Raw genomic sequence first — 72089 nt, 5'->3', positions numbered from 1 at the left:
TTGTAAAACGTATACTAAAATGATCATAAAAATTGCAGTATAGACGCCGAAAATGAGGAGTGAGTATAGACAACAAAATAAACTTTTTTAATCTTTTGTCTATGGTATCTACGTGTGTTTCAGTTTCATTAAACTTTTTTTGTAGATTATGGAAATCGACAGGAAAGGCTTTAATTAAATATATCTATTGTACACACTGTCTATGAAACTATTCTGTTTGATGAGTGTGTATCACATCTTATTACAAAAAAATAAGTATTTTGTCCGTTATATCAAGACCTTTTTGACAGATCGTAAAATCGTGACATTACAAAACATTTATGATTCGATTTAAATGAGGTTAAAATAAAAATTTCAATTTTACTTTTTTTGACATCATTACGACCTGTTAAAAAGTTCCTTTTAGTACGCATAGAGTATAAGGGCCCATTTAGACGATGCGAGAAATATCGTGCAAGTTGTAATACATTGCTGGCGATCATATATCACGTTAGATACCCGAGCTGCGCGGCTGCACAATGTATTGAAACTTGCATGCTATTTTTTGCATCGTCTAAATGGGCCTTAAATCATACGTGTGTGCATAAACAACGCAATTGAACAGACGTTGGTCATTTCTTTTTAAGTTAAAAAATGGCGGAACTCAATTGATTCGAATGTATGAAGATGACAGATCAAGGTCACTTGACTTATCGCAACGAAATGTCATTTCCATACATTCGAGCGTATTTACGTTAAAGATTGTAGAAATGTTACTTCGCGAGAGGCCTGAGCCCCGACTCCACTATTTACAATGGCCGATGAATGTATGGCAATTTGATTAAGTTTGAAACTAATTGGTAATTCTTTGTATTGGCCGTGAATTTTCCGCCCCGTTCCGAATTACCAATTATTGTGTTGAAAAATGCTTAGAATAATCCGAATAGTGCCAATTTAATCCAATATCCATTTATTCATCGTCGATTGTAAATAGCAGAGTAAGGGCACAAGCCTTGCTGAAATATATTACATTATTCATATTTTTTCTGACGTTTACTGTTTTGTTTTTAATTTGATTTTGTTTTGAGTGGGTTTTTTCAACAACATACAAGAAATACGGGTACTTGTTAAAGCGTGACAGAACACTACAGCATCGAGTTTCATCTCTCTTGCAAAAAACTTTTTTAAACTTCTCCCGCACTGTTTAATTCAATCCTTGTATCACGGGGGGTTTCAAAAACATTGAAGTCATAAGCACAAGACACCCAGATTCAGGACAAGCATTCGTGGATCACACAAATGCTTGTGCTACGCGGGGATTCATTCCGCGACACGTCGTGCACAATGGGTTTTGGTGTGGTGACGTCAAATGGATTTTACTCACCTATCCGTGTGGTCTAAGAGTTTGTAGGCCCAAAGGAATCCAATCGCCATTTCTCATATAATATGGAATCCAATCGCATTAGTCTTACTTTGAATCTGAATCCAATATGCCGCCTTTAAGAAACTATATCAGACCCCTTAATCCCCCTGGAATCATTGTTACGAAAACACTCGAATGCTTGGACATGTCAAAGTCACATGACTTGTCAAAATTAAATGTCATTTTCATACCTGTCATTTGAGTGTTATATATTGACGTAAACAATTATAGAAATATCACAATATCACTCAAACAATTATTCAAATATTATAATTATGATAATCAGTTGTCTAGTACTCATATTACAAGCTTTGCTTAGTTCGTCACTTGATGGCGTTGCGTGCAAAATGCTGCAATATTACAAAATCTTTCTTTACCAACAAACACCTTTGCAGGATCGAACCTGTTAATGAAAATGAGCCTGACGGTCAGAAATTGAATGTGTACGTCGGCGGAGGGTCCCTCATACATCCAAGCATTGTGCTAACCGCTGCCCATTACGTAGCACCGTCTAAGGCTCTCCGAGTGAGGGCTGGGGAATGGGACACACAAAGCACTAAAGAGATATATCCCTTCCAAGATAGAGATGTGGCCAGCGTTGAGATGCACGAAGATTTTAACAAAGGTTTGTATTATGTTTATATTTTTAATTGATCATAGCCTGAGGCGGTCAGTTTGTGTGACCATTGATCATAACTTGTTCCTCCGTGTTTCGGGAGGCACGTAAAATTTTGCGTCCCTGTTGTAAAGCTCTTGAAGTTAGTGGCTGTCTGCTGTAAGAGGTCGTGGATTCGATTCCCACCCAGAAAAATGTTTGTGTTGTGAGCACGAAAAATGATAGAAAGCACTTTGTTTTTTCCATAAATCGATCGTGATACCGATTCGGAATTACCTGAAAACAAAAATGTCTACTCGTTCAAATTTCGTATTTTTTTATGTTTTATGTATAAATAAATTACTCTCCATTTCTTTTAGCTATCTTTTATGTCTAACTAACTAATAATCTACCATACACATACACTATGCTCAAACGTACAAAAAACCTCTAAACATCTCTTCAAAAACCCCTACTTTCCAGGTAACCTGTTCTATGACATCGCGATACTCTTCCTCGCTAAACCCATGGACCTGGCTCCCAACGTGAGGGTCGCGTGTCTCCCGCCACCACGCCAGCGCCAGGACGACGGCAAGCGGTGCTTCGCCACCGGCTGGGGTAAAGACCGCTTCGGCAAGGAGGGAAGATACCAAGTCATATTGAAGAAGGTTCGTATAGGACTTGAATTTTTGTTTATTTCATACATTTATAAGTTGCTGAAGACCAAAGATGGCTGGCAGAAGCTCGATGCAAGAAGCCGAAGTTAGATTTCTGTGGCGTGCTATTGGAGAGGCCTGTGTCTAGCGGTGGACGGATATGGGCGTGATGATGATGATGAAGAAGACCAAGACTTTATACGCAATTGGGTAACTGACTAAAGAATCTAATTAGGTATCAGGTAGATTTCCAAAGCGTTTTCAATAAGGTATTTAGATAAAAACGACTACATCGACAGATTATTTTTACAAAACTATCGGATGTGTATTATTTCTGGGCTAATTAATGGGCTACCTAACAATGAAAGAATTCTTTATTTTCCCAGCGAACAGGTAGTTCCTGAGATTATCGCGTGCAAAAGAACAAATAAACTCTTTAACTTCATATTATTATGAATATAATACTTTAACTTCAAATTATCATATTAGATTGCTTTTTATTAGCTAGAAAACCTGAAAATTATATCTGCATTAGACCATCACAAAAATTAGCTAAGCCTCCGTTTTATGATTTTTTATAAAATAATAATAAAAATATATTTTTTCCTTACCTATATAATTTATAACAAGCCCCGTTTATATTATAAATCTGCAACTAATATCTCAAATTGAAGCAGAACTAAAAGAGAATGGATACTATTTTGTTACACTGCAACACTGGAATAATGATATGTTTTCTAATTGGTCACACTTTATCGATCTCAATAAATTGCTGTTGCTTCAGATATTATAAGACGGTTGACTGATCATTGTTTCAGCTTCTCGCTGAAGATAATAGTTAAGATTAGGTAAAAATTCTTAATGTGTATTGAAATGTCATATATTTATTTAATAACGGATAATTTATTGATTGTTTCGGTGTTGTACTGTTCCAGTTGCTTCTCCATTTGATCCATAGGTTGACTGGTAGATAATGCCTTGCGGCATTAAGCCCGCCTTATGTACCACAATTGTACATGAATATTTAAGTAAATAAATAACTACGCAGGGACCTTTTAAAAAAAAAATACACACTGAAGAACTCAATCCTTGCGACGTGGAGGTTTCACATAAATTTAAGTCACATGCAAAAAGACTTTGGACAAGAATTTTATTTTGTTTATTCGGGAAAATAAACAGTTTTAAATTGAACGAAATTGAACTCCTCCGAAACGGCTCGACCGAATCTCATGAAATTTGTGTTCAAATTCGGTATGTCTGAGAATCGGACAACAGATGTTTTTAACACGCTTAACACCATTTTTATTTTGTTTTTTTTTTTTCTCACCTATGGCAAAAACAACGTTTGGGCTAGCTAGTTACAGCTAGTTTCATTATAATATTGTCCTTTAATCACTCTCCCTGATCATAGCCCATGAATAACTCCCCCCATTTCACCGCCGGGACAGCTAGTATAGTTATAATTATCCTTCATACCCTCGGCTATCCCTATAAAACCCATGATTAATTCTTCCCTCTCACCACCAGATCGAGCTACCAGTGGTACGACACGACACATGCCAGGCTGCGCTCCGTAAGACCCGTCTTGGGAGGTTCTTCCAACTCCACTCGTCCTTCATGTGCGCTGGTGGGGAACCAGGCAAGGATACCTGCAAGGGTGACGGAGGATCACCATTATCCTGTCCTATTGAAGTAAGTGTCAATTGTGGCCTGTCGGTCTAGTGGTTAGAAACCCTGACTGCTATAATGTAACATTTAAATAAAACTACTTTTACGGATTTTTTTTTCTTTACTATTTTATTTCAATACTAGCTTTTCGCCCGCGGCTTCGCCCGCGTCGAGGTCGGTTATATCGCGTTTCCAAGAGAAATCTTCAAAAGTCCGGGATAAAAACTATCCTATGTTCTTTCTAAAGGTCATCTCCATCTTTGTACCAAATACCCACGTTTTTAATAATGCAAATTTGTATGCAGTGACATACAAATTTTATCAAATCGGTCCAGCCGTTTTTATATTTGTAAATTGCATTGTCATCGGGTTTGAAGCTACCCTGAAAACTTCAGCCTGCTAGCTTATCGGAAAGTGCCTCAAAATTGAGTTGCAAAAATCCAACCAGAACGACAAACAAACAAGAAAGTGAGTGTATAAAAACGTGGGTATATTAATATAAAAACATCAAAATTCTTTTATTTTCAGCTCCACTGAGATCATTGATATATTAAAAAATATTAAATGATGTAACGGTTTACTCACGCGTATTTATCGGGGTAGCCAGTTCGACTCGCTCGCCCGCCGCGTCTGCTCAGGATTAAGGACTCCGGTTGGGTCCGAAACTAGTCGGGCTACCCCGATAAATACACGTGAGCAAACCGTTACATCATTTAATAATGAATCATTCTCACGACAGTTACTATCAAAATATTAAAAAATAGGTATTTTAATATATCAACGGCTTAGATGCATTTTTGACAGACGTCATTTCAATTTGTTTTTTTTTTCTGTTTTCTAGTTCGAGAAAGACAGATACGTCCAAAGCGGTATCGTAGCTTGGGGTATCGGCTGCGGAGAAGACGGTACCCCTGGGGTCTACGTAGATGTATCCAATTTGAGGAGTTGGATTGATGATAAGGTCGCCGGCAAGGGATACGACCCGGCCACTTACACTTATTAAATTGAAAACAGTGGTTGAGATAGGACTGAGCGATCTGTCTAGTTTGAACAAACGGTTTGAGTCAAACTTGTAGATTTTCGAGTGGGTGTCTTTTAAACAACTTTGAATTTGATTTAAATACAATTGGCTTGACTTACATAAAAAAACAGTTGTTCATTTGACTCGACTTTTTAAAGTAAGTTAAATAGAAAATAGTTTTAGTCAAATCAAGAACACTAGATATGGTTTGGCTCAAGCCATCGATGAATTTGAATGAAGCACTCACGATTCGGCCAAATTAAATTTAAAAGACGATAAATTTCGACAAAAAGTGCAATTTTAAATCAGAATGCTAAATTCAAAGTGTTTTAGTTTTAAATTTCACGTGGGAGTCGCTCAGTCCTAAAAGTCTAAGGATGATTATATCTGAAACTTCTTTATATGTCATAGTCGAATCAACTTAAAAATAAAAACATAACCTAAGACTTTCTCAAATTAATGTTAAAAATTAATAAAAAGCCACTGTCAAACATTTATAAACAAGACGACGTGCTCAAATACTTATATTTTATGATAATTCCCGTATATAATTTTGACTGTAACAATTGAAAATTTGTGCCAATATAAGAAATAGTTTTAAAAATATGACAAACACGTAACTTAGCTCAGATTATAAAAGTTCAAATATAAACGATCTTTATTAAATACTGTGTCATAACATAATACACCTTAAAGTAGCATCTGAAGTTGACAAGTAGCATCAAAGATTTTTTTATTATGAACCTTTGTCGTAATTTGTAAATTCAAATGATACCCACCATTTTAGTATCATCTGTCAAACAGCTGTCAAAATACAAGGCAAAGACAGCAAAGATAAGTCCTAAACTCCTAAGTTACGTTTTCAATTCTGTGAAATTAAAAAAGTACTCTCTATTATACCTGATGAGATTGTAACTGTATCAACAAAATGTTTTTTAGAAAAATATAATTTTAAGAAATTGTTTTTGTTTTTTTTTTATCCTACTTTATTTTTGTTTAATGTCTATTATTTATTCATTTGAAACCGCCATAACAACTTTTTGAACTTTGTTAAAACTGTTGCAAGTTGTAATAATTTCAAATTTAATCCAATTTCTATTCATTCATCTGCCATTGTAAATAGCAGAATTGTTGCCCTGATAAATTAACACAGAGCAGATAAGTATCGTTATTCCTAAAGATTGATACCATATTATACACAATTTTATTATTGCTTTTCTTGGCACCGACTTTAAAATTATCAATAAGTATTTCATGATTTATATTTAACTAAATGAAAATGAGTTTTTTTTATATTACTTGTCTAGTACTCGTAATACAAGCTTTGCTAAGTTCGAGACTAGACAGAATTGTGTGAAAGTTTTTGAATATCATTATACATTATATCAATTAAACTGCAGAGAGGAAGTTATAAAAGCGTTAAAAAAATCAAAGAAAAAATGTTACACTGTCATATCACCCCGATACGATAGACTCCAAGGAAAATACATTAAAGGTTACAGCTCTCAGCGGCCGGCGGATGACGTAACGCACAGAGCGTCATTTAGACTGAAGTCATGCGCGTATCACGTGACATTAATGTAACCTGAGACCTAGATCCGATTAAACCAACATTAATACCACTCTTTGTATTCTTCAACCATAAGGAGTAAATTGACAATAATACACGAACAATATTTTCTATTTTTTTTTATTCACAATAGGCTCAAATGTTAGCCGTCTAGCTAGTCCCGTATTTTTTTCTTATACATAAGGTACATAGTTCGCAACTTCAAATCATATGTATAACACTAGATTGGCCATTATTTACGACTAAAAACCTAATTTGTAGCTCTTATGGGTGCGGTGAACGAATACTTTTCCATACAAACGTAATACCAAAATCATTGTCGCTACGAACATATCACCGACTTAAAGTTATGTTATTCGGATACAGACGGTATTTATCTAGGTTCCTATTAAACTTTTAGTTTAAAACATTCACTATTTACGAAATGCGAGCGAATTGCATTTCGTATATTTTAACACCGCTAACAGCATGTTTTCAACTTAATATTTCTGTACTTAAAACATTAATATTCTTAATATCCTTTTAATAGGAACACAGATTATATAGTCTTGTTGCAATTTATCAAAAAAAAAGTGGACATATAATAAGTTTTCATTCATAATTTTTGGTATTACGGAACACAACCAAATTTATCACAAATCTGGAACCATATTATCGCTGTCGCATGTCTCACCAACGTCCAACACGCTATGTTTGTGTGCGTGTACGCACTGCTCGTGGCATGCGCTGGCGTTGGGTTCGACATTATAACTAAGTATTAGGTAGTTTACCGATGTAAAAGATTGTTTTGTTGTTTATAGTTAAATAAAGTATTCATTTTTGACGACGACGTAATAAGTGATTATTAAAATTAATAGTTAAATAAATTTAATAATTTGGATGGGGTAGAGCGAGGGCGAGCACATAGGTTTTGTTTACTTTTTGTCTGCTTTACTCTGGTATAGCGCGCCTAGATTAATACCTACTCTGTCAATGTTAATTGGATTTCTCCTTTACTTTAAATTTGAGTGTTATAATGTATTTGTTGTAGCATTTGAATTTGAAATTATGGTTTCAAGACTAAATAGCAAAAATATATATTTGTCAAGGTTTTTTGACACTTTCATTCAATTTGACTACACGGATAGCCGAGCGGTTGAGGTCATCCCGCCTAAACCACTGGGCGCGACGTGTCGCGGGTTTGATCCCCGTGTAGGACAAGCGTTTGTGTGATTCACGAATGCTTGTTCTGAGGCTAGGTGTCTTTGTGCATGTGAATTGTATGTTTGTGAAAGCCCCGCAACACATGGATTAAATTCCTTAGTGCGGGAGTAGCTTTTTAACAAAAAAGAAAGAAAAAAAATCTGTTATATCTGTAAGCACTTTAAGAAGACGAAGAACTGATTTTAATGAAATTTGGCACAGTACCTACTACGTAGTACGTACCTACAAGCAAAGTAAAATTTTAACAAAGAAGGTATGAAAAAAAAAAACGTTTTAATCCCTACTAATATTCCCTACTATACCTAATATTATAAATGCGAAAGTAACTCTGTCTGTCTGGCTGTTACGCCTTCACGTCTAAACCACCGAACTGATTTTAATGAAATTTGGTACAGAGATAGAGTTGACCTTGAGAAAGAACATAGGATAGTTTTTATCCCGGACTTTTGAAGAGTTCTCTTTCTTGGAAACGCGATATAACCGACATCGACGCGGACGAAGCTGCGGGCGAAAAGCTAGTAATAAATATATTTTTTATTAACTAACTATTTACTTACGAAATATTACCTAACATTAATGTATGTACTGTTTAATATAATATTTAAATAAACCGCCTCTAGCATACCTACTTTAAAATTTTAAACGGAACTTAGTAGGTAACAGTTGTCGCTCGCTGTAGGTGATTATCGCGTAGGTATAGGCGAGTTAGGACGGAGTCGACGGAGGCCTCTAGCCAATACATGGATGTGGTGGGAGTGAAATATTTGGAAAAAGATTTAATGGAAAAATGGGATAGTGTAAATGATATGTACTCTTTCTTATTGCAAAAAAAAATTAAACTTGGGTTGGATTACTTACGTAATATTTGTTACCTATTAGGTACCAAAAAATAAGTTTCATAACGAAAACATACTCTTGATCATTTTAAATTTACCGAATTTTAATCTACACTAATAGTATAAAGAGGAAAAGTTTGTTTGTTTCATTGTATTGAATAGGCTCATAAACTTCTGGACCGATTTTAAAAATTATTTCACCATTCGAAAGCTACATTATCCACGAGTAATATAGGCTCTATTTAATTTTGCACAAAAATAGGCTTCCGTAAGATATTAGGGTTTTTCGAACACAAGGTGTAAAAAATCAACCAAAAAAGTTACTTATTTTGCGTACCCTGCCTAAACTATTAAAGATAGAACCATAAAATGTTCTAAGTAATTGTAGATGTTATAAATATCTACAAAAAAGTTCGCGACACACTATACCTATCTATGTCGAGTGAGGTACAATAACCATTTTTTTTATTGAAAAATCTTCATTTTTTTTGGACTACATTTAAACGCGTTTATTTTACTCATGCTATTAATCCTTATCAAAATTAATTATTTCATTACTATGTACAGTTAATGTAGATAATATTTGGTCTTTGAATAATTAAAATTGGACGTTTGGTTCTGAAGTTATAGCGAAATTAAAATAGTACGATTTCTGCTGCACGGCCCGTTATGATATTGTTGTGGTTATAAACGAGAAGGCGCTTTATATTAGCAAAATTTTTGTATTTTCTATCATATTTAAGCTCATAAATGTTATCTATACTTCTATAGGTCCTAATATATAAAGCTGAAGAGTTTGTTTGTTTGTTTGTTTGAACGCGCTAATCTCAGGAACTACTGGTCCAAATTGAAAAATATTTATTTTATCATCACACTGCGACTAATTATTATTAAATATTAAGAATTAAATTACAGAAAAAATAAGTTGAAAACATGCTGTTAGCGGTGTTAAAATATGCGAAATGCAATTCGCTGGCATTTCGTAATAGTGAACGTTTTAAACTAAAAGTTTATTAGGAACCTAGATAAATTAAATACCGTCTTTTGGTATTACGTCTGTATTGAAAAGTTTTCGTTCACGTTTTATTTTATTAGATTTTTAGATTTAAGATACCTAATATCATTAAATCTTCTGATATAGACATCGTACAATAATTTCCAAAAAAAGCATTACTGGTTTTTGTGTTCACCAACGGTTCCGAAAATTAAATAACAAAAATAAAGCATTTACTAAACAAAATTAGTACAATGCAGTGGTTATCAGTCATTATGAATGACTCGCTACAAACGTACTACACGCACGCACACAGCTACGCGCTGCGCCGCGAGAAGTCCGATAGAGATAGCAATGTTTCGTCCGATTTTTGGCTCGCGTCGAATTGCAGTTGCGCGCTGCTTACACCGGCCTCTTATTGTAGGCGCGTAGCTGACATTCCAAAGATCCAAAAGCAATTAATGGATTACTATATCTACAAGGGTTCGTTGTTCATGATCAGGCAGCCCTGGCAGCAAGTACAATATTGTCATTAAATAAAGCTTTATTCCAAGCCAGACACAAGCAAACGTTCCTATAACCAAGCATATTACCAGCCGCTCTGAGTACTAATACCATATTTTGTTATTGAAATGCGATATATAGTAAGGAGAAAAAGAAATCATGAATTCAAACGCCAACACAAATTCAGTGGCCGCGTTCCGCCGCGCTCGCCTCCCGTACGGCTTGTCCGAGCGCGATCCCGCCGCGGAGTCCGCGCTGCACGCGAGCCCCGCGCCGCGAGAGACACGCGCCTGTGTACAGAGATACTTGAGGCTGTTCCCCAACGTTGTGATGGAACCGAACGCAACATGCCACGAGAGTACAGAAGCCAAGATAATTCAGAATAAGTAAAAACAAGTTTTTGTTGGCCTACCTGATGTGAACATGCGGTAGTTGCTATACGAGAGGAATGTCTGATACATCTGTGTGAAGTCTGTTCTCGAAGCAAAAAAATATTGTCTGTATGTCATGGCCGTAGCCACGTTAAAGACAATATTTTTTTGCTTCATTAACAGCTCACAACTGCTTCGTAAATCTGTGTATCAGACGACTCTCGTATATCGTAACGCATGCTCGCACCAGACAGGACACAACAAAAACTCATTACTGTTTGTGTGTGGTCATCGTTTCTTGTTCTTCTGTAGCAGTACTCTCGTGGCATGTTGTGTTCGGGTCCATCACAACGTTGGGGAACAGCCTCAAGTATCTCTGTACACAGGCGCGTGTCTCTCGCGTGCAGCGCGGACTCCGCGGCGGGATCGCGCTCGGACAAGCCGTACGGGAGGCGAGCGCGGCGGAACGCGGCCACTGAATTTGTGTTGGCGTTTGGATTCATGATTTCTTATTCTCCTTATTATATATCGCATTTTTAAAACAAAATATGGTATTAGTACTCAGAGCGGCTGGTAAAATGTTTGGTATGAGGAACATTTTGCTAGCACTTCGTTTAACCTACGATCGTTTCTTAGCAGGCAAAATTTTACTTGCTGCCAGAGCTAGAGGGCTGATATACGCTCATGAACTACAAATGTGGATAGTTATAATAATCCATTGCTTTCAGTTCTGTTCTCAGTTTCGTGAGCTGAGTACTTTACGTACATGATCGGCCTCAGTGCGCTGTGAGTAGTCCAATAAACATATAACAAACATCCCCGTTAAAAGACTCGCCTTGATTTGTCTTTCGTATTTTAAACAGATTGATACTATTTTAAACCTAAATCCACACCTAAATCACTATCCTATTAATGTTCAGAACTGAGGAGCGATAAGCACATGACGTCAGACGTAATGACGCTGTGTTACTTCATCCGCCGGCCGCCAAGCGCTGTGTCCTATAAGTGTGATCGCAAAAGTCTATGGCATCGGGGCGATTCAAAAGGATGATTTTTTTAAACATTTTTTTTAGTTTAATTTAACTGTTGTGTTTTAAGAATGTAAGTTGTGTAGTATACTAATTATAATAAATGTATTTTAATTATTTTTAATTGTAGTGCAGGGCCCCAATTCTGCTATTTACAATAGCCGATGAATTAATGAAATTTGGCTTTAAATGTCAACTTTCGTTTTCTCTTAAGCATTTTTCTACACAACAATTGGAAATTCAGTACGGGAAGGTACACTCAAGGTCAATACAATTAACTTCTAATTATTGTTTTGGCAAAATGTTTAAGAGAATAGGAATAATTTTAAATTTAATCGAATTGCCACTCATTCATTAGCCATTGCAAAATAGCACGAGGCAAGCACGATCATTAGGTGTAATTGTTGTAAAACATTATTTTTATAAAAATATTCTGCCCACACGCGTATCCGTCATTTTAAGTGAGGTTAATAATAATTATATCCATCCAGGCAAAGCCGCGAACAACAGCTAGTATCAGTAATAAATAAAACAACCATTATAGTTCAATTTTAAGCTTTATTCAACTATCACGGTACTGACGTATCTTTATATTCTTTATTATTACATAATATTAGGGACGAACTCTTATTCTAGGTGTGTTTTATTCGTGCTTCTGTTTATAATGACGCAAATCCGTGAGTAATTGTGTTTAAAACTGATATTCAAATAACGCCTGTCATTTGCAAAATTTTATACACGGAGAGAGACTTGCTATTATGTTTTTTGCAGGCGTTATAATATTTTTAATAATTTAATTCCACAAAATTGTGAATGTCTCCATTAGCCAAATAAAATTACTTAGTTTTAAAAACTTAATTCTTTAAAAAGATACAATTTTCGTGTCAAGGTGTCTGAAACACCTATTCATTAAATTTTGTGCACATATTTCGGTAGGTCCCAGAACCGGACAATATATATTTTTCATTGTACCATTTTTATGTATGGCTAAACAACTTTTCCTGTGACAGCTAATAATTAATTTATTATAATAAGACGCAGGACTCACACGTAAAGAAAAATAGGCCTTCACGCCTTTGAAGTTAGCTGCCGACCGTGATGGAATGTAAAACTAAACCGTTGCTGCCGACACTCCCCAGCGTTGACAACTCCACTTGTGTTGACCGCCAAGATGTCGTTAGCAAGACGAGCCAATATGCCCACTATTCTTTCCGATTTGCAATGAGTCAAGTCAGGCTACAAACTTGCTACCACGGCTACAGATTAAATTTTATATTCTATATTTTACACCATATTTTATACATAATATACATCTATAGAATATGTGATATACAATTATATTCCTTATATATTTCTCCAAATCAAGAAAAATCAAAACATATAAATAATGCGAAGTTCTGGTTGTGGCAGCAAACGTATTCAATCGCACGAGCTGCCGCAACTAAACCTTGATGGGAAACCAAACTTATGGACAGGAAAATCAACAAAAATAAATGAAACGGCGCGGCGCAGGAACATTGCAAATTCGCCTTCAATGGTCATTATTCACGTTCAAAATCGTTGCAAGTGAACAGACAAATATATCAAGGGTTACCCGATAGCTTGCCTGCTATTTACATTACTCAAGCATTTTATAACAGAAAATAACACATTAATTTGTTTGATATTTGGTCTCGAGCTTGCGTCGAAAAAGTTCTACAGCAAAAATAAAATAAAGCCTATCGCAGTAAACCTAAATCTTTGACATAAAAATTACGCTAAAGAAAAGTCTTGACCCGAAATTATTAATACTTTTCCAAAACCTCTGATAACTAGGTATATGTGTGTCTCTATTCTAGGTTGTATAACAAAGCAAAGTAAACCGCCAAACCATGATCGATGGATTATTATAACTATACACGTTCGTTGTTCATGAGAAGACAGGCCTGGCGGCAAGTAACATTTTGAATATTTCGCCTACCAAAAACAATCTCAAACAAAGTTTTATTCAAAACGGGGCGCAATCAAATGTTCCTATAACCAAGCATATTACCAGCCGCTCTGAGTACTAATACCATATTTTGATATTGAAATGCAATATATAGTAAGGGGAAAAAGAAATCATGAATCCAAACGCCAACACAAATTCAGTGGCCGCGTTCCGCCGCGCTCGCCTCCCGTACGACTTGTCCGAGCGCGATCCCGCCGCGGAGTCCGCGCTGCACGCGAGCCCCGCGCCGCGAGAGACACGCGCCTGTGGACAGAGATACTTGAGGCTGTTCCCCAACGTTGTGATGGAACCGAACGCAACATGCCACGAGAGTACAGAAGCCAAGATAATTCAGAAACAGTAAAAATAAGTTTTTGTTGGCCTACCTGATGTGAACATGCGGTAGTTGCTATACGAGAGGAATGTCTGATACATCTGTGTGAAGTCTGTTCTCGAAGCAAAAAAATATTGTCTTTAACATGGCCGTAGCCACGTTAAAGACAATATTTTTTTGCTTCATTAACAGCTCCCAACTGCTTCGTAAATCTGTGTATCAGACGACTCTCGTATATCGTAACGCATGCTCACACCAGACAGGACACAACAAAAACTCATTACTGCTTGTGTGTGCTCATCGTTTCTTGTACATCTGTAGCAGCACTCTCGTGGCATGTTGTGTTCGGTTCCATGACAACGTTGGGGAACAGCCTCAAGTATCTCTGTACACAGGCGCGTGTCTCTCGCGGCGCGGGGCTCGCGTGCAGCGCGGACTCCGCGGCGGGATCGCGCTCGGACAAGCCGTACGGGAGGCGAGCGCGGCGGAACGCGGCCACTGAATATGTGTTGGCGTTTGGATTCATGATTTCTTTTTCTCCTTATTATGTATCGCATTTTTAAAACAAAATATGGTATTAGTACTCAGAGCGGCTGGTAAAATGTTTGGTATGAGGAACATTTTGCTAGCACTTCGTTTAACCTACGATCGTTTCTTAGCAGGCAAAATTTTACTTGCTGCCAGAGCTAGAGGGCTGATACGCTCATGTACAACAAATGTGGATAGTTATAATAATGCATTACTTTTGGTTCTGTTCTCAGTTTCGTGAGCTGTGTACTTTACGTACATGATCGGCCTCAGTGCGCTGTGAGTAGTCCAATATATAACAAACATCCCCGTTAAAAGACTCGCCTTGATTTGTCTTTCGTATTTTAAATATTTTGAACCTAAATCCACACCTAAATCATTATCCTATTAATGTTCAGAACTGAGGAGCGATAAGCGCATGACGTCAGACGTAATGACGCTGTGTTGCGTCATCCGCCGGCCGCCAAGCGCTGTGTCCTATAAGTGTGATCGCAGAAATCTATGGCATCGGGGCGATTCAAAAGGATGTTTTTATTTTACTTTGATTTTGTTGTATATAATTATAACTTATTAATTTAACTACGATGTGTTGCGTTTTTAAGAATGTAAGTTGTGTATTATACTAATTATAATATGTTTTAATTAAAGGGCAAAAACCTAGTCGAGATGCCCCGCCATCGCGGCAGTCATGATATGAAAATTTACCCATTTGCAACGAGTCAAGTTGAGATGTTTACAAAAGTCGGCGCGTCGGCGGAGTTTGTTTACGTCATTAATTGTCTTGACTTACAGTCCAGTTTTTGATTGGCTAGACTCTAGACGTTCCTATCCCTAATCCAGCTATACCGGTGGTCGTGGGCTCGCTTCAGAGAGTAATCAAAGTGTGTGTGATGATGCTTATCATTTGTTGATAAGCACCATCACATTCATTATCATTTGTTCGAGTGTGATTTTTTTTTAAATATTATTGTTAAATTGTATGCTCACACTTTGATCCGACATTGTTAAAGGAGGGTAATATTTTTGCAGCTATAGACGACATCCAGGCAAAGCCGCGAGCAATAGCTAGTGTCAGTAATAAATAAAACAACCATTATAATTCAATATTAAGCTTTATTTAACTATCACGGTACTAATCCTTTATTATTACATTACTTTAGGAACGAACTCTTATTCTAGGTGTGTTTTATTCGTGCTTCTGTTTATAATAACGCAAAGCCGTGACCGAGATTGAGTCATTGTGTTTAAAACTGATATTCAATTAACGCCTGCCATTTGCAAAAATTTATACACGGAGAGAGACTTGCTATTATGTTTTTCGCAGGCGTTGTAATATTTTTATTAATTTAATTCCCCAAGATTGTGAATGTCTGCATTACCCAAATAAAAATACTTAGTTTTTAGAATTTAACTCTTTAAAAACATAAAATTCTCGTGTCACGGTGTCCGAACACCGATTCATTAAATTTTGTGCACATATTTCGGTAGGTCCCAGAACCGGACAATATATATTTTTCAAAGCGCCCATTTTTATGTATGGCTAATTAACTTTTCCTGTGACAGCTAATAATATATTATAATAAGACCTTTGAAGTTGGCTACCGACCGTGATGGAATGTAAAACTAAACCGTTGCTGCCGACACTCCGCAGTGACCTGGCACATGAACAGAATCACGTTGACAACTTCACTTGTGTTGACCGCCAAGATGTCGTTAGCAAGACGAGCCAATATGCCGACTATTCTTTCCGATTTGCAATGAGTCAAGTCAGGCTACAAACTTGCTACGATGGCTACAGATTATCTAATATGAAACACGTGATTAAATTTTATATTCTATATTTTACACCATATTTTATACATAATATACATCTATAGAATATGTTATATACAATTATATTCCTTATATATTTCTCCAAATCAAGAAAAATCAAAACATAAATAATGCGAAGTTCTGGTTGTGGCAGCAAACGTATTCAATCGCACGAGCTGCCGCAACTAAACCTTGATGCGAAACCAAACTTATGGACAGGAAAATCAACAAAAATAAATGAAACGGCGCGGCGCAGGAACATTGCAAATTCGCCTTCAATGGTCATTATTCACGTTCAAAATCGTTGCAAGTGAACAGACAAATATATCAAGGGTTACCCGATAGCTTGCCTGCTATTCACATTACTCAAGCATTTTATAACAGAAAATAACACATTAATTTGTTTGATATTTGGTCTCGAGTTTGCGTCGAAAAAGTTCTACAGCAAAAATAAAATAAAGCCTATCGCAGTAAACCTAAATCTTTGACATAAAAATTACGCTAAAGAAAAGTCTTGACCCGAAAATATTAATTAGTTTTCCAAAACCTCTGATAACTATATGTGTATCCTCTTCTAGGTTGTATAACAAAGCAAAGTAAACCGCCAAAGCATGATCGATGGATTATTATAACTATACACGTTCGTTGTTCATGAGAAGACAGGCCTGATAGCAAGCAACATTTTGAAAATTTCGCCTTCCAAAAACAACTGAAACAAAGCTTTATTCAAAGCGGGGCGCAATCAAATGTACCTATATCCAAGCATTATTACCAGCCGCTCTGAGAACTAATACCATATTTTGATATTGAAATGCGATATATAGTAAGGAGAAAAAGAAATCATGAATCCAAACGCCAATACAAATTCAGTGGCCGCGTTCCGCCGCGCGCCGCGCTCGCCTCCCGTACGGCTTGTCCGAGCGCGATCCCGCCGCGGAGTCCGCGCTGCACGCGCAGAGATACTTGAGGCTGTTCCCCAACGTTGTGATGGAACCGAACGCAACATGCCACGAGAGTACAGAAGCCAAGATAATTCAGAAACAGTAAAGTTTTTGTTGGCCTACCTGATGTGCGCATGTAGTAGTTGGTAGTTGCTATACTAGAGGAATGTCTGATACCTCTGTGTGAAATCTGCTATCGAAGCAAAAAAATATTGCCTTTAACATGGCCGTAGCCACGTTAAAGACAATATTTTTTTGCATCATTAACAGCTCACAACTGCTTCGTAAATCTGTGTATCAGACGACTCTCGTATATCGTAACGCATGCTCACACCAGACAGGACACAACAAAAACTCATTACTGCTTGTGTGTGGTCATCGTTTCTTGTACATCTGTAGCAGCACTCTCGTGGCATGTTGTGTTCGGTTCCATGACAACGTTGGGGAACAGCCTCAAGTATCTCTGTACACAGGCGCGTGTCTCTCGCGGCGCGGGGCTCGCGTGCAGCGCGGACTCCGCGGCGGGATCGCGCTCGGACAAGCCGTATGGGAGGCGAGCGCGGCGGAACGCGGCCACTGAACTTGTGTTGGCGTTTGGATTCATGATTTCTTTTTCTCCTTACTATATATCGCATTTCAATATCAAAATATGGTATTAGTACCCAGAGCGGCTGGTAAAATGTTTGGTATGAGGAACATTTTTCTAAAACTTCGTTTAACCTACAATCGTTAGGACGAGGCAAAATGATACTTGCTGCTAGAGAGCTGACCGCTGAACAACGAACGTGTATAGTTAGAATAATCCATTGCTCTTGATTCTGTTCTCAGTTTCGTGAGCTATATGAATTTACGTGCGTAAAAGGCAGTTAGTGCGCTGTGAGTTGTCTAATATAATACAAAGTTTCACTTTCGCGTTCATATTAAAAGAGTAGATTGATATATTATTATTTAAACCTAAATCGAGTTAAAATGCAAGACTGATAAGCGCATGACGTCAGACGTGATGACGCGCTGTGTTACGTCATCCGCCGGCCGCCGAGCGCTGTGTCCTATAAGTGTGATCGCAAAACTCTATGGCATCGGGGCGATTCAAAATGATGATTTTTTAAATATTTTTTTTTAGTTTAATTTTGTTGTATATTATTATTACTTATTAATTTAACTTCGATGTGTTGTTTTTTAAGAATGTAAGTTGTGTATTATACTAATTATAATATGTTTTAATTAAAGGGCAAAAACCTAGTCGAGACGCCCCACCATCGCGGCAAGATGGTGGCAGTCATGATGTGAAAATTTACCGATTTGCAACGAGTCAAGTTGAGATGTTTACAAAAGTCAGCGCGTCGGCGCAGTTTGTTTACATTAATTGTCTTGACTTACATTACAGTCCAGTTTTTAATTGGCTAGACTCTAGACGTTCCTGTCCCTAATCCAGCTATACCGGTGGTCGTGGGCTCGTTTCAGAGAGTAATTAAAGTTTGTGTGATGATGCTTATCATTTGTTGATAAGCACCATCACATTCATTATCATTTGTTCAAGTGTGATTTTTTTTAAATATTATTGTTAAATATGCTCACACATAGTTTTTGCAGCTATAGACGACATCCAGGCAAAGCCGCGAGCAACAGCTAGTGTCAGTAATAAATAAAACAACCTTTATAATTCAATATTAAGCTTTATTCAACTATCACGGTACTAACGTATCTTTATATTCTTTATTATTACATTACATTAGGAACGAACTCTTATTCTAGGTGTGTTTTATTCGTGCTTCTGTTTATAATAACGCAAATCAGTGAGTAATTGTTTTTAAAACTGATGTTCAACTAACGCCTGCCATTTGCAAAATTTTATACACGGGGAGAGACTTGCTATTATCTTTTTTGCAGGCGTTATAATAATTTTAACGATATTTTTTATTAATTCAACAAGATTTTAGTATTATGTTTCTCTTATACAAATAACAATACTTAGTTGTAAACATTGAATTCTTGACAATCTTTGAATAGTTAATTGAGTTTAAAATGTTAACTAATTAACATGTAAGATAAATTAAAACTGAAATCCGGATTTGCGTTACTATAACCAATCCTATCATTACATAATTATTTATCTACAATAAGTTCATTTCTTTAGCCCTCTAGAGAAATGACATTTCTCGACTCGACCGAATCAAATCACTCAAATGTACTAAACTGAAAAGTGCATGAGCCAATATTGTTGGTTATAAATTAATTTAAATAAATAAATATATGCTCATGCTTGAAGATCGTAGAATGATCATGAACGGAATAAATTATCCGTAAATAATTATGTTTTAAACGACTCCCTTAATAACGACTGACGACGACTGACGGGCCTGTTGGTCTAGTGGTTAGTGACCCTGACTGCTATACCGGAGGTCGTGGGTTCGATTCCCGCCCAGGACAAATGTTGTGTGATGAGCATGATCATTTGTTCTGGTGTCTGGGTGTAATTTATCTATAATATGTATGTATTTAGAAATATATAAGTAAGTTTATCAGTTGTCTGGTTACCATAACACAAGCTCTGCTTAGCTTGGGATCAGATAACCGTGTGTGAGTTGTCATCGTGGTTTTAGCGAGTGGTTTTAACGAATTAATCCTTGATACGGCTTTTTCTAAACATGTCAAATGCACAAAGACACCCAGACTCGGAACAAGCATTCATGGATAAAACAAATGTTTGTCCTACGCGGGCATCGAACCTAGTCCAGGGCGAGTAAATAAGCTAGTCCGAGGGTTCAAACCACGCTAATAAACGTTTATTCAGTTTAGCGTCATGTAAAAAGACTGTATGTATAGTGGTTGAGGACACCACGTCAAACCCACTGTGCACGTCGTGTCGCGAGGTCGATCCCCGCGTAGGACAAGCATTTGTGTGTTTCACGAATGCTTGTCCCGAGTCTGGGTGTCTTTGTGCCTGTAACTTGAATGTTTGTGAAAATCTCCGCGACATACGGATTAAATTCCATAATAGGGGAGGCGTTATACAAAAAAGAAAAAGACGTGTAAAATGATGCGTTTACAACAAACAGCCTTATTCCTGTGACTTATTAAAAAGGATTTGTCTGTTCTATACATTTGAGCGATTTTAAACATAATTTAATAGCCTGGAGAAATATCACTTTCCTACAGAATCTTAGACCGATTTTCAATCGGACGAAAAAAAAAACAAAACGAAAATAAAACAAAAATAATTGGTCTCACGATTTAATACTTTGAAACAACAATAAAATAATTCCGAAAAACAAAACTATTTACAAAGAAAAATAATTAAGAAAAAATATTGAAGTTACGCTTATAGCTAAGAAAACCACGGTTTTAACACAGGAAAATGCTTTAAAAACAGTAATTAACCTTTCATTCTGATTTAAAATTACAATATTCAACGAACCATCAAAATACAAACTCATTTATGCCGGCAGAATAGGAACTTACGTTTGCCTGAAAGAAAAAAAATCCAACTGACAGCTCATACCTGACAGGTATTTTAGCGCCAAAACTGGTCGACAAAAATAAGTTTGTTTTCTATTACTAATTAGCAACTCTTATAAATACATTTTTGTTATAATTTCTATATTTTAGTCAACATTATTTATGGAATGAAGAAACACATTGGCACTAGCATGGAGGGAACTTTTTCTTATTTTTTTATGCCGATCGTACTACAGAGTAAATATACTGAATATCTTATATTTTATTGGTAATACATATATTCAGATATCTACTCTAATGCAATAGAATTTCTTTTGACAAGTATTTTCTTCACAAAAATAGAATTTTGACGTGACCTCAGATATTTTTACGCAACTACCCAAAAAATATGAGTTGTAAATATGTTTATGGCTGTATGGAATCTATAATTGCTATATTAAATTCAGCAAGAAAAAGATAATAGCAACGGTACGCCATTTTTTTTTAAGTTCCCAAAAAGACTAATACCCAAAATCACATCTGTCAGATGAGATTTAAAAAAGATACTTGTCAAAAGCCCGGCTCTTATTCTAATAAACTATGCGATTAATTCAAGAAGCTCGGATTATTATTATCGTTGTCCACATGGAGGTTAACTTGCATTTACTGGTATAAGGCCATGGTTCATAGGCTAATAGTTCATAGCTTAAAGAGTTCATGCAATAGACAAGTTTATTTTTATTCACATTTTTTTGTGCTTGTGATTTGAATGTTGTGACATTTCGGCGTAATTATTAAATTCCTTAGTGCATGTTTTTTTAATAAGCCGTTTTTACCCGACTGCAACAGAAAGGTGAAGCTTTGTACATCTAATGGATGAACTCTCTAAGTATATATAAATATATACATCACCCATTTGCTATTTTCTTTTTTTTTGTAGGCACATTAATGGTTCATACACACTTATTTTTATATCTACATTTAATATACATAGAAGCGATTTTTATAAGCAAATACGCGGTAAGAGTATAATATTAGCGTTTTGAACATCGAATACAAATTAGTCGATTTTAAAATTTCGTGTCGTAGAATAGTCGGTTTTCGAAAATCGACTAATTTTGAAAAAGTCTTGTTGCTATTGTCTAGGCTGGAGGCACCGTTCATCTAATCGTATTAAATACTTCGAAAACATCTCTTATTTATCCCTTCGAACGCCTTTGTCATTTATACGTGACAGAGCAAAAAGTGAACACACATTTTGAAGTTGAAACATACTTATGTTTCGTGGCGTAACGTGACGCGTCAGATGTCAATTAAGCACGCCATTTGATACAACACGACCTTTAAATCCATTGATTGTAAAGTAATTGAAAAAACATCTCGGATAGGACTTGCACCTGTGACACTAGTTGAGCAAACCAGTCGCTTTACCAACTAAGCTACAATGGTCAATTTTTTTCATACATTTAAGGCGGAAACATTTTACTTTCTTAATCGATTAATCAACAACTTGGATACAATTAAAACCGCCCTTAGGCCAGACGTGACATCCTCCTGACGTAACATCACGCCACGCAACAGCAGTATGCTTCAGCTATATAACCGTGACGTGTAAACTTCTTGCTGTTACTGGCTAATCGACTATAATACAATAAATAGTTTTGGAGTGGATTTGAGCTCAGAACATGAACTGTCATTACTACGGCACCATTAACGTTTTTAAACGTTTTTGTATAGACAATGATGTTTTAGTATAGGTATTCAGTGAGAGATGAAAATCAAAAAGAAAATGTCAAAAAATGAAAAAAAAAAAGGTATTAGTCTTACCAAACCCAAGTTCTATTGGGTTTGGATAGACATAAAAAAAATATTCTTAATGCTAAAATAGACAGAATTACAAAATTACTAGATCAATACCAAATAAAAAATATACTAAAAATCTCTGATTGCTTCCCTATAAATGAAAATATATCAAACCAGAAGTGAAACATATACAGGGTGTCTAAAAAAATCTCTCACAAAAATATACTAAAACACCATTTTCTTAATTAATAAATTACTCAGAATTAATTGTAATAGTCTTGCCCTTGGGGTCATCAAACCGGTCCATGGTTCTGATGTCCAGCATCATCATGATGCCGTAGAAGGTTATCAGAAGGAGTATGAAGACTACGAGGAGACCAGCCCAGATGGGTGCGGAGAAGAATCCTACGCAGTTGAAGGAGTCACCAAATTGCTGGGTGGTGTTGGTCTCTGTGAAGAATGGCTGGATCTGTGGATAAAGTAAGGGGATTTTCAATTATGGTAGGTATTAATGTTTAAAAAAGGGTTATGAGGTATGCATGACTAGTTTCGGACATAACGGGAGTCCTTAATCATTAGCTGACGAAGCGTTGGGAGTCTATAACGGTCTTGAAAGACATAAACCGTTCTCAACAATTAAGAATCCATATCATGAGACAATTAATAACCATTCTGAATGAAAAATTACGAAAGTAAAACTTCTTCGATCGTAGCACAAAATATGTTTGTTCGACATCTGGGTGTCTTTGTCTGATTTGAATGTTTGTGAAACACCATGTGTAACAAAGATGAAATTGATCATCGTTTTTTTTTATCTACTGCCATTAGAACAAAAAAAAAATCTACATATCCCTACTAATATTATAAATGCGAAAGTAACTCTGTCTGTCTGTTACGCTTTCACGTCTAAACCACTGAACTAATTTTAATGAAATTTGGTACAGATATAGAGGTGACCTTGAGAAAGAACATAGGATAGTTTTTATCCCGGACTTTTGAAGAGTTCTTCTGGAAACGCGAAATAACGGACCACGGCGCGGGCGAAGCCGCGGGTGAAAAGCTAGTAGTCTATATTATCTAAAAGATACCTAGAATTCAACGATACCGAATTTAATGTGAGAATAGTCCAGCCATTATTGTTATAAGGAAGTATACATAGATACATTCACTTAAACAATTTAACCCTCCTTATTTGATAGTAACTATTGAAAGACTGATTAATATTAAATGATGCAACGGTTTACTCACGCGTATTTATCGAGGGTGCCCGACTAGTTTCGGACCCAACCCGAGTCCTTAATTATGAGCTGACGCGGCGGGTTCGCGGGCATTCCCGACAAATATGCGTGAGTAAACCGTTGCATCATTTAATAATAACCCTCTTTCTTACGAAATTGGGTAACAAAACATTTTTTTTTTAACTTACTTCTCCCACACTAAGGACTTTAATCCTTGTGCCGCGGGGGCTTTCACAAACATACAATTCACATGCACAAAGACGCCCAGACTCAGAACAAGCATCCGTTCACACAAACGCTTGTCCTACGCGGGGATCGAACCCGCGACACGCTGCGCACTGTGGCGTGATGACCTCAACCACTCGGCCCACCATTTCTAATACGTACCTTCAAGTCATTGAAGCTCAAGGTGTATGCCCGGGTCTCGTTCACAGTGGAGAAGCTAATGTGCTGCTGACAGCGGTAGGAGAAGTCCAGGATAGCGAACACCTCATCATTGGGGTGCAGCTCCTCAGAGACAGCTCCCACATTCAAGGTTACCGAGTCTGGAAAATGTTTGAAATGAAATCATTTATTCTTCAAGTAGGATATATCATCACTTTTATGTTGTTTTGGAGTGGACGTTTCCTATTTGACTACCCTGAGAGGAAATGTCGAAATAAATTCTGGAGTTGTGGGCTCTTTTAAAGTTCAGACAATCTTGAAATGCGAGTATAGTGTATAAACAAATGCTGAGTGTTTCTTTGGAATCGATAATATATCTGCATAAGGTTATACTTACAAAAAGAGATTGAAAATATATTGTTTTATACACGGTGATTTTTTAGTCGTCTTACAAAAGCAGCCCAGTTCATGTATCCGACGTAAAATACCCCTAGGCGCGATTATTATTTTTTTATCATCAACTAAGATAACAAGTACGAAGAAAATTAAACAAGAGAAATCTGAAATATACTCTTAAAAATGATAAGAACGCCGCCGCCCGCGCCCCTCACCATTGTTACAAGGCTCGGACCGCGCTCGCAACAGAGCTGTGTTTCCAAAAAACTACGAATTGCATCATAATATTGAATAAGAATTGCATTTTTTTTTTCAAATCTCATAAATACCTATTTTTTTATCATGAACGTGTTCTAGTCATTGGATACATGAACTGGGCTGCTTTTGTAAGACGACTAAAAAATCACGGTGTATAAGAAATATTCTTAAGAAAATCCAAAAAAAGCTTCACATTAGCTCCATAGGGCAATTGATTTCAACGCAATGCAATATTTTCAACTTCAATTTTCTCCTCTAAGGTAAGGTCATAGCCCTAGCAAAATAGGGTATTTGACTGCAGATTTCCAAAAAAAAAAAAAATTATGGATTAGGACAAATATCCTATTGTTAATCACAACATTCCTTTCAATTAACAAAAAGTTACATAAAAACTAAGTGGGTCAAGTCTTTGAAGAATCATATTATCTGATATGGTCATAATTTAAATAAATCTTACTACAAGCTATGTAGAGAGTTCTTAGTAAGCAGAGTTGAGTAGAAAGGATAAATGAGAAAATATATAATTACAATTACAGACAAAAAAATAAATTATGAAGAAATTGTGAGGTGAGACATTGTACGGAAACCTGGATTCAAAATGTTGGAATCAGAAATTGCCCGCACTTAGCCCAGTGTGGTGATCAATGATCAAATCTTCCTATCATATGAATGCATATATGCATGGACATGCCTAGCAGTGGGACAACATCGTCTACTATTATGAAAAAATCCAGCAATTAGGAAATAATAAATTTAAACTATGAGACCTCATCAGAATTGAATACGCAAAGGAATTGCAATGAAATAAAGTATAAAGTATGTTCTGACTGAATGGATTCTGAAAAAAGTTAATGTAAAAACTATTCCATCTGTTTTTGTATTAAGAAAACCAGTATCTTTATATATTTGAATGTTTAATTGAATACTTGTCCTGAGTCTGGATGTTTTCCTGAACATGACTTGAATGTTTATAAAATTCCTTGCAATATATTGAGTTAAATTCCTTAAAAGAAGGGGATTTTTCTTGTATATAAAAGTAAAATATAGCACATATATTTTCAATCACCTGACTTCAAGATCTTATTATGATATAACTAGTTCCTAATTTGACAAATTTAAATAAAAATTAACTAAGGAAGCAAAGAAAGCAGCCTTCGTTTAACAATGGAATGTCAAGATTTGTTCATGAAGACGACAAAAACATCAAAACTCACCAAAGAACCAGTATCCACCCTTCTTGTTGAAGTTCAATACTAGAGAAGTGGTGTCAAAAGTCAAAGTGGTGTTCTGAGTGGTGCCGTTGAACTCAGAGCTAGTTGCTGACAGGACAGATAGAGGAGTAGTGGTGTTTCCATCCTTCAATTCAATGCTGGCGGCGTACAAGCGGAGACCGCTGACTCCGTATGTCATGGGGTTAGCCTCAGCAGCACGACGGGTCCTCGAGTATGTCTTAGGGATGGTGTATGAGGGATATTCAGCAGTGTACACAGCAACTACCTTGGCATTCTCCTTTTGCATCTTCGTAACGGTCTCCTGGATGAACTGGTCATGGCGTTCGAGCATCTCAGCCCTGGATTCCCCTTCGCGAGCATCTACAAGCCTGATCACCACGAACCTGCCTTTTCCATCGCTGTTCGGTGAAATCTCTTCCGATAAACCATTTTCAGTAAGTTTAATGTGATCTGTCTCTGACGGGTCCGCGATCTGGTCGATAGCCTTCAACGTATTGCTGACTGAAGACAAGTAAATAGCGTCAGCGACAGTCGAGTGCAGGTAAGAGAAAATGGACTCGCCATCGCTGTTTTTCAATGAAAAATCTTCGACGGAAAGCGTATCCTCGACGAAAACTACAGTGTCAGTGTCGGCCGAAACCTCATGCTTCAAGATCTGGCGAAACTCAGATGACGACAACTGGCTGACGGAATCCAAGGGACCCGAATACTTAGCCAGATCACCCCAAATGTACACAGGGACGAACGATGCGGAACAACTTACTATACTTAGAACTAGCAACGGGAACACCACACGGCAAAACGCCATTTTTAAGGCTTAACTATTGGACGCAAAACGGACTAAAAGTTAATATTTTAGCCCAAATTTGTCATAAAAAGACAGTGTTCGGGCGATGACGAGCGACCATGGGTCATGTGAAAAGTGATCATATGATAAGTTTGACGCCTACTCTATGGTTCGGTAATGTTGCTATTTTGTTTGTTAAAAACTACCAACTGAACCTTTCAAACTGGAAATACATAACATCGCAAATCTCTATATGCTGTAAATATAATTATTAAATACGCATACAAAATATTGTAAATGATTTAGTATAAAAAACGCCACGAAATAGTAGTTTTATGATTGTAAACTGAGTCATAAAACTTCCAAGGTTAAAATATTTTCCCCAGATATAGGGAAAGTTTCAAAATAATTGTCTGTCAGTTCAATTTTCGCTATAGACAAATTTTAATCGGAATCTTATTATTGGTTATCTTGAACCACAGAAGATGCAAAATTTCAAAATATGTTTTTTAAATAATTAGAATATTATAATTAAACCTAGATTTTCAAAGTAATTTGTTTTAAAAATAAATTGATATAATTTTATTATTTTAAAATGTTGATGTCGCGCCATCTATTGGCGTTTTTTTAATTATTTGAGTCTGAGCTCTGACCTAAGGTTGAAAAACAACAATTTCTGGTGAACTTCATGTCTTCATGGCCTTTTTTTATTTAGAAACTGTTGGATAGAAATTCAATATTCAAGTTAGGCATGGTCCAATAGGTTTTCATAACTACACAAATAAGAGCTAAAACTTCTGGCATACACTTTAATAGAAAAACTTTTCACACATTTGTCTACTACATATTCTTTTTAATTATTGAAATAAAATGCCCGAACGTCACTCATACGTCCTTATCTTGAAAATATTTGTGAAACCCAAAAACAATGTTTTCTTTAAATTATTTTACTTTAACTCTAATTTTACACTCATGTCGTGCTGATAAAAATACTTTACCAGTTTTTATGTTGGATTACGATCAAGTTATGTCAGATGTAGATGTTGAACCAAATCCTTTTGACAAAATGAGCGCGTCGAAATTCGCGGACATCATCCACGATTCGATTAAAAAAAGTGAAGGAGTTATAATTTTCATTGAAGAGTCGTTCAGCGCCGAAGATATTAGTGCGAAGGACAACTTCGGGACGCCATTTAAAAACTTGAGAGAGGGTTTAGTGGCAAATAAAGTCAAATATTTCCCCGGTGTGATTGAGCCCTACAAATTGTTGAACCAGATTTTTCACCCGCAACAATACAATGTATTTTATTTGAGATCCCGTACTAAGTTGCAGTTGGTTGATAATTTTAAGTATATATACATTTTTTTCCAAGATGGGGTGAATGAAACTCGTTCGGATATATTAAGACGCCATGATACAATTATAAGGGAAGTTGTTTTTGTTGTACGCCAGTTGAAGCCCGGGCCGGTTGTGGCTTTTTACACGGGGAAATTCAACCCTGTTGTGGTTGAGAAGGTTGAATTTGTACCTATCAAGCCGCACCCCGTACCAAGAGATTTGGGGATTATGGTCGTGTCGTCTGGCGCTTTGTTTCGGTTTTCTGGTAAGTAATGTAGTTTATTAGATAGTTGTAGTAGATCACATTATTACTAAATGTTGCAAGATATTAAATGCCTATATCCAGGCGGAAGGCGATTGCGGGGCAAACACATACAAAATAACCATTAACATTGGTCCCTTAGATTAACGTCGGTTTAGAATTAACGTGTAATACAGAATACAAACGTAGATACATCAAAATTATATGTATACTTACATAAGGATAACTAGAAACTATTATTAAGTACGCAAAATGTTACTAACTTTGTAACATTTGTGCATGCATCTTCTTCTCGTTATTACATAACATATTTTATTACTACTAAGCTCCTCCCAATTATAGCGTGATGATATACATCCTACGCCTTTCTCAATATAATATATGGCCTAAAAACACTCAAAGAATTTTAAATTGATCCAATAGTTCTGCACAGATAGCCGAATGGTTGAGTGAAGTCACCTCGCCAAACCCACTGTGTGCGACGTGTTGCGGGTTCGACCCCGTGTAGTACAAGCATTTGCTTGATCCACGAAGGCTTGTTCTGCGTTTGGGTCCGAATTTTTCAGTCGTGAAACCCTCCGCGACACTAGGAAGAAATTCCTTACTGCGGCAAAATTTGTAAAAAACAGTTACTAAGATTAGCGCGTTCAAAAAAACTCTCCAGTTTAGGTATTATGTTAGTAAAGATTTCCTTGAAAATTTTCCAGGCGTTTTCGCGGCAACTACAACCCGCCGAGCGCTGTTCAACCAACTCCCTATGGTTGCCGATGAGCGTTTCACGCGGCGCTCCATGTCAACCAAGATGGCGTACACTGACTTCGAATTAGAATTCAATTTCAGTTTCAGAGATGAAGGGTGGCTTATAGGTTAGTTTTGTATCTTATTTTTTAACGTTCAAAAAGATCCACACAGCTTATCTTGATAAACGTTTTATTTTTTATAATTACAATCGTGACAATGATTCATTATTAAATGATGCAATGTTTTACTCAAGCGTATTGATCTGGATTGCCCGACTAGTTTCGCGCCCGAACGTACCTAGATGTGACGCATTGGCGGGGTCGCCACTCAAACTATCTGACTGTCGACCCCGTCACCGCGTCAAACCGTTTAATTATTTATTTCGTAACCGTTTACTCAACCATATTTTTCGAGACAGACCGTCTAGTCGTACCATTTATAAATATATTATTAGGAAAGTTATTTCAACAAACGAATTTCTACTTTAGTTTTACCTCCTTGCAGATAATGTGGCGTTACTGGAGGCAGGTGAAGAAGTCGGCCGTACGGACATGGGTGTGGGAGCACCCTGGAACTGGTCCTACGTGTGTGGGGAGCCACTGGTCATTGTGAATACACGAGACGGGAGTTCCGTCACAATATCCCAATATCAGGTTTGTACTGTCCTCCGTGTTTCGGTAGGCACGTTAAATTGTGGGTCGCGGCTGCTATTCCTACATCTTTGATAGTCGTTGCGGGTAGTCAGAAGCTATAAAGTCTAACAACCGGACAACCGGTCTATCTAAGGGGTATCGTGTTAGTGTAGGCAGTCGCTCCTTTTAAAACACTGGTACTGCTGAATCTGGTTAGACTGAAAGCCGACTCCGACATAGTTGAGGACAGGCCAATGACTTTCTTGTCTTGTCTCCCGCTTGCTATGGAGGGTGCTATGAAGTGGATATTTTTTTAATGCTCCTCCTTTTTACTATTTCTTATTAATTTCGTTGCGGACTCCAAGGCGGTTAATTTTTAACCCTGGGACACACCCAACTTAAGTGTTTCGGTGGTTTTCGTCGGTTTCACTGTAGATCTTGTCCGCACTATACCGCGTAAGGCAATTATGTCCTTCATCTCATATAGGTAAAGTTTACTTTTGAACGTCGGAATAGTATTTTTTCGTTAACTTCCAGATTCAACCACGAGTAACAGAATTCCGTCGCGACGGTCACTACCGCGTCCCCCGCGCCCACCTGACCTCCTACCGGAAGCAAGGGGAAGACGCTGGAGACGAGGACGAGGGAGACAAAAAAGGAGAGGCATCTGAAGGGGAAGAAGAACCACCAGCTCCCCCACCCCCACCACCGCCACCGCCCCCGCCACCACGCCCCCCACCATCCCCAGGAGACGGCCCCAAGGAGCCAGCCCCATCGGACGGACCCCTATGCTTTGGACAGAGCGTTAATTGCGGCCCCTATTTCAATACAAACATCCTCTCTGGTCTAATGGTGACTCTACTCTGTTTGGGCATTACCATGTATGGAGTCATCTGCATGATGGATTGCAGGGCGAATAATAGGTACGAGGATGCTGGTAGCAAGTGGATATCGCATGAGGTTCAGCATTGAGGTCCCAACCTTGAATAATTTGCGCTAATTAAGCGTTTGTAATACCAGCCTATATAATAATGTCTACTTGGCACAGGCCTCTTCCCGTATAGGGAAGGTTTGAGCATTGATCACTAGCTCACAGCGGCTTGGTGATTTCAGATTGTAATATTTAGATTCCAGGTTTCCCGACGATGTTTCGCGTTTGTCTGTGCTATCTTAGCATAATTTAGAAAGTTCATCATCATCTACAGCCTTTATTCTCACGGTGCTTGGCATAGTCCTGTTCTTTTTCGTACCAATTTCAACGGTCGCTTCTTTTACTTAGTCTTGCCGTCACTTCGTCTGGCCTGCCCAGTCTTCAGCCTTGTGACAAAGGTGTGAACTTTGAAAAAGTGGCATCGGTACTTTGCTTGATGTAAAGTACCAACACTTAGAGCCCGATACTTGCAGTGGAAGGTGGAACATGCTCCATCGACAGCAAGCGACGCTAATGATACTGTATCAGACTCCAGACTGCATTTGATCCTTGTGTCGCTTGGGTTTCACAATCATTCCATTCGTATGCCAAAAAGCACCAGGATTCAGGACAAGCATTCGTGGATCACATCATTTTTTCCTTTATCCTATAAGGCTTCTTCTGCTAGTAATATTCGGGGTTGTAAACGGGGATTGTTGTTTTGAATTTGACCCAAACTTGTGCGGCCTGGTGCACTTATGGCGTGGTTGAGAACCTTTATTTAATGACATGCAAAAGTAGACATTAACTATGGTAACCAAAGTTCATAATTGGCAAAACATGAATAGAACAAAAAAGCGCCGGTATTTTCTTTGATTTTAAAGTTACTTTGAACTTTATTCCGCTGGTTTCAAGGTCTAGTTTTGATTGTCATGCGTTGTCTTCCCCTGGACATTGTGTGTTAGGCCAGTAATGCCATTTCAAGTAGTGGTTTCAATGCCATTTCAAGTAGTTTAAAGTATAATATGTTTACATAAGTGTTATTAATAGTTAGTCAATAATTTTATGTTGTTACAGAATAAATATGTTTAAGGAAAACTTCTTTTATTTCCTCTTGTGAGTTTATTTAATTAAATATTTAAAATTAATAACTTGCTAATTGATTCTATTAATTTACTTTCAATCTATACTAATATTATAAAGAGGAAACCTTACCGATTCCAAAATTTCTTTTAACATTACTTAGACGGATTCTTCCGAATCCGTATAGGCTATATTTTATCCCGGAAAATAAGCTAAAAACATAAATGTCCACCAGTGCGAAGCCGGGCAGGTCGCTAGTGGTATATACTTCTGACAGGCCCTAAAGAAAATAAACAAAATAAAATACAGATTTCCTTTCTTTTTTGTTTATTTGGTAATGCTGGAACTATATCTACTTTTGACGTAAAACTAAAACAAATTATATACCAGAATTTTTGAAAAGTGACCAAAGAGTTACTAACTAAGAATTATAGACAAATCTATATTTATTCTAGATGATCATAAATACGGTTCCCAGTAAGATTTTGTTTATAATTTTATATGTACACCTATTTAATGTAACTCTACGGCCAGTTTTCTCTTATTGATTGTGGTTTATCGCAGCAATTTGATTAATAACACATAAATGCACATTTACACATAACAATTTATCAAACTTTACAAATAGAAACAACTTTTTTTATATATATTTAGCATATGTTGCAAGGTTAATTATAGATTCATTTTGAATGGTATACTTTCAGTTACAATTATAAATACTTTCTTAATTATTCTAAGGCTCTAGACAGACGGTTTGAATGCAGTTGACGACTGCATCCGAAGTGCAAATTCGCAGTTGGATTGCAGTTGAAATGCGATTCGTCTGTTTGGACCCTAAGCTAACCGAGCTAGCTGCCTTTTTCAACCGACTTTAAAAACGAGGTACTAATATTGTCTGTTTGTTACCAGTGCCGGCGTAAGGGCCACCGACACCCCGGGCGAAAATATTGTGGCGCCCACTTGAGGGAAGCAATATCAAGTGTTAGTTTTTTGCTGATCCCAAGTTAAATTATATATTATATTAAGAATTACATCTTTCCTTTAGCGTTACGTTTGGCGGTGGAAGTATTCAACCTCAAGCGTATAGCACAGTTTTGAGGGTTTGCGCCAGGAGAGGCAAGAGACTCCAACTTCAAACCTTGGCGCCCCCCAGAATTTGTCGCCCTGGGCCATCGCCCCATCACGCCCCCCCATAACGCCGGCACTGTTTGTTACCTCAGAACTTCGGACTAGATGAACAGTTTTTGCTGTTTCCTTTTTCATTTAACGTGAAATAACATCATTTAATCCTATGAAAAGAATTAAATTAGAATCAATAGCTTTTATTTGAAGTCGTTTGCTAATTTTTCCTCTCAAATGTCATCGGGGTGAAAACCGTTTGGCGATTAATGATCTCTCATAGTCTCCACTCTGGTGTAAGTTGTGTTGTTACTTCACAATAACGGCACTAAGGAATTTGTAAGTTGGATAATTATGCTTGAAATTGTATTGTGATCGTTCAAAATTGATAAAATATAATTATACTGTCTTGAAACATATGCTAAATAACAACTACATTCAAATTCAACAGCCTACATCAGACCTACAGACTATGAATGGAGCCCAAAAAATATTATTTTCTTGGTTAGTTTTAAAAATAATAGACTCTTGGTGTCTGCATAACATTTTAGTGGTAGTGATTGTCACTATTTATGATATATTTTCGACCTTTCTAGATGGCTGAAGGATCGAAGAATATAGGATGTATAATACTATTTATATTAACGAAGATTCAAGCCATGAGACTTAAAAGATATTTTCATGGTCATAATATCATGAGTTACCACAAAATATGTGTGAAAAATAACCATAACTTTAATATAATTATTGTCTGATTTTTTTATAAAGTTCCTTATATTTTCTAGCTATAAGTATAAATTGCGTACAATCGTAATTTGACGGCATCAGAGAGAGACCAAAGATAGCTGTACCGAGGCGTAAGACAGAGATGCCAACATTTTTCTTCTAGGTCATCTAAAAAAATAGGTGTTAAAATAAAAATAATACAAAAAATTGAGCTCCATAAATTATAATTTAATAAAAATATAGGCTGCAGGTCTGAACTTATATCTACAAGGAAACACCAGCCCTTTACACTAAATAACAATTTAATATTACATCTAATACCTAATAAAATGGCGGCTAATTGGAATAATGATAATTTACAAGCGATAGTTCAATACAATTCGTAAATAGATCAGAGCTATTGCACTAAGTTTACCAAGATGCCTGCAAAAGCGAGAGAGCCTTATACATAAGTATCGGCGTCTCGTTTCAGCAGAACAATATAGGTAGTGTTTCCACCAGAGACGATGAAACAGTTTTTAATGTAATATTATTGTGGTGTGAATGAGAGATGTGTAATATTGTCACACTTTCACAACACATTAGTAATAGTTTTATTTATTTAGCTTTAAAGACTAATTTTGTTGACCATTCATTTAGTCCTCAAGAAACCTTAAAAAAAATAACTTTTAATGTGATGAAATCTATTAAAGAATAATTAAAATACAAACTAAAGCTTGTAAATTACACACAAATGAAACTAATTCACGTATCAGTATAATAAAATAATATATTTTAAAATACTCATATTCTAACACAAGGGCCTAATTTGGACTAAAATATTGTGATATAGCAAGTATAGTGCAAAGCTTTTAAAAAACAAAAAAACATTTCAAAGCTCTCTTAAATGACAGCTGTCAAATTGCCATTAAGACGCCATCTTGCTAGCGGAAAACTAAAACCTTTTTACATGGATTTTTTTATTAAATGCTGCCAAATTAAGCCATCATGCTGTGTTCAATGGTACACTAAAATTCTACATTTCGAGAGAAATATAATGAAAAACATTACGATATCAAAACATAGTAAATAAATTGTATATATAATACTACTGGAGTTGATTTTGTCAAGTTTTTTATACTACAGAAAGTTTTAAAAGAAACATTTTACCTTATCTTTGCTGTTTATTACTGCGGTATAAATTAATCTTCTCGTATTTGACTGTCGAAAATAAAACCTCATTTTTCTATTTTTCTAGGAATTACTTACACTTCGAGTCCTATGCAAGTATATACATGAGAAACAATGATTTTGTATTGAGAATACGTTCTCATCCGTTCAGTTTCCACATATGTACGCATATCAATTCAAAATCATCGTTTTCTAAGGAAATTAGCTGCATAGAAGTAAATAAGTGTGAATAGTTCCTAAAACACACCGCTGTTAATACTTTAAAAACAACTTCTGGACATGATAACGAATATTTAAAAAAAAATCAATAAAAGATTCTCATTAGTTGATCCAAATTTTCAAGGGGCGACCAACATTTTTCGGAATAGAGTTTATATTAGTTTAGAAAGCAGGTATTTAAGATAAGGTGGTCATAATAACTTCAAAAATCCCTGCACATTCTACCAAATTGGTAAGTATATAGATAAACTATAGATTTATTTTAGAAAGTTGCTCATATCGCTACGGAAGCAATTTTTAAAGTATTTATGTCTATTATGTACAATAAAAAGACATTTTATAATAAACCAACTTTATTATGTAATAACAACGGCTCCTACAACATGTAACCTAGATCGACGCGTCTGTTGTGATGGCTAACACTAAAATAATAAATGCTTGTCACAAATCCACATATCGACAGTCAAAAATGTTTACAACCACTGACACTACTGTACAGGGGGCCTACCAGACACACCAACGGTTATATTCACAAATGTCACTTAGTTAAGTACTATGTCACTGTCTCTGTCACTGGAACGTGAATTTTCGAGACAAATAGGCTAATGAGAACGTCACTAAGTGTTTGTGAATACGACGTAGCCACTAAATATATTAAAGTGGTGTATCTCTTCCACAACAGGCTAAGTTTAAGACGGTCCTATGTCTTATAAAGACTTAACGGCGACTTAAATATTTGCCTGTACTACGAGCTCATGAATTAATACTTAAGCCAGTGTGGAAGGGAAACAGCGCTTTATACTGTGTAGTTGTGTTTCGCTTCAACAAATGCGACACTCTTATGTAGTCAACATTTTCTGATACACAGTTGAAAACTAAGCATTACATATGAACATTAAACAAAACTCAAATTTGAGACGCTCTTAATTCTATCTCAGGGGCAAATTGAGACTTGAAAGGATTTCAAACGCACTGACATCAAAACATATTAAAAACACTTTCATGCGAATAAAAACCCATATCCAAACACACAACTCATACTCAGACCACCTTTTAACATGCACTCAAACTTGAGTTCCGCTTAAGTACCACTTAAACCGCTCTCAAAAAATAATGGATGGTAAAAAAAACTTGCCACAATATCAACTCGAGTTTAAACGAAAATTTAGTTCCGCGTTCTGTGTATCGACCCAGTTTGTTCTGTGACTCTTACAGAACAGAACAGAAGTTAACGTAGTTCTCCTTCTAGAAGTAAACTCCTTAGTTCTTCTCTTCTTTCTTTTCCTGATTCTGTTCGTTGGATTGCGACTGCTGTTGTCCTTCACGTTCCGCTGCCATCTGTGGGGGAGAAAGGCTTTATAAATGGCGTTCATCGATAGATCGATTGGTATAGGCCACTACGGACGTAAGATACGACGCGGGTTCGATCCTCGCATAGGATAAGCATGTGTGCATGGCATATTACTTGTATCCATGTAAAATATAGCTCATTGATTGATCTTAAGAAAATGAATCTTTGTCACACCTGGTGGAATTTTCTAATATTTTATTTTAATTATTCCACCGAAACGGTTCGAACGATTCTCATGAAATTTTCTATACTTATTGGGTAGGTCTGAGAATCGGACATCTATTTTTCTTATACCCATTTTTTAAAGGTGTAGTGACCACAAATCGACCAGCTCGCTACAGAGCAGAGCCGGTTGATAACGCGGCCACGTCGATCTAGCACACGTGCTTGACCACCGCGCTTATGACGGCGAGATGGCTCAAATGTGTGCAACTTAAATTATAGCTATGTATTTTCGCATCAACTTTTAATTTAGAGGATAATAATAAAAAGAAATGGACTGGCTATTTGTTACAGTATATAGGTATCTTCTGAAAGGGTTTGAATGATTAAATTGAATAACTTGTGTCTAGCCACATAAGTGACGTAAATAGTCTCTAATAGTCAAATGTTAGTATCAACACAAACTACTATTTGAATAAATACTCTTTGGGTGTAATCATTAACACCTGTTAAGCCGAAATGGTAAGTCCAACATAGTGTTGTTATATGGGTTACATTGTGTATATAGGGTGTCACAAGACACACAATTTCCTTTTTCAATAACCTAACTTATAGGACTTCAAGCTTATAATGTATACTAGCTTTAGCCCGCAGGTAAACCTGCTACAATGATAACACGGGTTCTTAAAATCTGAAAAACGACTATCCTATGTATTAATCTAGGTTATAATCTTTTGCCACGTGAACCAAGTTATCGTGTATCCGTTCAGTGGTTTTCGCGTGAAAGGGACTCCCATCCGAACTTTCTCGTGTATAATATTAGTAGGGTAAATTATCCACGTTACCTTCTTGTAAGCCTGTTCGAAGAGCTTGAGGCTGGCCTGCTGCAGGGTGCCGGTGGCGGTGCGGATCTCCTCGGGGTCGGCGGACTCCTTCTTGGCGAGGAGCTCGCGCAGTTTGCCGATCTCTTCGCGGAGTTTGTCGCACTGTCGGGGGACAAATGTAGGTAAGAAAACGTTTTAGCTTCAAATTTAAATAGTTCAGAGTTAATACCGATTGTTTTTCATTAACAAAAATTTTTAGTTTGATTGTCTATCGAATCTTAAATAAAATTAATATTCAACAAGGTTAACAGTAATTATCAATGAATTTGAAAACAGCTCAGTAATTAGAAGCGATTCTACAGGTTCTTTACACACACATCAATGTGGGTGTTTTTTTTTTAAAGAAAGCATTGATTGCCCTGTTGGTCTAGTGGTTGGTGACCCTGACTGCTATACAAATGCTGCTGCAAATATTTGTGTGATGAGCACAATCATTTTCTGTGTATGGTTGTTATTTACGTGTATAATTAAATAATAATAAATAAATGCGGACAACATCACATACATTGTTCTGAACCCAAAGTTGCCAAAGCACTTGTGTTATGGAATTCAGATACAACGAAGGTACCACAAACATCCAGACCCGAGACAATGTAGAAATGTGATTTTTACATTGACCCGACCGGGGATCGAACCCGGGACCTCAGAGCTAGCGACACCTTGAAACCGGTGCGTACGCCACTCGAGCACGGAGGTCGTCGACATTGGAAATACATAAGTTTGTTTATCAGTTGTCTAGAACTCATAATACGCGCTTTGCTTAATTTGAAACTAAATGGCGTTGTGCGAACATTCTGGAACATCATTATACGACTATAGGCAGTTCCCCTCACCTCGTCCTGTGGCAGCTGGCTCTTGTACTCGTCCATCTTGGTCTCGGTGTCGTGCAGCACTCCCTCAGCCTGGTTGGAGACCTCGACGCGCTCGCGCCGCTGCTTGTCCGTGGCCGCGAACTGCTCGGCCGCCTTCACCATGTTCTCGATCTCGTCTTTGGATAGGCCGCCGGATGATTGGATCACGACTGTTTGGGCGAGAGAAGATTTGATTAGAATGGTGATATAAATACTTCAGGTCTACTCAAAGTCAAAGTTTAATTCTTTATTTCAATTATACCGGTATACGGCACTTTTGAACGTCAAACAATTCTTTCGGTCAGTCCCGGCAACCGGGCAACCGTGAAAAAATTAAAAACCGCGGGAGTAGTTAAAAGATAACCATTAAAATACTCTGTAAACCTGTTCCTCACACTAAGTATCTTCATAACCAGACAGACGTAGTCGTGTGCCACAACTACATGATGGAGTCTGCCCGTGACCATGATACCTGCAAAGTTCCTACGTGGGGAACTAAAATCTAAAATTAAACCGCGATAAAATCCGCAAATGTAGTACATAAGCTATTTATCTTTTTAATTCTAGCTTAAACAACTAGATTATAAACATATACTAACTCTGTTGCTCCTTGCCAGTGCCCTTGTCCCTTGCGGACACGTGCACGATGCCGTTGGCGTCGATGTCGAAGGTGACCTCGATCTGCGGCACTCCGCGCGGCGCGGGCGGGATGCCCACCAGCGAGAACTGCCCCAGCAGCTTGTTGTCGGCCGCCATCTCGCGCTCGCCTTGGTGGACCTTAATCTCGACTTGGGTCTGGCCGTCCGCAGCTGCGGAACGAGTAAAAATGTTTTTATACTTGTTTATGAAATATAAAAATAGGTAGTTTACTTAATAACTATGTTCTAAGTGTTAAAATGACATCGGTTTTGGTAAAATCGTCTTTATTTGATACCAATGCAGCAATGACGAAATCAAGTGATTTTTGCATAACAAGTATGTAATAATACAAATCATATTTTTAATAATTCCTGTATACTTTGTCCAAGAAATCCATTACCATCTGATAATTTAGAATGACAATGTATACTACATAATACACAGAACGGTTTTCTAATGAATCTTTTTATAAAAGTATAGGAGAAATGCCAAAGTCTCGAGTTTAATTCTCAATTTTAAAAAATGTATGTGAGCGTATAACCCGCAAGCATATTGACGCGAGCGGGGAATATAACCCCAGGTCTCTCTGGCACCCGTCTGTAGGACCGCCTAGACAGCCATGAGGGACTGACATTGGCTTGTGCTGTTAGGTGCATTTCAATATTGGATGTGAAATCGTTAGCTGTTTAAATCATTATGGTCTAGTCAATCATTAATTTTCCGAATAGATTACTGTTAGAAAGTTGTTCATTTCCATTTACCAAAATATTAAAACGGAGTTGTTATCGAAAGGTTAGTAAAAGTTTCGCAATACGACCTACGGCAAGTATTTTTCCCTGACCCTATATTTTCTGTTTCTTAAAAAGGAATCTTATATCCATCCGCCGCACGGTAATTGAACTGACTTGTGCGGCTTGACTATTTATGAATTTAGTGTTTTAACACAGTATATATAAACAAAACATTAAAAAAAGCTTTGTTTTTTCACGTAGGTCGATATTATTATAGATTCAGAGTCCTATTTCTTCTTGTGTATAAAAATAAATTGCTGTCTTGCTAAAATTTGGCTGATTTGGCTTATGTTAGCCATGAAATATTATTGAAAACCGTGAGTAAATATAGAAAAAAGTTGCAGAGGAGGCAATAAAAAAAGATGATGTTTCTTAAGGAGAAGATGAAAACATAACCAGGAGAGCGAGTCTCCGAGGGTGAAACCGCTGGAAAGAGCTAGTTGACAAAATCAAATTGGAATTGAGTAATCGTTCAAAGAGAAAACAACTCACCAGTAGAGAAGACCTGGCTCTTCTTAGTGGGTATGGTGGTGTTCCTGGTGATGAGCTTGGTGAAGACGCCGCCGAGCGTCTCGATGCCGAGCGAGAGCGGCGTGACGTCGAGCAGCAGGATGTCGGTGACGTCGCCCGCCAGCACGCCGCCCTGCACGGCCGCGCCCACCGCCACCGCCTCGTCCGGGTTCACGGCGCGGGACGGCGCGCGGCCGAAGATCTCCTGCACTGTCGTCTGGACCTGAGCCACCAAGGAGACACGGGTTAATATGAGACGAGATTGGTTGTGATCAAAACGCCAAACCCGGTGCGCAACGTGTCGCGGGGCAATTGCGGGCAAATTCCGAACTCGCGGTAAACAATCCTAGCTGCTTTATTTCATTTAAATGGTTTTTAATTTAATAATTTCTAAAGTGATCCCCCAGTTGTAGTCTTGTTACTACGCCTAAGTACAAGAGAACAGAATTCTAAAGTTAACCTTTTTTGTGCAATACCTGCATGAAGTAAGTACACTTACTCATACGAGTGTACGCCCCTGACGGTTACAGTCATAGCTACCGACATTCGATCGTAAGGTTTAAGGTTTAATTCCCTGTTAGAACCCTTACAACCTTTCTGTAAATTCGGGTAAAGAAATTGGGGTTCCCTATTAATAAATACTGAGTAGCGAGTGGCGACCATCCCCGCGTGGGGCAAGAATTTGTGTGATCTACGAATGCTTGTTCTGGGTGTCATTGTGCATGTGATTTGTATGTTTCTGAAACACCCCGCGATACAAGGATTCATTTCCTTACTGCGGAAGTCGTTAAAAAAGAAATATGTTAGTTTTTTTCAACAGGCTTAAAAAAAAGGCGGTTCTCGAATCGTTTGTATTTTATTTATGAAGTGATATGCGACTTTCAAGGTTACCTTAAACGGCAAAGCTGCCATGGAGGGCATTCATTTACAATAAGTTCTATTTAGAAGTCACAATTTTAAGAAGAAGGTAAATGTTACATCATTAGCCCCCTAAACTTTAAAACAGTTTCAATTATTTCTTCAGCAGCAATCACTTTATATTGTTAAGATGAAGGCTGACCAACTAACGATTTATACTTTTTAGAAGGCTACAAACATGACACAGCTTGTTTTTTTTAAATATTCCATCTATAAATGGTAATTTGGTTTAAAAATGTATGTGAGCGTATAACCCGCAAGCATATTGACGCGAGCGGGGAATATAACCCCAGGTCTCTCTGGCACCCGTCCTTAGGACCGCCTAGGCAGCCATAAGGGACTGACATTGGCTTGTGCTGTTAGGTGCATGTACATTAAACAGCTTTATCATATCATTAATTTTTATCGATTTTTTACGGCCAAAAAAGTAAATTTTGTTTTTAATTATAAAGAAATATAAAAAAATTAGCTTAGCTGATTTTTTCCGCTATAGAAAATACATAAAAAACGATCAATTTGGCACATCGAAATGTTACATAAAAAAAGTCATATCTCATTAACTACTAGGTGTAGGATTTTTTTTTAATTTTTTCGACTGACACAATAAAGAAATTTGCCGCCCTCCTGATAGTACGGGGCGGTCCGACTTCCGCATCCCATCGCTATGCCACTGCTGGCAACCGCCGAGATTTTTTTGCTATGGTTTTGAATAAACTTTGCCTCCTGACAATCCCTACACTACATGACCTGCGTAGTTGTGTGTGTGTGTGTCAGGCCTCACCTTGGGCATCCTGGTCATGCCCCCGACGAGCAGCACCTCCCCGATGTCTGCCCGCTGCACCTCCGCGTCCTGCAGCGCGCGCTGGCACGGCGACACGGTGCGCTTGATCAGGTCGCCCACCAGAGACTCCAGCTTCGAACGGCTCATCTAACAAACAAAACATAATGCATTATGGGTTAATATCACCTAAGATACAATCAAAAAGTAAACACTGAAAACTTTCAGCTGACACAACTTTTAAAGAGTAACATCGATTTATATCAAACACGTCCAAAAACACACGCACAAAATTCAACTTCAATACAAAACGAACTAAATTGAAAACGCTCAATCTGATTAAGTGCTATAATGGCAAAGACCGGCAGACACGTTAAACTTTTAAAGTGATAGCTCAAATCTATCGATTTTTTCTAATCATGTCGAAATGGTAAGGTTTTATAAAAGAAAAAAAAATTATAAAATCGATTTAAATTATTTACGTTAAAAAAAAAACTGATCATGATTATTAAAAAAAAAGAAGACATAATATTGCGCAATATCCTGAAAGTGACATGCCATGACAGACATTTATGGAATGCTAGCGATATATTTACGTCAACAAAATACTGCCAAAAAACGTCATAAGTAAAAGCAGACTGGCAGATAGCCATGATTGCTTATAGAAAGTATTTTCTAGACTGTTAATATACCCCGAAAAGTCAACGATATGTTGCAACTTACGATAGATGGTACAACATTGATTTCAAAATACTAGGGTGTGATTTTCATAAACTAGGTAAATGAATACCTGTTAGGTACCAATATAACAGTATTTTTTGGCTGAAGTATATTGTAACTTCTTTAGGTACATAACTCAAAGGTCAAATTCGAAAGTTTGCCTGCACAGACAGCCTATTCGTTGAGGTCACCACGCCAAACCCATCATGCGCGACGCAAGGACAAGCATTTGTGTGATTCATGAATGCTTCTGAGTCTGGGTGTATTTGGGCATGTGACTTGAATGTTTGAGCAGACCTCGGAGAAGTTAAACAAAAAACAATTGTATATTCCACTTAGTAAGTTATCTCATTTCCATTTTATTTAGAACTAGCTTTAGCTGGCGGTCCTTTTGCTACAAACCGAAAATGATCCCATGGGTAAATTGAATCAAGATAAAAACTATATTAAATGTTAATCAGGGTTGTACACTATTTGTGTACCAAGTCTCATCAAAACCATTTAGCAGTTTATGCTTGAACGACTAACAAACATCTAAACATATAAACTAAAGCATTTATAACATTAGTAGGGGAGTTTTACCTTAAGGTTCATGTGCTTAGGTCCAGAAGCGTCCATGGTGAGGTATGGCAAGTTGATGTCAGTCTGCAGGGAGCCAGACAGCTCGATCTTGGCCTTCTCGGCGGCTTCCTTCAACCGTTGCATTGCCATCGCGTCTTTACGAATGTCGATGCCTTGCTGTAAGGAGTCAACATGTTTAGAAAAGGAGTAGAAAGCTGAAAATTAACACGATAGGAAAGACAGGTATATAATTGATAGCAGTCAAAAACATACTAGGGTTATCTGGGCCAAGATTCTGCTATTTACAATGGCCGATGAATGAAAGGCAATTGGATTAAATTTGAAATTAATCAAAGTCCCTTAAGCATTTTGCCAATACAATAATTGGAAGCCAATTATTTTGTCCTTGAGTGATCGTCCCATACTGAATTTGTGTAGAAAAATTCTTAAGAGAACCCGAAAATTTTCATTATAAGCCAAATTGAAAATTATAGTCATTGTAAATAACAGAATTGGGGCTCTGTTTCAATCATTGAAAAAGAGGTTTATATTGACAATGTCCCGCGGTTTCTAGGAAAGCGGCGCGCAACGTGCACGCAACTAGCTGGTACCGCGACTACTCTCGCACCGCTGCAAACGTGGTCCACGCATGGGCGTGGGCACTGATCGACGGTGCTTGGTTAAGAATATTTTACTTATAACACTTTGATAAAGAAACCTCAGCATACTTCAGAGATTCCCGTTAATTTTTCTATAACCCTCTGCCCAATACAGTTTCTTTTCATATTCCAACATTCCATGTTTATAATATCATGGCGTGATTTGATAACCAGATGATGTTAATATAATATTAATCATGTATGTATGTAATAATGTAAAAACTCATCTTTCACATCAGGTTAAGACTAGCCGTAAGACTACAATATTGAAAAATAAAATCAAGAAGGTCCATATACTCACGTCACGTTTGAATTCGTCGACCAAGAAGTTGACGATGACGTTGTCAAAGTCCTCTCCTCCGAGGAGTGTGTCTCCGTTGGTACTCTTAACCTCGAACACGCCCTTCTGGATCTCGAGGACCGAGATATCGAAGGTACCGCCACCCAAGTCGTATACGGCAATGCTGTAGGGACAACACGGTTAGATTGATGGTTTGTCGTTATAGAGCGGTCGGTGCCAATCATCAGTTGTTGGGGGTGTGTTAAGGAAGCAATTCATGTATAAACACCGTTTTGAAGAAAAGTAACAGTCACAACTATTGATCACTATAGGATATCGTCTCTTAGGCCTTTTTTGTTTACAATTTGAGACTATGTGTTTTATACAATACATACAATTTCATTGCACGGATAAATGAGATTGTGACGAGGTTTCGATCCCTGTGTAAAACATTGTGTGATCCAAGAATGCTTGTCCCAAATGTGCGTGTCTTTGTGAATGTGATTTGAATGTTTGGTAAAACCTGCACAAGGCACAAGGATTAAATTATTTAGAACAAGAATCGCTGGCTGGGTAGATTTTAGGAGATTTTTCTAAGTTTGAGAGTATCTCAGGTTTTGATATAATAACTCAAACTAGTTCGAATTGCTTCTTAATTATTATTTGGGAAAAAATGTCCCGCGGTTTCTAGGAAAGCGGCGCGCAATGTGCACACAACTAGCTGGTACCGCGATTAATCTCGCACCGCTGCAAACGTGGTCCACGCATGGGCGTGGGCACTGATCGACGGTGCTTATTGCTTATTTGAAATGGAGTGCCAACAGTTCGCTAGTTTTGCGAATAACGCTGCAAACTGCGTACAGAAATCGTGCCTTACATGTCATTTTTTAAGCTAGATGGAGTCATTTCCTATCTGGTTACCAATAAAAGATACGTGTTTGCTTTAAAATTGTTTTGGTTACTTAACTTTTTGTTAAGGTGCGTCTACATCTCGCAAATGCGCAGCTCGCAACCTGCTCAAGCGCTGTACGCGTGCATTTACTGCCCCTGTTTGGTGCGGTTCTTATGCTCAACTCAGCTAAATCATTGTATAGTGAGCGCGTGCTATACGCGATCTGCACATTCGCGAGATGTGAACGCATCCTCATAGTCGTTGATTTCAACAGGTTTGAATGTTCCAAGGGCCTTAATTAGAGTTCTGAAAGGTATATTAAGATGGTAAGCTTACATTTTATCGTCAGTCTTGTCCATGCCGTAGGCGAGGGCGGCCGCTGTTGGCTCGTTGATCACACGCAGCACGTTTAATCCGGAGATTTGACCTGATGACAATAATACATTTAAATTCTGCTGGCCTGGGCTCAATCTTTACATTGTATCTTGGTAAAGAAGAAGGTTTTTCTCTGTAAATTATGTACAGTGAAGTGAAAAATTAGTTAAATGAAATGTCCCGCGGTTTCTAGGAAAGCAGCGCGCAACGTGCGCACAACTAGCTGGTACCGCGACTACTCTCGCACCGCTGCCAACGTGGTCCACGCATGGGCGTGGGCACTGATCGACGGTGCTTGGATTTAAATGTTAAGATTTTTTAAATTAATAGGTGAATTATAGAAGAAACAACCTTTCCTTGAATGACTTACGTGTGGACACCAGTCCAAAATACGGCAGTGTTGTTAAAAACTTAAAAATGTGATACATGAGATTGTCCCCTCTTTGTCAATCCAAGATAGAGGAAATATAATTATACTGTGCTTAAAATACATTATGTTTAGATAAAGAAATGACAGTTTATTTTAAACACAGGTCAATGTAAACTATCATAATTACTTTCCTTCTTAACCGTCTAGCACTATAGGCTGGGAGAGGGTGAGGGGACAGTCCTATCAAACAAAGCTTGTATTACAAATACTAGACAAGTGATAAACATACAAATCTAAATACTTAAAATAATATACACAACACCCAAACACATGTCTGATGTCCTGGATGGCAATTGAACCCAAAACCGTGGATATAGCAGTCAGGGTCACCAACCACTAGACCAACAGTCCGAACAATGTGTACTAACCAGCATCCTTAGTGGCCTGCCTCTGCGAGTCGTTGAAGTAGGCGGGCACGGTGATGACGGCGTTCTTCACTGACGTGTTGAGGTACGCCTCAGCTGTCTCCTTCATCTTCATGAGAACGAAGGCGCCGATTTGGGACGGCGAGTACACCTTGCCGTCGCTACCTGTTGGGTGATGACGTTGTTAATGTTGTTTTATTTGTGAAAAGGTGGTTACCTTCTAAGGTCTCACAAAACAGTATGTTTTGGGTATGTGTCAAAAAAAAAACTGCTGTCTGCCAAAAAATATTGCATACGTATTTCTTTTTAGTACGATTACTATTATTCTGGTCTTTGTAATATTGTGGTGAGATAATAAACATTTAATAAAGTAATATGCTATAAATTTTCAGCAATTGAGTGACGTAACCACTTGGCATAAATTATACCAAGTGGTATGACGTATAATTTTCCATACATTATAATTTTCTCATGGTAACAATGTCCCGCGGTTTCTAGGAAAGCGGCGCGCAACGTGCACGCAACTAGCTGGTACCGCGACTACTCTCGCACCGCTGCAAACGTGGGCCACGCATGGGCGTGGGCACTGATCGACGGTGCTTGGTTTTAAATATTAAGATTTTTGAAATCAAAGGGTGAATTATAGTAGAATAACCTTAACTTTGAATGAATTAAGTTAAGAATATTTTACTTATAATATTTTGATGAATAGTTTACATTCGTATGAAAAATTGTCACTTAGGTAAGTAGCAATCTACAGTTTGTCTTAATCTCGACATGCATCTAATAAAAATATATATTTTCTTTTTTCATATACTATGGCATAAATAGTGTTTAAATACTATTTATGGTAAAACCATGTTTGATGAGGTAATGACAAAGCCTAACTTATTCATAGCATTCATCAAGTCAAAAATTCAAAAAAATCTTTTAAAAATTTAGTTTTAAGCTCTGGTGTTCTATTCAAAATTGTTATAATGATGTATCAAAATAATAAAAGTATTTCTTAATTGTATTCTTCTCCTAGTAACGCCATCTCTTGTGCAACATAGACACTATATGTATATTTATGGTATAATGTGTAACATAGTGATTATATTATACTCTTTGGTACAACGTTAGTTTTAAAAATAAATTGTATGATTGTCTATGTATACTTTTTGAAATAAAAACCAGTCTGTTAGCGACCTTCGCTTGTTTCATTAGAGGTTATGGGCATATCACGCTATTATCAGTTATTTTGTTTAAAATAGATAATTAGTGAGAGTTGTATCGCAGAAACATGACTACGAACTATATTGCCAGTGTTCCTAAACTAAAAGGAAGAGAGAACTATGATGAGTGGAGCTTCGCGGCTGAAAATCTGTTGGTGCTCGAAGGGATGGACAAGTACATCAAACCGACGCCAGATTTTGAGGTTAAGCCAGTGGACGACGCAAAAACGAAGGCAAAGCTAATATTAACTATTGACCCATCATTGTACGTGCATATTAAGAACACCAAGAGCTCGGCAGAATTATGGACTACGTTAAAGACCATGTTTGATGACTCCGGTTTCTCAAGAAAAATAACCTTGCTGCGATATTTGATATCCATACGACTAGAAAACTGTGATTCTATGGCGACATATGTGACTCAAATGGTCGAGACAGCACAACGGTTAAATGGCACGGGCTTTTCAATAACAGACGAATGGGTTGGCTCATTACTATTAGCAGGTTTGTCCGATCGTTATACTCCCATGATTATGGCAATAGAACATTCGGGTGTTTCGATAACTGCAGATGTCATAAAGTCGAAATTACTTGACATGGAAGTAACAAGTGACATTGACAGCGCGGGAACCGGAGCTGCATTTGCAGCGCGAAGTAAATATTACTCTGGCAATACTAAGCCAAAGAAATATGGCGGTTCCTCAACGCCAAACAAGAAGGCAGTGACAGCAATGACAGATTCATCTACGAAAATAATTACATGCTATAAATGTAAAGAAAATGGTCATTATCGAAATCAATGCCCGTTATTGAAGAAAAATAATAGTAAATGTGTATTTAATGTCGTTTTCCTGAATGGAAAGTTTAACAAAACTGAGTGGTACGTGGATTCGGGCGCAAGCGCACACATGACTGCGAACGAATCTTGGATTAGAAACATGAACTCCACACCGTGTTTACCTGAAATTGTGGTAGCAAACGAATCAAAAGTGCCAGTTATTTGTTCCGGAGATGTCGACATTGTTTCTGACTTAAAATTCGAAATTACTGTGAAAGATGTGCTATGCATGCCTAGTTTGACAACAAATTTATTGTCAGTAAGTGAGCTTATTAAAAATGGAAATACTGTCAGTTTTGATGAAAAACACTGCTACATACGAAACAAAAGCAATGTTTTGGTAGCCACAGCTGATTTATCGGACGGTGTATATAAGCTGAGGTTGCACACACAAAGTTGTATGTTGGCTGCACCGGCGATAAGTGGGAAACTATGGCACAGAAGGCTGGCCCACATTAATAGTCAGGACATGAACAAAATGAGAAATATGGTGGATGGTTTGGCATATGAAAACAATTTTGACATAACCAAGTCTCAGTGTATAACTTGTTGTGAGGGAAAGCAGGAAAGATTACCCTTTTCACATGTGGGTGAAAGAAGCACAGAGACGCTGCATAGAATCCATACAGACCTTTGTGGACCAATGGAAACTAGTTCATTGAATGGTGCAAGATATTTTATACTGTTTGTCGATGATTTTAGTAGAATGACATTTATATATTTTCTTCGAAAGAAAAATGAAGCATTTACTTATTTCAAGATTTTTAAAACAATGGTGGAAAATCAGTTAAATAAAAAGATAAAAATACTAAGGTCAGACAATGGACTAGAGTACACCAACAAAGAGTTTGAGAATTTTTTAAAGCAAGAGGGTATAATTCATCATAGATCGAATAATTATACACCTGAACAGAATGGTCTAAGCGAGCGAGCCAACCGTACTGTGGTTGAGAAGGCTAGATGTCTGCTGTATGATGCAAAGCTGGATAAAAGATTTTGGGCGGAAGCAGCAAACACTGCTGTCTATTTGAAAAATAGATCCATTGCATCAGGACTTCAGAAAACTCCATATGAATTGTGGTATGGGAGAAAACCAGACTTAAGCCACATACGTTTGTTTGGATGCAGAGTCATGGTCCATGTTCCTAAGGAACGTCGTTTGAAGTGGGATAAGAAGTCTGTGGAGCACATATTAGTTGGCTATAGTGAAAATGTTAAGGGTTACAGGCTATACAATCCTATTAAGAAAACTCTTGTTACCAGCAGAGATGTTATCTTTATGGAAGAAGAATTAGGTACCGAAGAAAAAAGTCAGGAATCGGCTATCTGGATTCCTAATGAAGAGACACCTGCAGTTGGCATACCGGAGGTGAATGCAGATTCAGTGGGGGAAGCATCACAGAATGTTTCCGAAGACTGCCATTTAGATTCTTCTGTGTATGAGGATGGAAATGAAACATTAACTGAAATTCTAGCTACAGATGACTCAGTACCAGAAGCCCAGATGACATCAACTTCAGAGCAGGAGCCAGAAGTGCCTAGCAAGCGTCACAGAAGACAACCTGATCGGTATGGCTATATGTGTCTTTCCAGTACTGTTTCAGCATCCGAGGAGATTGTATTCTCAGAGGCTCTCGCAGGGCCTGAGAGTGAGCAATGGAAGCGCGCCATGGCCGACGAGCTGCAGTCATTTGAGGACAATGATGCTTGGGAGCTCGTTGACAACCCAGGTGATGTGACAATTGTTAAGTGTAGGTGGGTGCTCAACAAAAAGTTTGATGTGGACAATAATGTGCGGTTCCGGGCTAGACTTGTGGCCAAAGGTTTTTCGCAGAAACCTGGCATTGACTATACTGATACCTTCTCACCTGTTGTTAGACATTCCACACTTAGATTATTATTTGCTCTCAGTGTTAAGTTGAATATGAGTATTGATCACTTAGATGTAACTACAGCATTTTTAAACGGTTTTTTGAAAGAAACTATTTACATGTCATTACCTGAAGGTTTTGTGAACAAAAGTGGGGGAAAGGTTTTAAAATTAAAAAGAGCAATCTATGGATTAAAACAATCTTCTCTTGCATGGTATGACAGAGTTAAAGATTTGCTTTATAACTTGGATTTCAAAAATAGTCAGTATGAGCCTTGTTTGTTCACAAAAACAAAGGGTAATATTAAAATTATTGTGGCCCTGTATGTTGATGATTTTTTAATTTTCTCTAATAATTCTGTTGAAACTGAAGATTTAAAATGTGTTTTGGGTGCAGAATTTAAATTGAAAGATTTGGGACCTGTAAGACAATATTTAGGCATGAGAATAAATGTAGATAAAAATGGGAATGTAATAACTGTGGATCAACAACAATATATTGAACAGTTAGCTTCTAGATTCAATATGTCAGATTGTAAAATATATAAAACCCCAATTGAATGTAAATTAAATGTTAAGAAAGCTGATGAATGTGTATCTGATCTTCCGTATCAAAAGTTAATAGGATCATTGATGTATTTGGCTGTACTAACTAGACCAGACATTTCCTATTCAGTCAGTTATCTGAGCCAATTTAATAGTTGTTACAATCATACACATTGGAGTTATGCTAAACGCGTTTTAAAATATTTGTTATATACAAAAACTTATTGTTTAAGATTTTGTAAGGATGATAGCAAATTACAGGGTTTTGTAGATAGTGACTGGGCTAGTGACGCCTTAGACAGGAAGTCATATACAGGCTTTTGTTTCACAATGTCTGGATCTGCTATTTCATGGCAAAGCAGGAAGCAAAAGACGGTGTCCCTTTCCAGTACAGAGGCAGAATATACCGCTCTGTCTGAGGCAGCTCGGGAAGCAGTGTATCTTAGAAACCTTCTTCATGAAATTATAGGTGTTTTTCATGTAATTGAGGTCTATTGTGACAATCAAAGTGCATTAAAATTGTCAGTAAGCAATCAAAGTCACAATAGATCAAAACATATTGATGTGAAATATCATTATATAAGAGATGTTGTTAAGTTTAAACATATAAAAATTCTATATTTATGTACTGAAGAAATGACAGCTGATATCCTCACTAAAGGTTTATGTCCTGTTAAACATTATAAGTTTCTGCGTAAATTGGGAATTGTACCGAAATAACTTTATTTATTTATTTTGATAAGTGGGGCTGTTATAATGATGTATCAAAATAATAAAAGTATTTCTTAATTGTATTCTTCTCCTAGTAACGCCATCTCTTGTGCAACATAGACACTATATGTATATTTATGGTATAATGTGTAACATAGTGATTATATTATACTCTTTGGTACAACGTTAGTTTTAAAAATAAATTGTATGATTGTCTATGTATACTTTTTGAAATAAAAACCAGTCTGTTAGCGACCTTCGCTTGTTTCATTAGAAAAATAACTGTATGTAAATAAAGTAGGTCACATAGACATCGCAATTTCATCAATTGGAGTCTTATCTGTTCGGTGTCAATAACCTTGATATGAAACATTCATTGCAAATTCTTGTACAGTTTTTAGCTTTTCATGCTTCATATAATTGATAGATTTTGGCACAGCTTACCCTGATTTCCCTTATTCGAGGAGGACTACTCTCATAGAAAGAACTAGCTTCTAACCATGGCTGACCAACATTTACACACCTACATATATCAATCCTCAAGTCACTGAAGACTGATTTTTCAACAGAATTCAAATACGAGTAGGTTTGCAATTTGTGTTCTTTTTTTACTTTTGCTCCCTCAAAACTTTTATCTGGATCAACAAATTACGTCGATTTTGCTGTGAAACAGCTATCATTTGGTCCCATAAAAATATCGTCAAGTTTGATTCAGTAGTTTTTATTAAAAGCCAGTACCACGTTTTCACCCTAAACTTACCGAAGTCTTAAACCCTGTAAAACTATTACAAAAGAGATCTATTCTCACCTTGAACCCAGGCATCACCGTTGGACGCTCTGACAACCTTGTAAGAAAGGTTCTTCATGTCCTTCTGGACTTCAGGGTCATCGAACCGCCTGCCGATCAGCCTCTTGGTCGCGTAGAAGGTGTTGCCGCTGTTGGTGACGGCCTGGCGCTTGGCCGGCATGCCGACGAGACGCTCGCCCTCCTTGCTGAATGCCACGTGGGAGGGGGTGGTGCGGGAGCCTTCGGTGTTTTCGACCACCTGTGGTGATAGAGAATGGGCTTGTGTTAATGTTATACTTGGGTGATATTAGTGAAAAGATGTGGTGAGATTTTGGTACTTGAATATGTAATTGAATGCGATGGGTTTTAAAAATCAAGAATCTCGTTAATTTGGTTCTAAGCACTCTCAGTCAAATGAAGAAAGAAGTTGACTACAAAAATCTTAGTTATCATTAACGCTGTATAAGAAGATTGACTATGATAAGCTTGGCAGTTACCTAAAGGCGGCTAAAAAAAATAAGACCACATTGCCTAGATCATCATTTAATGATTATATAAGTATTAATAACCTATAATTCATTGCGAACGACAAATACAATACTCTTATGCATTGTATATACTTAGGCAAACGGTCAATAGGTCAACTTTAATTACAGCATATCACGGCTATGTTGCACCACTTTTAAAGTACTGTGTTATTTTTTGGGGCAACTCCACTGATAAAGAAGCTGCCTTTAAAGCGCAAAAGAAATGTATTCGAGCCATTACCAATATTAAGCAAACAGAGAGTTGTAAGCCATCATTTTTAGAATTAAGTATACTCACACTACCATGCATATACATATTAGAGGTTTTAATGTTCGTTAGAAAAAACATGCACTACTTCAAAAAGTTAAAAAGCCAAAGATTAAATTATAATATAAGTTTACCAGAAAACAAGACAGCACTATTTAACAAAAGCATTTTATGTATGGCTCCACGTATCTATAACCATTTACCAAAATCCGTTCGGGAAATAACAAATATAGATAGATTTAAGATTAGTGTCAAGATATTATTATTAAGAAAAGCATATTACAATGTCGCAGAATACCTAGAGGATAACTTAAGATTGTATAAGATTTAGATTAAACAGAACAATGTTTCATGTCTGCAGTGATTTTGAAAATTGTGTAGTTTGCATGCCTTTGTAGGTGGGATATGGTCAATGTGCAGTATTATAATATTTAAGAACTTTTATGTACCCATATTCGCAAATGAATAAATGATTTGATTTGATTTGAAATGTATGCCACAAAATCTTATACAGATAACATCACATACGCTATCAGTTAGCGAAAAGATAAAAAAAAATATTATCACTAGGGAATATTTAAGATAAATGTTATGCAATGTCCCGCGGTTTCTAGGAAAGCGGCGCGCAATGTGCGCGCAACTAGCTGGTACCGCGACTACTCTCGCACCGCTGCAAACGTGGGCCACGCATGGGCGTGGGCACTGATCGACGGTGCTTGGTTTAAGTTTTTTTGAGCAAAAGAAATTCTATTTTCCTTAATCTTAGCGTTTTTAAGAAAAACTATTAAACAAATTAATATAACTTCAATGGAAGACAAGCAATCCTTTAAAAGTTGACATGAGAAGTCAAATCTTATAAATAATGCGGACAACATCACATACATTGTCCTGAACCCAAAGTAAGTTGCTAAAGCACATGTGTTATGGTATTCAGAAACAACGAAGGTACCACAAACACACAGACCCGAGACAATGTACAAATTTGAATTTTTACATTGACCTGACCGGGGATCGAACCCGGGACCTCAGAGCAAGCGACACCTTGAAACCGGTGCGTACGCCACTCGACCACGGAGGCTTTATTAAAAACTAAAGATATTTAGACATGATTGGGCTGTTGATGACAATATTCTAAGGGAAGAAGATAAATGAAGAAAGTAAATGTAGAATTATTACAAATTTTAGTTGGAAACATTACTAAACTTGTTTTTTTTCTTAGTAAACGCTTTTATTTTATTTAAATGCACAGAACTGGTAGATTAATGTGACAAATGTGGAACTTGCTGTTTAATAGATATTCCTTACCTTGGGCGTCTTGCCCTCCATGACGGCGACGCATGAGTTGGTGGTGCCCAAATCGATACCGATGACAGCGCCACGAACGCCCTCCGACCTTAGAAGAACATTCAAATTAATTATAAATATTTTTTTTTTATTCTTGGACAGACGAAATGACAGCAGGTGGACTAAGGCGGTGGCAGAATTGTGGTCAAGGCAAGGCAAAAGAAGCGTCGGTCGTCCGGGAGCAAGATGGGTCGACGATATAGTTAAGGTCTCGGGTCGAGTCTGAATGAGGCTGGCACGGGAAGACAACTTGACACGAGAAAGGGGAGGCATGTGTGCCAGCAATGGGTGGACCAAGGCTGTGGATGACGATAATGCTGATGATATTCTTTATATCTATGTGAATATCTAAGGCTAAATGATATGATGATGCTTCTTTTGGTTTCTTCCTAATTCATTGACTACCTCTGTATTAAAATCCATTTATTCAACTCAGACACTATTCAAATTAAAAAAAAAACATTCATAGAGACTTTTCCTTCACAATAGCTTTGACTAGAGGCAATTAATCAGCATTGTCAGTCTGACCTTGGACTGGTGTTAACTGCACTGTGTTGTAACCTTTAACCTTCAGAGTAACTCTCATGATAGTACTTAATTTTTAGTGATGCTTTGGTTGGATTCTTTTGGGACCCAACTGGAGTTCAGGATCATGTGTGTGTCTGACCAGCAATATGGTGCAGATTCAATTTACTCAATACTCAATCATTTATTGCATTCCATGTTACAGAGATGGTACAAAAAAATAACAGTTAAAAATCAATATGGACCCTGTTGGGCATGCAAAAATTTAGTAAAATTAATTTTGTTATAAATTTTTAACTGCCTTTCATTATATTGTATAATTTAAAGTTAAATTAGAAACTTGACAACACCCGGTACTCAGACTTCTGCATCCAGTCCAAGCTAATTGTTATAGATCATTAGTCCATCAGGCTGCGAGAATCTCACACTCATTTATACATAAATGAAAATATAAGTACTTCTAAAACGTCATCATTCTAACAACTATATTTGGTCAAAGCATTCTCAAGTGCATACTTAAATGCGTCAAATGACTTCCGATTGATATTCTAAATATAGGAAAGTTAAAAATAATATGGGAGCTCCCCCAGGGAGTAAACCATATGAAATTAGTAAGTAAAGACGTGGTTTTCTTATTTTCTTTGTTCTTGAGTCTGTTTATGAGTGTATCCTCCATCCATTTTGAGAAGATCTATTTGACAGGTTGTAAAGTTTACAAGCAATATGTTGCAGATTCATTTTAAGATGAATTTTGAAGCTGGACCTTCAGTACTGAGAAACTTATATTGAATGAATGAATTATATTTTTTATTATTGTGGCGTTTCATCTCACAGTGGCACCGGTTACAGAGAAACTACGTGGTAACCGGCTGTCATGGTATGGGATGTTACAATGGGTTTGAACTTTAGACCTTACTTGCATATCTCCACAATCTATAAGCCACAAGCCAATGTACTTAAGACTATTTTCTCACTGTTAGCTACTAGTTATTTAAATAATAGATGAATACTGATTATTTATGGTTATTGTCCAATGTGATATAAAATAATCATTATTATTTATTTTATGAATGAATAAGATTGTATGCAGCAAAGTGATATTGCATCAGCTTCAATTATTAAATAAAATGAGGTTTAAAAATTAATATCTAAGTTAAGGTTTGTACAAATATTGATCTAATAAGATTTCTGGTTAATTAGATTGGTTCTAAAAGATAATTTCTTTTTCAGAGTATGAACTATTGAAACGTTTTTCAGAAATTTGGGGAATATATGCTATTCCCCAAATTTCTGAAAAACGTAACGCCATAGAATGTAGAAACAGGTACATAAGATTGTTTAAGTATTGATTAGACACGGTCTAATGGTGACTTCTAGTCATTACCATCTGTTAAGATGGGCCTAAGGAAATATACACAAAACGTATTTTTCTGCAAATGTATGTAATAGTGAACATGTTTACTAGTAAGGTGGTCGCATACCATTGTTCATAAACCTCAATTTATTATGTATTCAAAGGTCATGTCCGATATGCAATAAGTTAGGTTATGACGAAATATGAAAGAATTTTTTGATAAATTAGAAGTTCAGGACTCACTTGTTTCTGTGTTGGACTCCATGTCGCTGGTAAATAGGTACTGTAGGAGCAGCAGTCTGAAAAGTACGGTTTTATGACCATTTATTTAACCTAAAGACAAATAGAACTTCAAGTCCATGCGTCCACTAAACCGGCACGAATAATTAAAGAAATCACTAAGAAATAATTAGTATAGAAGCAAAGAACTAGAAATTATTAAGTTTTTGACATTTTCAGACAATGTGACAAACGATTTTCATTCGTTTTCAGAAATAAAATGGTCACTCACGTTTTTGAGGATTGTCGAGAAATTCCTCTGTGTGTATATGTCGGAACTTAAACCGGAGCACTCCAGAGCCTTACGGCCGATCGCCCGCGTAGCGGTCAACATTTTTGCAACGATATTATCAACTATTTAATTTATTTTCCGACTTTATTTCACTTCAAACAGAACATGTGGGTGACGCAACTTCATGAAAGAACGATTTTTACTTTTTTTTCTAGCACACCTAACTCAAACTTGCCATCACAGAAAATTAATGCTTCGCGCACTAGAATGTTCTCCTTTTTACGAAGCGACTGGAACGTTTTCATTGGCATTGAAATCTTTAAACTGACATTCTATTGGTTAAATTCTTATGACGTCATAGATTTTCACCAATGAAACGCGACTCTTTTTTTGACGTCAGTAATTGTTTCCAACGGAAACGTACTTCTTACGTAATTCTAAAAAGTTATTAATTTATGATTCAATTTAATTTTCTAAAATTTTTAATGATATACTCAAAATACAGATTTTTTTAATTGTAAATAGTAAAATATTATTGAAAAATACCTCTTCGACGATTCTTTCCAAACTCCTAAATACATTAAAGTAGCGTCATCTAGTGACGACTAGCGTTTTTCTTTTAGTAATTCCCGCAAATTTAAAATAACAATTAACATTTTCATGGATATATTAAATTTACTTAAAATTTGCCCGTGTCTAGTTGAGTCTCATCACAAGAATAGAGAGCAGTATTAAAAATAAATATCACAGAATAATGAAATTAAACAAAGAGTATTTATTTTTAAAATATAATTTAATATTGTTGTATACAATAGTCATGTGATTGTGCACAAACACGAATTCACTCACAAATATGGTTCGCGATGCCTTTTTAAACTTATTTTATTATTTATTATTACTTATTTATTTAAATTTAATAATTGCACTTTATTAAATGAGATCGATCATAACTTAAATATTAAAAAGTTTATATTTCTAAACAGTTAAAAACTTAGCAATTACTGGACGGAGTCAACTTAGCCTTAATAATTTTTCATTACTTATTATTTCCTGTTTTTTTTTTTGTCTACCATTTAATTAACTGCGTAGTAGGTTGTAAAACATTCAAGGACAAAATATACTTAGATGAATTAGTTAAAAAATACTGGCAGAGTTTGCACTATGCGCGGTCAAACAAAACCTTACCCTCTTTTTTTAAATGTGGATTAAAAGAAAGATGATAAAGTCATTGATAATCTGTGGTCCCTTAGAGTCCCGATTCTGCTATTTACAATGTCCGTTGAATTAATGACAATAGGATTAAATGCAATGAATTTCGGCTCGCGTGAATGTTGAGCCTCGTACTGAATTTCCAATTATTGAGTTTGAAAAATCTAAGCAATTTTCCAACTCAACAATTGGAATAATACGAATAATGCCAATTAATTCCAACGTCCATTAATTCATGGGCCATTGTAAATAGAAGAATTAGGGCCCAGGTCCATATCACAGACAATGGTTTGTTGCCATGTATAATATGTGGAATATTTCGTTTCATAACATTTTGACGAAGGCACGGGTAGCGCGGGATTTGTAATCTGATAAAATAAAGAAAATCTCAAAAAAGGTTGATTACTGCATTCTTAGTTATGACGGCAGTATGGAATATTTGTCTTTAGGAGGTCCTCAATGTTTCGTACAAAGTTTGGAAAATTAATCTGGGGTCGTGGAAGAAGGTGCTGGTGGTGGCTCGTCTCTGGCTGCGAGGAGTGACCTTAAGGCGAGGGCTTCTTGACGTAGCGCGGCGACGTGAGCTCGTAAAGATGCGTTCTCTTGTTCTAGAAGGCAGGCTCTCCAAGCTATCTGTAATTGACAAAAAAAAATGTAAATTTTTTATAGTCATCACACTATCGTGGAAAGATTTGCCCAGCAGTGGGACACAGTGGGCTAGATAAAAAAATGAAACGCACTTTTCTTTTAAGAACCTTGATAAAAGCTACTGAGCAACACTTTTTATGGGACCAAATGACATCTATTTTAGGTTAAATGAAAAAATAATAAACAAAATATGATTATGTAATCCGAAAACAGAGGTATTAAAAAAATACCGATGAATTGAGTACCTCCTCGTTTTTGAAGTCGGTTGATTAAATCGAAGGTAGTAAAAGAAGTCACAAGACGCCCGGCAGATGCGAAACATAAAAAAATCACCAAATTAAAATAAGTAAGAAAATTACTGGACCGGTTTCTTGATTTTTTTTTCATTTAACTTGGCATAGCTGTCAAATACATCTATCTAGCTTAAAAAATTACATCTATGCTATTTTGCAGAATACAATATTTCACTCCACTTGGTCTCGCAAAAAAATCATCAAGGTAGTTTCAAAGTAGTTTTTGAAAGAAAGAAAAAAAAATATTATACAGCACGGACCCAGAGACAACACATGCATGACAAAAATAACAAAACGAAAAGGAAAAACCAAAAAATAGAAGAAAGAAAAAAATATTTTCATAATTTACAGGCCGTTGTAAAGTCTCGTCGTTAAAAACGTTTAAGTTACCTGATCTTCCCTTATCCGCCTAGCGTCCCGAGATTTCTTCGCGGCTTGGTTGTTGCGTCGTCGCCTCTCAAAATACTTCTCGTCTTTAAGTTCTGGTGGTATCGGACGTTTTTCGCCTCGCCGACGGTATTCTAAATCGCTGGTCGGGGAAGGTAATACTGGAAAAATATGTCACAAATTAGGCTAATGTGTGGTACTTTTCAAATGTCTTTGGTGTCTTTGAACAGACCCCAGTTTTGCCCACCATTCACCGCTTCCTAAGTGCTTTTTCCGTGAGGAAGCAAAGGATAATGTCACGTAGTACTTTTCGAATGTCTAGTTGAATTGCACAGCACCCCGTTTTGCCCACTCTTCACCGCATCCTAAGTGCTTGTTCTGTGAAAAAGAAACGGCGCAAGAAACTCCACAGCATAGTTGCTGTCACTCTTTTTGCAAATAAAATAATTTATACTTAAATAGGTTATTGGCAAATTTTATCGTATCTGATTTTGTTAATTGTTTTTGCGGACGAACTAAAACTTTAACTTTCCAGTCATAAGTCATTGCGCCAGATAAATATAACTTTATGCTATGCCAGCGGAATTCTCCAAAAGTATTGCCGTGGCCCCGGTACACAAATTGCAAATGAATGAACATGGGTGGGTTTAAAGTAGTAAAAATATGGTTCTCTCAGACACAACCCCAAGCCTAAGTATTAATTTAATGATTTCCTATCCGAAAAAAAATAAACATTTAAACTTAAAAACTGAAAAGCTTGACTTTCAACACCATCTAGTGGGAATCTTCTTCTAATATATAAAATTCCCGTGTCACGATGTTAGTTACTGTACTCCTCCGAAACGGCTTTACCGATTTTTGCCAAATTTTACACGCGTATTCAGTAGGTCTGATAATCGGCTAACATCTATTTTTCATACCCCTAAAAAATACATACAACTAGAAATAGTTTACTTGGCAAAATAGCGTTTGCTGGGTCAGAGCTAGTTTTTATATATTCATAGAATTATATAATTTATATAATTCTTACCATCCACCTAGTACTTACATGTGGTGCTCCGTGGTGGTATGTGGTGACAGTATGGTGGGAGGCAGTGCAGCTGTGGTGGCAGAGCAGCGAGCAGTGGACTGACTACATTGTGGACATCTGGAAATACAAGCATTTGAAAATAGCAAAAAGAAAGAAAATCCGGTGAAGAGTCACGAGCAGTCAAGAGCAGTCACGGTACTAAGGGTTTCGTACAAATATTTTAAAGATAATCAAGTTTGGGGTCCTGCTCCCATAGTCGCCTAGCATCTATAGTTATTTTCATTACTTGTCATTATCGCGGCGACATAAAATACATCATCTCTGAACATTACAACTGTCTCGCTATTATGGTTCAGAACATACAGTCTGGTGACGGATGGACGGACGGTTATATACTTTGGATTGTCATATCGGCTTAGGTTCATGATTATGTATATATAAGCCGATACGAACATAAGTGCAGCAGTGTCAACGGTGAATTCAGAAAATGGTTGGCATTGGTTGGCCATTCTTATTAGAGTTCGGGTAAACCTAAGAATTTGCTAACTGAAAAAAGATTAAGAAGACAAAAAGGCTAGGCCGATGATCCTGTTTACGAGGTCCACATTATCATTAAGTGACAAAACCCCCATACAATAATAAAGAGAAAAATGAAATAATCTAAGGATACTTCCATTATGAAAAAAATCAGCGATATTTTTATCCCCGAGCCTTTAAAAATCCTGTCCTCAGTTTCAACAAATATTAGTACAATGGCAAACCCCTTAACGTCGCGTGGCGGCGATCAGATGTAACAGGTAATTATTTTGGACAGGGGTTGAGTGATACAAGTGACAAATTGAAGGGACAATATTGACTCATGGTCGTAATGGGTCAAAAGAGTAAATGCGGTGGTAGAATGAGCAAATATATTATGGAATAGAGCTTCTGTTTTTTTATATTAAACGGCTCTATGGAATTTAATCCTTGTATCGCGGGAGGTCTGGCAAAAATTGAAGTCACATGCACCCAAAGAGATTCAATTCGCGCAGGTATTAAACCTGTGATAGGTCGCGAATTTTTCATGGGAACTTACCCCACTTTGCTATAGTCAAATTGAGTAGAACAGAGAAGACTACATATTATTATGTGGTTCAGTTAAAGTTAAGCAAAAATATTACCAGCAAACATCGTTAATATTTTTTTTTAAATTAAAACACGCCCACTTCAAAAAAGATCAACTAAGCCATACCATCTCCAAATACAGAACTACCGAACCAAATTTAATGTTTTTTTATGGAAACAAATGGCATCTATTTAAAGTTAAATAAAAAATGAATCAACAAAATCAATTAATCCATTTTTAAGTTCTAAGGTAATAAAAATACATACGAATTTAGAACTTGCTTTTGAAGACTGTTGAAAAGTGCCGATCTTTGATCTATGCCCATATTACCCGCCCTAACCTTACAAAAACACGTATATTAGTTAAAATAAACTCCAGTTTGCACCTGCCGGCTAACCCCATGGGTACATGTGCACCTGTGTTTGATAATGATGGGTATTGCTAATTGTTCAAGGGGTCATCGGGACCTAATGATCGGAAAATGATTCGTAAGGATTTGTGTTTGTTATTTTTTGAGCTTGTGGCTAAGGTATAACTACACAAGTTCAAGCCTACTAATATTATAAAAACGAAAGTTTGTATGTATGGATGTTTGTAACTCTTTTACGCAAAATCCACTGACAGGATTTAGACGAAACTTGGTGACGAAACGAAACGTGGAAATAAAATCATAGGATAGTTTTTGTCTCGATTTTATGTTCCCGTGGGATCATTTGTAGCGGGTGGGACCGTGGTCATCAGCTAGTACCATGTATTCTTAGGTAGTAAAACTTTAAATAATAGATTATAACATTTAGCCTGTCGGGCACGGCAAATAAATAAGTTTAAGAGGATGAAGCTTAATATGGTTGATTGATCAAAGGTACACTTGATTTCGTCCGCGAATTGCCGACCATCTATGTCATGACGAGTAATTCCTTCATGTCTCGGAAGGCATTTTAAATTGTGGATCTCGGCTGTTATTTCACATCTTTGAGTACAATCGTCACGAGCAGTTAGAAGCTAGAAAGTATCCTCCGATTATTCTGACAACTAGTCTGAATAATCGGAGGATCGTGTTGCACAGGTTGAGGAGGTCAGATAAGCAGACGATCCTTGTAAAATATTGGTACTTAGCTACAAACGGTTAGAGTGCAAGCCGACGGCAACATAGTTGGGAAAAGGGTAGGATGATTTTGATTTATTCCCACTTTTCTATACACTCACTTTCTTGTTTGTTTGTCGTTCCAGATGGATTTTTGTAACTCAATTTTGAGGCACTTCCTGAAAAGCAGTAGGCTGAAATTTTCAGGGTAGCTTCAAACCGGATGACAATGCAATCAACATCTATAAAAACGGCTGGACCGATGTTGTCAAAGTTAGAATGGAGTCACATTTAAAAACGAGGATTTTTATATTTCCATCTATTAATTATTTTATTACGACATAGATCAATTTATATTCGTCGATAACAATGTTCACTTAATGTAACCTCAGTGACTGGTGTTAAGGTGACCCGGATACAACTCTTTGCCCTTTTCGACACGCCGCGTCGTTTGTGAAGCCACGTAATTATGAACTACCCTCGTAATTAGGTAGGCAAACATTTGGCACGAGATATCGTGTAATAGGTCTTATGGTGGTACCGAATAGGGGTGGATTTTAGGGCTGGTACAAAGCAGAAATGGTTTTTGAGGTAGTTCTATTGGAATGCCTTTATTTTGAGAATTTCACGTTAAGTTATAGAATCAGCTGATTGTCGTAACTCCTTTTGTTTAGGAACTTAAAAAGACTGAATCATCTTTATTTGTCTTTTTATACAAACACATAAGTAACATTAAATAATTAAACGACTGATCTATTTGAGTCGTATATTAATTTGGTGATCTATTGTCGTTTATATATTTGTTTTAAGGCGCTGTCAAACTTTTTTACTAAGTTTTTAGACAAAAAGACACACCAAGATTGTTCACCTTTTTAAGTATCTAAACAAATGCAGGATAAATTTTATTCTGCAAATATCCTATTCCAAAATTGTGTTGTCTATTCCTAAGTTAAACTAAGTTCTCCAACAATCTCCGACAATTCATTCATTTTTGATCTTGCAGACAATTTGAGGTCTAACGGTTTTTTTTTTTATATTTGTGTCTCTGGAAGTATTTTATTTTCAATAACTAAACTGGAACGCCATGAATACAGCGTGTATTCTCGGCCAGGTAAAAGAGCGAAAGCTGACATTTTTATATTCTGTAACAGCCCTATTCAAATATAATGGTACTTAATTAGAAGAACACTCCCCCTCTTGCAAACTGCTTGCATTTAACCCCAACAGTATTTGGTTATTCGTGATGCTCCTGTTATTATTAACTATCATCATTTTTTAACCGCGGCAAAATGGTGACGTGTGGGTTAAACAATGGTGGAACTTTATTGTATTTTTCGTAAACTACTTCTCTGGTTTCGCCTGCTGTTATTTGTTTTGTGTTATAGTGGCAGTTCTTATCGGGGTTTATTATAATTGTAATTTCTTATCTTAAAAAGAAACATCTCGCTGTAAGGAATTGATTCCTAGTGTCGCGGGGGTTTCATAAACATAGTGCAACTTGAGTCAGTAATGTAACGTTTTAAAAGTGCCTGAGAAACGGCCTCTTTGAAATAAAAACTTTTGATTTTAATAGAATTGACACGCACAAAGACACCCAGACTCAGGACAAGCATTCGTGGATCACATAAATGATAGTTTTTTTTTGTCGGGATAAAATCCTAAAGGTTTCAACCCACTCTGGCTCAGGCATTTGAAGGGGCCCCGAGTGTTTTTAGTCGGTGACAATCCGACATATCCGCAAGTAAATGATTGTCCTACGCAGGAATAGGACCCGCATCACGTCGCGCACAGAGGGTTTAGCGTGGTGACCTCAACCACTCGACTATCCCTGCAGTGAACGAATCGATAAAAGATGTATCCGTATTTGACTTTACCCTCATGTATGGTCGATGATACTGATGTACGGTAAAACTCGAATGAGTTTATGTTTGTTTGCATCTTTAGTATGTTTTTTGTTAATTGTACCTTTATACAAATAAATAGAAAAAAAAAAAAATAGATTAGCTTAAGTTTTCACATCAAACATTTTTTGAAGTGAAAACTTCTTTAGCGGCGTTGTATTTTCTTGTAATGAGTAAAAACTGTTAAACTCCCGTCAGGACACGTGACCTGATCGAAAATTCGTCGACGAAAACTTCTTTAGCACAATACTGCATCGAGAGCGAAATAAAAAAGTATTGTATTCTACCACATAAATTATAGTTATTTAATATCATCATCGGCCTAGCCTTTTCCCAACTATGTTGGGGTCGGCTACCAGTCCAACCGGTGAGTACCAGTGTTTTGCAAGGAGCGAATGCCTATCTGACCTCCTCAACCCAGTTACCTGGGCAACACGACACCCCTTGGTTAGACTGGCTGTCAGACTTTTCAAGCTTCTGACTACCTGTAACGACTGTCAAAGATGTAGGAATAACAGCCGGGACCCACAATTTAACGTGCCTTCCGAAACACGGAGGAACTCGCTATGACAAAGATGGGCACCCATGTACGGACCAACCGTATAGCTTAACCTGTGATCGAATCACTTATGCGGTTATAGCACATCCACGAGCTCCTCTTTTAGTTATTTAATAGTGATAATTAAAACAATTCGTGCAAAATTATTCCCTAACCATTCCAGAATATCAAAAATGCACAACTTAATGCAAGTTTTCACTTCTGCCGTCACTCTCGGAGTGGAACCCGTAGCTTTTTTAGTTATTAATAAAAACTTCACACCAAGTCATTCTGTTTGCCTTCCACCCTGTTCTATTACAAATAAATATTGATCTGAGTAATTAACCTGACCCTTAATAACACCTGGTAAATCACATAACCTAACATTTAACACGCATTGTAAATTAAACTTTATTGTAAGGGTTTAAAGTTCATATTGATAGTAGATATGAGCACATGACCCATGTTATTTTATACGTATTGTAAATTGAACTATGTTATAAGGTGATAAAGTTGATATTTTATTATTGTTGAAGTTTGAGTGATAATTTATTATTTATTGGTGTTGTAAGGACTTGTAATATTGGTTTTGATTGGTTTGTGTAGATTTATAATTATTTCCATACTAGCTGTTGCCCGCGACTTCGTCCACGTGGTTAGAAGATTTTGAACCATTTTCGCAGCGCACGCAACGAAAGCCATCAAAGATGAATAATTTCCCCCGTTTTTTTCTACATTTTCCATTGTATCTTGGCTCCTATTAGTCGCAGCGTGATGGTATATAGCCTTTAACCTTCCTCGATGAATGGTCTATTCAACACAAAAATATTTTTTCAATTCGAACCAGTAGTTCCTGAGATTAGCGCGTTCAAACAAGGAACAAACTCTTCAGCTTTATACTAATACTAGCTGTTGCCCGCGACTTCGTCCCCGTGGGTAGAAGATATAAGTTATGATTTAGGTATACCTACCTGCCCGGTTTTTTTCACATTTTCCATTATATCTTAGCTCCTATTAGTCGCAGCGTGATGGTTTATAGCCTAAAGTCTTCCTCGATAAATGGTCTATTCAACACAAAAAGAATTTTTCAATTTGGACCAGTAGATCCTGAGATTAGCGCGTTCAAACAAACAAACAAACAAACTCTTCAGCTTTATATATTAGTATAGATTAAGTATAAGTATAGATGAGTCCCGCGCTTTTCGTATCGTTTTTCCTGTATACTAAGATTATATTTCTCTATTAGGCTTAAACCTGGAAATCCAGTTTTAAATCAATTTCTTATTAGAAAAATTCCTATCAAAATCAGTCAAGCTTTCAGAAAACCTTTCAGTCAAATCGTCTTCTTCTTTGCCTTCAAACTAATGAGTGTACCAACCATTGATGTTTATTTTTATTATTTATTGTTATCTCGCTAGTTAAACAAATGACGTTTGCTTTTTTAATAATCTTTATTTATGTTTAAGGAGTTTTTATCCACATGGAATCGTCAACTCCATTGTAATAGGCTTGTAGACCTCTTTATCAGTATCTCGGCGGTCTTCTTTAACCAAGAATTTTTCTGCTGTCAAGTTTTCTTTTTTCAGTTATAAACACAAAATATACATGCACTTTATTGTAATGTAATTTAATGAATTAATGCTGAAAGAGAGAAATAAACACTTTTGAACTCAACTGAAAACAAATTTTGTTTATATGTATAGATGAACCGGAACATTTGGTGTAAATACACAATATTCGTTTCGGAGCCACACACATGCCATTTCTTTCCAAGTCCGATGGAAAGTACAGCATGTTTGGATATAACGCATTTATACCTCTTCATCATAAATACCAACTTCTTATGCACCGATACAAAGCCACTTAATCTGTCTTCCACTTCTTTCACGTCGTCTTCCTGTATCGCTTAAATCGCAATAGGTGCCTATCCTATGCGTTAATCCTGGTTATAAACTATCCGTGTACCAACTTTCGTCCCAATCCGTTCAGTGGTTTTTGCGTGTGAAAGGAACAAACATCCATTGGATGCATATTGCATACAAACTTTCGCGAGGGATGACGACAATTTTTTGTTCGTTTTTTACTTTCATAAGCATTATAAAGGATACGTATTTTTTCCTTTGACCCGCAAATATAAATTGATTAAATTATAGTGAATAGAAAATACGCGTGACGTCACAATATGGTATACATTTTACGATATCTTTACGTCACAAGCTCCCTGTTGACCAATTGTTACATCTCCTGAACTTTAAAGCAGTTTATCTATGTCAATGTTCATAGTTTACAAAAAAGAAAGAAATACGAGTCAAATAAGTTTTAATTATCTAACTGAGGTACAAAATAGTTTTATTTTATACCCAGTTGTTTACCCTAAATTAGTAGGATTTCGCGTTTATAATCTAAAAATGTTCGTCTCAAAATTAAACTTACCGGGAGCAGGGGCAGGTGCCGTCGGTGCCAGCAAATGATTGTAACTTCTTAGGAGACACGCCACAGACTCCAAAGAATACATCGGCATTCCCGCTTCCATTGTCAAAACTTTTTTACTGGCACTTTAGCTTTGCATAATGTTCATACAGCCAAACACTTTTTTTTTCACAGTTTCGTGAAGGTTTCACAAGAAACTTCCTATTATGACGTTTCACTGGCTTGCTTTAAGTTTTCATGATGTCTTTCGCCTTAAACACTTTTTTTATATTTTTTTATTGGTCCACTATTATCATAACTTTAAATTATTTTCTTTGCCTGTACACTTTTTTTGTTGGTCCACTTTCACAGAATACCTTAGTATTGCCTATAATCTCGTCTTTTATATTTATTTTTATTAGTCCATTTAAAATAATAACTTCGAATTATTTGCTGTGTTTCTAAAAAAAAAAAAGATGTCACGTAAAAGTTTTTTAACGTGAATTCTCTTGCCGCCAATACTTGTTTTTTTCTATTAGCACAGTAGGTTTATCTTTATAATTTAATATTAAATGCTTTCCTTTCTCAACACGTTTTGGTTTTTTTTTATCCGTTTGGTATTTTAACTTTGCGTGACGATTTTGCTTCTGAAAATATTATTTTTTTATTATTTTGCAGTTTTGCTGTGTACACTTTGCAATGTTTCATTTGCCTGTATGTGCCTTTTGCAACGGTAAGTATTTTGTGTTGTGCATTTAATAAGTTAAGTTAAACTTTCTTTTTTTGTCTCGTGTTGACTTTTTGTTACACGGATTGTAATGTATCTAATTCAAATATAAAAAATAATGAGTGCTTACTTTGACTTTTTACTTTTTATTGTTTGGTTAAAGTCGAAGTTAAAGTCGAAAAATAAATTCGCTTTTGAGCGAATTCAGTTTTAACACTAAATTAAACGAATAGAAATCAACTTTATGAAATCCTAAATTATGAGTTAAGTATTAAGGAAAAAGCTAAACACTAAAAGACAGTTCGGTAGAAAAGTTTGTCTTGGTATAAATAATTAAAGCTATTTAATTTATAACACTAACAGTTATAACTATTGTAACGGAAAACATTCGTTGCCTGATTTTTTTTAAATCCTGATAAGGGACACCAATTTAAAATATTACTAATTGAGTTTGTTTTTATTTAACGTGAAACCAGCCATGTTTTGATTTATTTCGGAGCCGTAGCTATAATTTTAAATATTTTTTTTTCAATTATTCAGTAATATTATGTTTAATTTAGATACCTAGGTACCCATTTTAATAATTTACAAAAAGTGGTCGAAATTTTTTAATAATTATAAACCGAATGAATTAATTATTTGACATATTTTTTTTTACTAATTTTTACTTTTTTAAACTCACCACCGGTTCAAAATCAAACAAGTCGCTCGAACAACTAAAACATTACATTACGACACAATGAAAATACCAACACTTATGTAATTTGGCGCGCTTTCTCTGATTGGCTGGTTCACTAATTGTCCGTCACCGTTCTCGCTCCTGATTGGCTGCTGGTGTAATTATCGCGTTCGTTGCTGGCTCGTGATTGGCTGGCCACGCCTGCTGTGTCCGCGTTAGAGGGCTATGCTTATGACACTGGCAGTAACGATCAACGGTGAATAAATAATGGAGAGGCATTAAGTTTTCAGGTGACTGAGAAGGTTAGTTTTCATGTCGACTTTTTATATTAATTTTGTAATTTTTTTCATAATTCCTATTCACTTTCTGTGTACTTTAATTCATTTTAAAGTAATTTAGCTAGTATAATGAATTTATAGCTGGGAATAATTTTGTGGAAGAATAAGGTTGATACCTTTGCCTGGCAATGGGATTATAATATCATAAGCTTGAAAAAATACCAGCGTTATTCTTGTGTATACATTAAAAATTACTTTTCTGGCTGTATTTAATAGAAACTGTTGCTAGAGACTTTGAGATGTCCGGTAAAATTGATGAAAAGAAGTAGTTACAAATATTGCGGTAGCACTAAATGATTAAAAACTTGGCAGAGAGAGAAAATATATATAAACATATCTTGTAAAATGTGTATTACATATAAAGTTGAGTCATTCGTTTCTGCTACGACCTGCTACGCAACGCTACGCCACGCTACGGCATGCTACGAAACCTACAAACGTAGGCATGCACACTTTAGAAGGGAATCTTTTGTTATATCTATACTCTATACGAATATATAGTTTGTTTGTTTGTTTGTTTAAACGCGCTAATCTCATGAACTACTGGTCCAAATTGAAAAATATTTTTGTGTTGAATAGACCATTCATCGAAAAAGGGTTTAGGCTATAAACCATCACGCTGCGACTAATAGGAGCGAAGATACAATGGAAAATGTGAAAAAACAGGGCAGGTATCAATCATAACTTATATCTTCTACCCACGGGGACGAAGTCGCGGGCATCAGCTAGTTACAAATATATGTTTGAAGTATAAGCCCACATGTGATATTGCATAAGAAATAACCTTTTTTTTTCTCTTTGAATAATAGAAACATGACAACAGACACGAAAAAATTGCCTTTCTCTTGATGCAATAAAATTTTATTTCGATCAAATTTTTATTTATATTGGACTGCCCTTTTGATATTTGGTGGTCGGACGGAATTTAATAAGTAACTATTCAATCAAATTGAGTTTTTTTTTGTGTTTAGGGTTTCACAAATATAAAAGTTACAAGCGCAAAGGCACCGAGACCTAGAAACCGCGTTCTTTGATCATACGCCGATACCGAACCCACTACACGCTGCGCACAGTTCCTCTTGCAATTTCTACCCTAAAATTTAAAAGATAGCCAATAAAATCCAAAATAAATATTAATACAACGAAATGAATCCGAAGTGTCGACTATAAAGAACCCGTTCAAAGCAATATGGCGTCCCGTGGCGTTATAATTGCCGCTTACGGCAACGCCACCGTACGCGTTATGAGCGCCCGGGTAACCCGGATAAAGACGGTTATGGAGACTTCTAATATCATTATTTTATATAAATTTTATCAAAAAAAGACTAATAATAAGGAAATTAATACTTGTGAAGCGGGGCTTTTACTAACATACAAATCACTTGCACCCAGACTCAGAACAAGCATTCGTGGATAACACAAATGCTTGTGCTACGCGGAGATCGAATTCACGACATGATGCGTACAGTGGGTTTGGCGTGGCTCAACCACTGGGCTATCCGTGCAGTCAAACATTTAACTATTAAAATTTTTGTAAAGACATTTGGAGGTGGATATAGCCTTCAAATTGGTATTGGCTGGTACAATTTTTTCTATTTGAGACCCTATTTTGATATTCGCAAGGTAGTTTTCTATCTGACAACAGACAGATGGTGTAAGGAAACATCGCGAGGAGACGGACAGATCCAGAGGAATATTGGAGTCTAATATCGCTAATACGTAATGGTAATAGGGATGACGACTGGGTATAAAAAGAAAAAATCTCATTAGTCCCTCAGTTAGATAATTGAAAAGTATGAGACATGGATTTTTTCCTTTTTCAGAAAAACTAGAATTGAAAAAGATTAACTGCTTTAAAGTTTAGGAGAGGGGGCTTGTGACGTAACGATAGAGTAAAATTTATACTCAATCGTGACGTCACGCGTAAGTTTCATTCACTGTAATTTGGTCAATTTATGTTTGCGGGACAAATTAAAAAATACGTATCCATTATTATACAAAAAACTACAAGACGGACACTGCAAAAAAAAATTGTCATCATCCCTATTGCAGCACCATTACTGACTCCATTTGTCATAAATTAAAAACGCTCGATTGATCGAAGATCAGATGACAGTTAGAAGTCAAGTGATATTTATAACTGCATTTTTTTTCTTAAAAATTCACCGTACTACGGAATTTAATCATTGTGTCGCGGGGGTTTTCACAAAAAGACTCTGCACAAGCATTCGTTGTCATTACGATTATGTCATAAATATATTACGACAATCATTTTTTCGTAAAAATACTAAACTTGTCCTACGATCGAACTCACGACTCGACACGGTTGTACGTTTGGCGTGGTGACCTCAACCACTCGGCAATCTTCTTTCCTTTTCTATATATAAAAATGAATTGCTGTTCGTTAGCCTCGCTAAAACTCTAGAACGGCTGAACCGATTTGGCTTATTTTAGTTTTGAAATATTCGTGAAAGTCCAGGGAAGGTTAAAACGGTGATAAAAAATTGAAATGTTGCAAAAATAATGTATTTTTGTCTGCATTGTTATCATAGACTGTTAAGCGGTACGTAATTCGCCGGGACATCTAGCCTATTAATAAAAAACAAATGTAGCAATTCATTCACCTTGTGTTCGGCGATCAAAAAGTCAGCTACGCCCTCTCCATGTCATCCCCTGTCGGGCGAAGGTTCAACATCAAAATAACCGACTAATAACTATTGAATCGAAGGTAATATAACTAGACTTCTACAGTTTGGGCGCTTGGTTTAGTAGCTTAGGAATCAAATTAAAACTTATTCGATAAATATTGGCAGTTAAGTACAAATAATGCAATGATACAATACCGTTCTTTTTGTAACAAATCCTTACAAATGACTTCAAATAAGAGTCCTGAGCCAGACTTGATGCTGTA

At 36.7% G+C, this 72089-nt stretch overlaps 5 protein-coding genes across 9 annotated transcripts in view; 2 read left to right on the top strand and 3 right to left on the bottom strand.

The window, feature by feature from the left end:
• LOC113505541 (phenoloxidase-activating factor 2) overlaps positions 1–6175 on the top strand; it is a 31123-nt gene extending 24948 nt beyond the window's left edge. For all 3 annotated transcript variants that reach the window (XM_026888308.1, XM_026888309.1, XM_026888310.1), the window contains 4 exons: positions 1798–2027; positions 2481–2665; positions 4181–4345; positions 5163–6175. In XM_026888308.1, the coding sequence (XP_026744109.1) occupies positions 1798–2027; positions 2481–2665; positions 4181–4345; positions 5163–5324 (742 nt within the window). In that variant the 3' untranslated portion in view covers positions 5325–6175. The remainder of the gene's footprint in view (positions 1–1797; positions 2028–2480; positions 2666–4180; positions 4346–5162) is intronic.
• Positions 6176–21392: 15217 nt separating this feature from the next.
• Positions 21393–27081, bottom strand: LOC113505484 (V-type proton ATPase subunit S1). Its single transcript, XM_026888208.1, has 3 exons — positions 26164–27081; positions 24299–24456; positions 21393–23142 (listed from the first exon to the last, which is right to left on the bottom strand). Exons 1-3 carry the CDS (start codon positions 26987–26989, stop codon positions 22927–22929), a joined length of 1200 nt encoding a protein of 399 aa, XP_026744009.1. The 5' UTR covers positions 26990–27081; the 3' UTR covers positions 21393–22926.
• Positions 26972–31950, top strand: LOC113505483. 3 transcript variants are annotated; one of them, XM_026888207.1, is made up of 5 exons: positions 26972–27142; positions 28342–28572; positions 29277–29435; positions 29815–29963; positions 30480–31950. In XM_026888207.1, the coding sequence occupies exons 1-5, from the start codon at positions 27088–27090 to the stop codon at positions 30912–30914; spliced, it is 1029 nt and encodes a 342-aa protein (XP_026744008.1). In that variant the 5' UTR covers positions 26972–27087; the 3' UTR covers positions 30915–31950. The 3 variants fall into 3 exon arrangements, with proteins under 3 accessions (XP_026744008.1, XP_026744007.1, XP_026744006.1); XM_026888206.1 differs by having other exon boundaries at positions 26972–27226; XM_026888205.1 differs by lacking the exon at positions 26972–27142 and having other exon boundaries at positions 27585–28572.
• A 2037-nt stretch (positions 31951–33987) lies between these two features.
• Positions 33988–57067, bottom strand: LOC113505692 (heat shock 70 kDa protein cognate 5). Its single transcript, XM_026888497.1, has 14 exons — positions 56831–57067; positions 56563–56618; positions 54402–54489; positions 52323–52560; positions 46339–46500; positions 45502–45592; positions 44295–44457; positions 43356–43511; positions 42057–42203; positions 40340–40580; positions 39017–39226; positions 38400–38587; positions 37528–37668; positions 33988–36507 (listed from the first exon to the last, which is right to left on the bottom strand). Exons 1-14 carry the CDS (start codon positions 56930–56932, stop codon positions 36430–36432), a joined length of 2061 nt encoding a protein of 686 aa, XP_026744298.1. The 5' UTR covers positions 56933–57067; the 3' UTR covers positions 33988–36429.
• Positions 57068–58256: 1189 nt separating this feature from the next.
• Positions 58257–60906, bottom strand: LOC113505724 (cell death specification protein 2-like). The gene is made up of 4 exons (XM_026888535.1): positions 60761–60906; positions 60416–60514; positions 59371–59533; positions 58257–58672 (listed from the first exon to the last, which is right to left on the bottom strand). Exons 1-4 carry the CDS (start codon positions 60904–60906, stop codon positions 58523–58525), a joined length of 558 nt encoding a protein of 185 aa, XP_026744336.1. The 3' UTR covers positions 58257–58522.
• Between the last annotated feature and the right edge of the window lie 11183 nt (positions 60907–72089).

The sequence above is a fragment of the Trichoplusia ni genome, chromosome 26, assembly GCF_003590095.1.
Source record: "Trichoplusia ni isolate ovarian cell line Hi5 chromosome 26, tn1, whole genome shotgun sequence".
In the NCBI taxonomy this organism is placed as follows: Eukaryota; Metazoa; Arthropoda; class Insecta; order Lepidoptera; family Noctuidae; genus Trichoplusia; species Trichoplusia ni.
The sequence above is the reverse complement of the archived record's forward strand: the minus strand, read 5'-3'. Positions and strand labels throughout refer to the sequence as shown.

Bases quoted from the DNA above. Each gene is read 5' to 3' on its own strand.
- LOC113505484 (XM_026888208.1), bottom strand. From the start codon at position 26,989: ATGGCGTTTTGCCGTGTGGTGTTCCCGTTGCTAGTTCTAAGTATAGTA. The intron at 24,457-26,163 runs GTGAGTTTTGAT...AACATTTTCCAG, and splicing joins GGGTGGATACTGGTTCTTTG to ACTCGGTAACCTTGAATGTG. The intron at 23,143-24,298 runs GTACGTATTAGA...CTTTATCCACAG, and splicing joins TGAGCTTCAATGACTTGAAG to ATCCAGCCATTCTTCACAGA.
- LOC113505483 (XM_026888205.1), top strand. From the start codon at position 27,897: ATGTTTTCTTTAAATTATTTTACTTTAACTCTAATTTTACACTCATGT. The intron at 28,573-29,276 runs GTAAGTAATGTA...AAAATTTTCCAG, and splicing joins CGCTTTGTTTCGGTTTTCTG to GCGTTTTCGCGGCAACTACA. The intron at 29,964-30,479 runs GTTTGTACTGTC...GTTAACTTCCAG, and splicing joins TCACAATATCCCAATATCAG to ATTCAACCACGAGTAACAGA.
- LOC113505692 (XM_026888497.1), bottom strand. From the start codon at position 56,932: ATGTTGACCGCTACGCGGGCGATCGGCCGTAAGGCTCTGGAGTGCTCC. The intron at 44,458-45,501 runs GTAAGCTTACCA...TTGTCCCTACAG, and splicing joins GACAAGACTGACGATAAAAT to CATTGCCGTATACGACTTGG. The intron at 42,204-43,355 runs GTAAAACTCCCC...TTTGTTTGTTAG, and splicing joins CTAAGCACATGAACCTTAAG to ATGAGCCGTTCGAAGCTGGA.
- LOC113505724 (XM_026888535.1), bottom strand. From the start codon at position 60,906: ATGGCCAACCAATGCCAACCATTTTCTGAATTCACCGTTGACACTGCT. The intron at 60,515-60,760 runs GTATGTTCTGAA...TTGTATTTCCAG, and splicing joins CGTCCATCCGTCACCAGACT to ATGTCCACAATGTAGTCAGT. The intron at 59,534-60,415 runs GTAAGTACTAGG...GTGACATATTTT, and splicing joins ACCACCACGGAGCACCACAT to TCCAGTATTACCTTCCCCGA.